General features: G+C 37.3%; 11 protein-coding genes across 15 annotated transcripts; 5 read left to right on the top strand and 6 right to left on the bottom strand.

Moving 5' to 3' along the window:
* Positions 1–2,353: 2,353 nt before the first annotated feature.
* On the bottom strand, positions 2,354–3,396 carry LOC124629110 (olfactory receptor 11H6-like). The gene has a single exon (XM_047161542.2). It carries the CDS (start codon positions 3,394–3,396, stop codon positions 2,452–2,454), a length of 945 nt encoding a protein of 314 aa, XP_047017498.2. The 3' UTR covers positions 2,354–2,451.
* A 4,560-nt stretch (positions 3,397–7,956) lies between these two features.
* LOC108278061 (olfactory receptor 11H6-like) lies at positions 7,957–8,901 on the bottom strand. The gene has a single exon (XM_017491202.3). It carries the CDS (start codon positions 8,899–8,901, stop codon positions 7,957–7,959), a length of 945 nt encoding a protein of 314 aa, XP_017346691.2.
* A 4,169-nt stretch (positions 8,902–13,070) lies between these two features.
* On the bottom strand, positions 13,071–14,425 carry LOC128635262 (olfactory receptor 11H6-like). Its single transcript, XM_053687213.1, has one exon. It carries the CDS (start codon positions 14,423–14,425, stop codon positions 13,481–13,483), a length of 945 nt encoding a protein of 314 aa, XP_053543188.1. The 3' UTR covers positions 13,071–13,480.
* A 6,965-nt stretch (positions 14,426–21,390) lies between these two features.
* Positions 21,391–22,329, bottom strand: LOC108277539 (olfactory receptor-like protein OLF3). Its single transcript, XM_017490363.3, has one exon. The coding sequence runs from the start codon at positions 22,327–22,329 to the stop codon at positions 21,391–21,393; it is 939 nt and encodes a 312-aa protein (XP_017345852.1).
* Positions 22,330–28,610: 6,281 nt separating this feature from the next.
* LOC108277645 (olfactory receptor 6N1-like) lies at positions 28,611–29,564 on the bottom strand. Its single transcript, XM_017490445.2, has one exon. The coding sequence runs from the start codon at positions 29,562–29,564 to the stop codon at positions 28,611–28,613; it is 954 nt and encodes a 317-aa protein (XP_017345934.1).
* A 4,729-nt stretch (positions 29,565–34,293) lies between these two features.
* On the bottom strand, positions 34,294–37,976 carry LOC128635270 (uncharacterized). Of its 5 annotated transcripts, none has more exons than XR_008398209.1 (3): positions 37,021–37,972; positions 36,748–36,844; positions 34,294–34,724 (listed from the first exon to the last, which is right to left on the bottom strand). XR_008398209.1 is itself a non-coding variant. In XM_053687290.1 (3 exons), exons 1-2 carry the CDS (start codon positions 37,663–37,665, stop codon positions 36,757–36,759), a joined length of 807 nt encoding a protein of 268 aa, XP_053543265.1. In that variant the 5' UTR covers positions 37,666–37,974; the 3' UTR covers positions 34,294–34,724; positions 36,748–36,756. The 5 variants fall into 5 exon arrangements, 3 of the variants coding, with proteins under 3 accessions (XP_053543265.1, XP_053543263.1, XP_053543264.1); XR_008398211.1 differs by having other exon boundaries at positions 34,294–34,660; positions 37,021–37,971; XM_053687290.1 differs by having other exon boundaries at positions 36,947–37,974.
* Positions 37,977–40,527: 2,551 nt separating this feature from the next.
* Positions 40,528–41,514, top strand: LOC100305031 (olfactory receptor 202). Its single transcript, NM_001200268.1, is given in 1 exon segment — positions 40,528–41,514. A coding segment is annotated over 1 exon segment (987 nt).
* A 1,299-nt stretch (positions 41,515–42,813) lies between these two features.
* On the top strand, positions 42,814–50,344 carry LOC108277455 (olfactory receptor 2AT4-like). The gene is made up of 2 exons (XM_047161496.2): positions 42,814–43,036; positions 47,695–50,344. The coding sequence occupies exon 2, from the start codon at positions 49,403–49,405 to the stop codon at positions 50,342–50,344; it is 942 nt and encodes a 313-aa protein (XP_047017452.1). The 5' UTR covers positions 42,814–43,036; positions 47,695–49,402.
* A 5,308-nt stretch (positions 50,345–55,652) lies between these two features.
* On the top strand, positions 55,653–56,603 carry LOC128635261 (olfactory receptor 2AT4-like). The gene has a single exon (XM_053687212.1). It carries the CDS (start codon positions 55,653–55,655, stop codon positions 56,601–56,603), a length of 951 nt encoding a protein of 316 aa, XP_053543187.1.
* A 3,224-nt stretch (positions 56,604–59,827) lies between these two features.
* Positions 59,828–60,814, top strand: LOC128635260 (olfactory receptor 2AT4-like). Its single transcript, XM_053687211.1, has one exon. It carries the CDS (start codon positions 59,828–59,830, stop codon positions 60,812–60,814), a length of 987 nt encoding a protein of 328 aa, XP_053543186.1.
* A 6,709-nt stretch (positions 60,815–67,523) lies between these two features.
* Positions 67,524–68,917, top strand: LOC128635271 (olfactory receptor 2AT4-like). The gene is made up of 2 exons (XM_053687291.1): positions 67,524–68,527; positions 68,903–68,917. The coding sequence occupies exons 1-2, from the start codon at positions 67,625–67,627 to the stop codon at positions 68,915–68,917; spliced, it is 918 nt and encodes a 305-aa protein (XP_053543266.1). The 5' UTR covers positions 67,524–67,624.
* Positions 68,918–71,802: the final 2,885 nt, after the last annotated feature.

Genomic DNA, 71,802 nt, shown 5'->3' with positions numbered 1-71,802 from the left:
TCCTGGGTCCCCCCTCCTTGCAGCACCGCCCTGTTCACCATGCCCCAGTTCAGGAAGACAGCGGCCCACACGCACCAGATCAAAACCTCTGCACCTCCACGCTTTCACCTGAATTTTAATAAAACCACCCACCTCTTTGCACCATCTCTGCCTCCAAGTGTCTGTGTTCTGCCTGTCTCAGCCCTGAGTGCCACAGGTTCGCTTTGTCTACTTTTAGGACTTGAGTGTGAAAATTTGATGTTTTAGGTCATATTTATGCAGATGTATAGAAAATCTTAAAGGGTTCACAAACTTTCAAGCACCACTGTAATTGTCTGTACACTTCTGAAATAGAATGTGTATTTGTTTGATAAACACAGCCAGTGTACTTGCAGAACTTTTCACTACACGCAAACTAATTGCTTTATAGTAAATGCTAAGCTTCCTACAAATATTAACAGATATGATCAGTGTTAAAATATTCTGATAAACCATACAGTACTTCAAAATTAAATCAGTCATTCATGAAGATTACTGAAGACTGACATCAGTTGTTCAAAATACTACATGGACACACTCCTTTTTTACATTGTATATGTTTTGTAGGCCTATGTGCCTTTACTCACTCTTTATGTAAATGTTAAAAGAAGTTAAAACAGCATATTTATCCCCACATTAGTCTTTGGTTGGTCCAACTTTATAGACAATTCTCAAGATTTTGTTTCTGATCTCTTTGGTTCTGAACACGAAGTTACTGTTTCAGGTGTTCCAAGTATGTTACGTTATCTGCCTTTTATTTAAAGTATACATACGATCTATCCATGTCCATTAACTTTTAAGCAGATTAATGAAGAATTTAAACTGCCCAGTAGAGATTTTTGTAAGTTTATTCAGTTGCATGACTTATTGGAGTCTCAAATGAGAGTAGGTAAAATGTACTTTGTTCATACTGAAGAAGAAAAGAAGTTTTTCTCCTCAGGTGGTACTAAGAGGAGGATATCTTAAATTTAAACTATGCGGTCAAATGTTACAGTAGTTTATCAATGTTTGACTCTCTAATGGAGATATGGGAAAGGAAATTTGGCATCCTTTTAATGATAAGCGGAATGATAAACGTTTTTCTGAAGGGTACTTAAATTTTGGCTCATGAACAAAAATTTTAAATTCATCCACAGGACTTATTTTACACCAGTACGTCTCCACAGAATTTTCCCCAACACCACCAATTATGTTTTAAGTCTAAAGCAGCCACTGGTACAGTTTTACATTTTGGTATTGTGAAAAGATTAAGACCTACATGAAAGACATTCACAAAATTATAGAAAAGATTATTGGAAAGACTGTTACAATGTCTCAGACTGTATATCTCTTGAATTGTACTTTTTTTTTTTTTAATCTTGATGGTGCTGAGCTTGTACTGAACCTTTGTAGGTGTCTGGGTAAAAAAAAAAAAAAAAAAAAAAAAAAGGTATACTTTTGTTGTGGTCAACTTCACAGATACCATCTGTCAAATTGTGGATGAGACAGGCTGCTACTTTTTTGCCATTAGAAAAACCTACCTATTATCTTCATCACAGATCTGACATTTTTTGGCACACTTGGTCTTTTCTCTGGGACTTTCTTAATGAAGAAAAATGAATGCTTTATTCCATGTATTACTATGCCTTGATGTATTATTATTATTATTATTATTATTATTATTATTATTATTATTATTATTATTATTATTATTAACTTTTTTCTTTAGGGATAAATTCACACACTTAAAATCTGTATCCTTTGTTTATATATTTCTGTAAAGCTGCTTTGAGACAATATCCATTGTTAACAGTGCTATACAAATAAAATGTAATTGAAAATTGAATTAAATTTCTCTGATATGCCCTGTTCCTACGTAGATTGTGTGTATAGAGTCTAAGCTAGTGAATGTTGTACATGCTGTACTTAATACTTGACATTGCAGAGTAGGATATTTTCAGATTTTAATTTCAGATTTATTTTATTTTTTCATTTTCCTGAATGCAATGTCACTGTCAAATTGATTGCAGGCTGCATTTACTTTCCTTACATACTCATCTGCCCGTAGAAAATTAATCTGCAGCTTGAATATATGAGTTAAGTGTCTATACAGTTCTGAGGTAGAAAATGTGTTTATTTGTTTGAGAAACACATCCAGTATGCTTGCACTATACACAAATTAATCATTCTTTTGCATTACATGCTTAGCTTCATATAAATATTAACAGATATGAGCAGAATTAAAATCTGTTCTAAATCTAATCTAAATTCTGATAAACCATAATTCCAAGTTAAATAGGTCATTTATGAAGATTACTGACTGACATCAGTTCAGAATACTACACAGACACACACTCCTGCTTTTACACTGTATATGCTTTGTGGGTCTATGAGCCTTTACTCACTCTTTATGTAAGTGTTAAAAAAAGTAAAAACAGCATATTTTCCCCCACATTATTCTTTGGTTGGTCCAACTTTAGACACAATTCTCAAGATTTTGTCTCTGATCTCTTTGGTTCTAAAAGAATATATGAAAGGATTTACTAAGGATGGACCAAGAATGGTGCCAATTCTGAGCCCATGTCGCTCCTCTATTGTGAGAACTATACCTGTTCTAGTTAAAATGGTTATAATAAAAGTAGGGCCATAATAGCACACTACAACTATCAAATGACTAAAGCATGTGTTAAACACTTTTTTCTTGCTACCTTTTGAGGTCATTTTGACAACAACAATAACTATCATTATGTAAGACCCACAGATGAAACTGAATGTCCCAAACAGCAGAAAAAAAGTTAAAATTGCCATCAAATCAAAATATGGGTTAGGATCTACACAAGTGGCTCTGACAACAGATCCATAGTCACAAAACAAGAATTTAAGTGTTGTGAAACAAAATGGTAGAGAAATAACAGTTCCAGGCAGGACAGCTACTATAGCAGTACCTAGAATCCACAAGAAAGAAGTGAGAATAACAGAACGAACATTTGTCAGAATTGAAGGGTAGCGCAGAGGCTTGATTATGGCAAGTAATCGGTCAAAAGCCATGACAGAAATAGTAAACACCTCCATCACAAAGCCTAAACCAAACACAAACATCTGAATAATGCATGGTACATAAGATATAGTTTTAAAGCCAACTAAAAGGTTCCCTATCATAGTTGGACATGAACATGTACAATAGAGCATGTCTACTATTGCTAAATTGCAAATGAAGAGATACATTGGCTGGTGTAGATGTTTATCCATAACAATAAAGCATATGTTTGCCAGGTTCCCAAGCATTACAAGAATGTATACAGTAAGTATGACAATTCCAAGAATTACTGGTTTTTCAAAATTATCAAATCCTGTGATAACAAATTCGTTGATTGTTTTTCTGGAAACATTTTGAGCCATGTTTAATTTTAAGATATTTAAAATGTTATCTTCAATAAGGAATTAACAATCTGTTGTCCAGCAGTCTTTCAAGTTGTTATTTAAAGTGCCTCTGTTATTCCAAAATTCATTAAAGTGACACTATAATAGTACTTAAAGTGAGACTGGAACTGTACTTCCAGTCCTCCAGTACTGTAGAGTTCTGCTACTGTAATGCTGTATAAGGCATCCAGTCCACTTCTTCTGCCAAAAGGGTAAGATGTGGTCTGGGGAAAAGTTTCCTGGTTTTTATATAATTCTGTATGCTTGAGCTCATTGGTCTCACCAAATACATGATGCCCCTTCAGAACTATTCCCAATGCACTACACTTTAGGAGAGGTAAAAACATTGACCTGACCACGTGATTGCAGTCAAAAGGCAGTAGACTAGGTTTGTAGCAGTTTTGGAGAGCATGTGTGCATAATTTCGGTGTTACTTGGATAGGTTGTCCAATTTGAAATACATAATTCACATGGGTATTATTCAGTTTGTGTACAGTAAAATCTAATCACAAAATGAGTGAATGCAAATTCCACAGACAGCTTCCCTATTTCTTAGTTTCATTTTTGGTGTATCTGTGTGTAGCCAGTCCCTCCTGCCTAGCCCGGCTACACTGCATTGTGTTCTGGTGCACAATAGACAATGGACATCGGCGTATCTTGGTGAACTCAGGTTTATTCGTGCCGCAGACAAGCTCAATGTCTATTTAGAGTTCAAAGAGAGCAAAACGTCGTCATACAGGATTTATCTTCACAACTCAACGACGACTGACGAGAAACCGGGAATGACGCGATATGTCTGCTACCAATCAGCAAAGAGCACTATAACACAAATGAAGTACTCCCAATACCAAGAACAGCAAACTATTAAATAACCGTGAAGGATTTTGGCAAAATTAATACATTTTTCAGCGCAGCACATGCCATAGAAAAAAAAAAGAAAAAAAAATTACAAATAAAAAAAAAATAATTTTATTTCCTACTTTTCTTAAATCTGTTCCATGTGCACTCAAACTTATCTGGTAGGAGTGCATTTAAATTTGTGCATAATGTAACAACCTGAAAAATGCTTGATTTGCAGTTAAGCAATCAAAACCAATAGCATAAATAAACAAACATGAGCAAATATGAGGTAAAAGAAATAGAACAATAAAAATAATGTATCTAATAATGTTGATAATTATAAACCTTATCAAATCGGCCTTGGGTACCAAGACCACTGGGTTGCTCCAGTCATTGTGGAACTCGTTGATTACACCCATGTCAAGCCAGAGCCTTGAGTTCATTTCAAACCACATTTTTTTCATGTTCAGGGAGCTTAGACTTCCTCTGGTTCCAGCTCCTCCCTCTTGGGAACCACCATCTCCAGAACCACAGGAACCACCTCTCCATGGTTTCAGGAGATTGAGGTGGTATATTTATACTTGCACCTGAACTAAATTCTCTTGTGATAATTGACCCAAAAAGGACATTTCAAGAAAGGCAAAAAAAGCCTTGTTTCTGGGAAAGGAGTCTTATTTTTTGTGTAAAAGAAAAATAATATAGTCAAGCATGTTTGACATTAGAAAAGTAAAGTAATCGCATATTAAGATAATATATCAAGCTTTGTCTTAAGATCTTCCAGCTAATATTGAGCTAGATTTAACTGGTAAAAGGTACAACAATGGTTTGCATAATATCCCAGCAGCCCCTTATTTTAAGATTACTACCACTTGAACAACTTACATTTTTCAATGAAGCAGGTGTCATGGTTATGTTAAAATATACACTGAACTACATTACCCATCAGCCCCAATACACATGTCCCACTGATCACTCACACCTGTGGTACCTTTAATAAGCACCCCTAAATACAGAGTTACTCATAATTATTGTTATCCCATTGATTGTAAATACTGGCAGAAACACACGGCTGGCAGTGGATGATTGGAGCAGCAGTAAATGGAAGCAGCAGACACAGCATGGTGAGTTCTCACTTCAGAAACACAGTTTGTGACATGTCGCTACCTCTCACCATTTACAGACGCAGACGATGCCGAGAGCCAAGAAGAAACTGCCAGACTGTGCTACGCTTCTTGCTGACACCCACAGCCTCGGCCAAGCCTCCTGGGTCCCCCCTCCTTGCAGCACCGCCCTGTTCACCATGCCCCAGTTCGGGAAGACAGCGGCCCACATGCACCAGCTCAAAACCTCTGCACCTCCACACTTTCACCTGAATTTTAATAAAACCACCCACCTCTTTGCACCATCTCTGCCTCCTGAGTGTCTGTGTTCTGCCTGTCTCAGCCCTGAGTGCCACAGGTACTCTCTGTCTACTTTTAGGACTTGTGTGAAAATCTGATGTTTTAGGTCATATTTATGCAGATATATATAAAATCTTAAAGGGTTCACAAACTTTCAAGCACCACTGTAATTGTCTGTACTGTTCTGAAATAGAATGTGTTTATTTGTTTGATAAACACAGCCAGTGTACTTGCAGAACTTTTCACTACACACAAACGAATTGCTTTATAGTAAATGCTAAGCTTCCTACAAATATTAACAGATATGATCAGTGTTAAAATATTCTGATAAACCATACAGTACTTCCAAATTAAATCAGTCATTCATGAAGATTACTGAAGACTGACATCAGTTGTTCAAAATACTACATGGACACACTCCTTTTTTACATTGTATATGTTTTGTAGGCCTATGTGCCTTTACTCACTCTTTATGTAAATGTTAAAAGAAGTTAAAACAGCATATTTATCCCCACATTATTCTTTGGTTGGTCCAACTTTATAGACAATTTTGTTTCTGATCTCTTTGGCTCTGAACACGAAGTTACTGTTTCAGGTGTTCCAAGTATGTTATGTTATCTGCCTTTTATTTATAGTATACATACGATCTATCCATGTCCATTAACTTTTAAGCAGATTAATGAAGAATTTAAACTGCCCAGTAGAGATTTTTGTAAGTTTATTCAGTTGCATGACTTATTGGAGTCTCAAATGAGAGTAGGTAAAATGTACTTTGTTCATATTGAAGAAGAAAAGAAGTTTTTCTCCTCAGGTGGTACTAAGAGGAGGATATCTTAAATTTAAACTATGCAGTCAAATGTTATAGCAGTTCATCAATGTTTGACTCTCTAATGGAGATATGGGAAAAGCACACTTGGTGTCCTTTTAATGATAAGCAGAATAATAAACGTTTTTCCTGAAAGGTACTTAAATTTTGGCTCATGAACAAAAAATTTTAATTCATCCATAGGACTTATTTTACACCAGTACGTCTCCACAGAATTTTCCCCAACACCACCAATTATGTTTTAAGTCTAAAGCAGCCACTGGTACAGTTTTACATTTTGGTATTGCAAAAAGATTAAGACCTACATGAAAGACATTCACAAAATTATAGAAAAGATTATTGGAAAGACTTTTACCATGTCTCCGACTGTCTATCTCTTGAATTGTACTGTTGTAAATCTTGATGGTGCTGAGCTTGTACTGAACCTTTGTACGTGTCTGGGTAAAAAAAAAAAAAAAAAAGGTATACTGTTGTTGTGGTCAACTTCACAGATACCATCTGTCAAATTGTGGATGAGACAGGCTGCTACTTTTTTGCCATTAGAAAAACCTACCTATTATCTTCATCACAGATCTGACATTTTTTGGCACACTTGGTCTTTTCTCTGGGACTTTCTTAATGAAGAAAAATGAATGTTTTATTCCATGTATTACTATGCCTTGATGTATCTAAAGTATTATTATTATTATTATTATTATTATTATTATTATTATTATTATTATTATTATTAACTTTTTTCTTTAGGGATAAATTCACACACTTAAAATCTGTATCCTTTGTTTATATATTTCTGTAAAGCTGCTTTGAGACAATATCCATTGTTAACAGTGCTATACAAATAAAATGTAATTGAAAATTGAACTGAATTTCTCTGATATGCCCTGTTCCTACCTAGATTGTGTGTATAGAGTCTAAGCTAGTGAATGTTGTACATGCTGTACTTAATACTTGACATTGCAGAGTAGGATATTTTCAGATTTTAATTTTCAGATTTATTTTATTTCATTTTCATTTTCCTAAATGCAAGGTCACTGTCAAATTGATTGCAGGCTGCATTTACTTTCCTTACATACTCATCTGCCCGTAGAAAATTAATCTGCAGCTTGAATATATGAGTTAAGTGTCTATACAGTTCTGAGGTAGAAAATGTGTTTATTTGTTTGAGAAACACATCCAGTATGCTTGCACTATACACAAATTAATCATTCTTTTGCATTACATGCTTAGCTTCATATAAATATTAACAGATATGAGCAGAATTAAAATCTGTTCTAAATCTAATCTAAATTCTGATAAACCATAATTCCAAGTTAAATAGGTCATTCATGAAGATTACTGACTGACATCAGTTCAGAATACTACACAGACACACACTCCTGCTTTTACACTGTATATGCTTTGTGGGCCTATGAGCCTTTACTCACTCTTTATGTAAGTGTTAAAAAAAGTAAAAACAGCATATTTTCCCCCACATTATTCTTTGGTTGGTCCAACTTTAGACACAATTCTCAAGATTTTGTCTCTGATCGCTTTGGTTCTAAAAGAATATATGAAAGGATTTACTAAGGATGGACCTAGAATGGTGCCAATTCTGAGCCCATGTCGCTCCTCTATTGTGAGAACTATACCTGCTCTAGTTAAAACGTTTAGAATAAAAGCAGGGCCATAATAGCACACTACAACTATCAATTGACTAAAGCACGTGTTAAACACTTTTTTCTTGCTACCTTTTGAGGTCATTTTGACAACAACAATAACTATCATTATGTAAGACCCACAGATGAAACTGAATGTCCCAAACAGCAGAAAAAAAGTTAAAATTGCCATCAAATCAAAATATGGGTTAGGATCTACACAAGTGGCTCTGACAACAGATCCATAGTCACAAAACAAGAATTTAAGTGTTGTGAAACAAAATGGTAGAGAAATAACAGTTCCAGGCAGGACAGCTACTATAGCAGTACCTAGAATCCACAAGAAAGAAGTGAGAATAACAGAACGAACATTTGTCAGAATTGAAGGGTAGCGCAGTGGCTTGATTATGGCAAGTAATCGGTCAAAAGCCATGACAGAAATAGTAAACACCTCCATCACAAAGCCTAAACCAAACACAAACATCTGAATAATGCATGGTACATAAGATATAGTTTTAAAGCCAACTAAAAGGTTCCCTATCATAGTTGGACATGAACATGTACAATAGAGCATGTCTACTATTGCTAAATTGCAAATGAAGAGATACATTGGCTGGTGTAGATGTTTATCCATAACAATAAAGCATATGTTTGCCAGGTTCCCAAGCATTACAAGAATGTATACAGTAAGTATGACAATTCCAAGAATTACTGGTTTTTCAAAATTATCAAATCCTGTGATAACAAATTCGTTGATTGTTTTTCTGGAAACATTTTGAGCCATGTTTAATTTTAAGATATTTAAAATGTTATCTTCAATAAGGAATTAACAATCTGTTGTCCAGCAGTCTTTCAAGTTGTTATTTAAAGTGCCTCTGTTATTCCAAAATTCATTAAAGTGACACTATAATAGTACTTAAAGTGAGACTGGAACTGTACTTCCAGTCCTCCAGTACTGTAGAGTTCTGCTACTGTAATGCTGTATAAGGCATCCAGTCCACTTCTTCTGCCAAAAGGGTAAGATGTGGTCTGGGGAAAAGTTTCCTGGTTTTTATATAATTCTGTATGCTTGAGCTCATTGGTCTCACCAAATACATGATGCCCCTTCAGAACTATTCCCAATGCACTACACTTTAGGAGAGGTAAAAACATTGACCTGACCACGTGATTGCAGTCAAAAGGCAGTAGACTAGGTTTGTAGCAGTTTTGGAGAGCATGTGTGCATAATTTCGGTGTTACTTGGATAGGTTGTCCAATTTGAAATACATAATTCACATGGGTATTATTCAGTTTGTGTACAGTAAAATCTAATCACAAAATGAGTGAATGCAAATTCCACAGACAGCTTCCCTATTTCTTAGTTTCATTTTTGGTGTATCTGTGTGTAGCCAGTCCCTCCTGCCTAGCCCGGCTACACTGCATTGTGTTCTGGTGCACAATAGACAATGGACATCGGCGTATCTTGGTGAACTCAGGTTTATTCGTGCCGCAGACAAGCTCAATGTCTATTTAGAGTTCAAAGAGAGCAAAACGTCGTCATACAGGATTTATCTTCACAACTCAACGACGACTGATGAGAAACCGGGAATGACGCGATATGTCTGCTACCAATCAGCAAAGAGCACTATAACACAAATGAAGTACTCCCAATACCAAGAACAGCAAACTATTAAATAACCGTGAAGGATTTTGGCAAAATTAATACATTTTTCAGCGCAGCACATGCCATAGAAAAAAAAAAGAAAAAAAAATTACAAATAAAAAAAAAATAATTTTATTTCCTATTTTTCTTAAATCTGTTACATGTGCACTCAAACTTATCTGGTAGGAGTGCATTTAAATTTGTGCATAATGTAACAACCTGAAAAATGCTTGATTTGCAGTTAAGCAATCAAAATCAATAGCATAAATAAACAAACAAACAAACAAACAAACATGAGCAAATATGAGGTAAAAGAAATAGAACAATAAAAACAATGTATCTAATAATGTTGATAATTATAAACCTCATAAAATCGGCCTTGGGTACCATGACCACTGGGTTGCTCCAGTCATTGTGGAACTCGTTGATTACACCCATGTCAAGCCAGAGCCTTGAGTTCATTTCAAACCACATTTTTTTCATGTTCAGGGAGCTTAGACTTCCTCTGGTTCCAGCTCCTCCCTCTTGGGAACCACCATCTCCAGAACCACAGGAACCACCTCTCCATGGTATCAGGAGATTGAGGTGGTATATTTATACCTGCACCTGAACCAAATTCTCTTGTGATAATTGACCCAAAAAGGACATTTCAAGAAAGGCAAAAAAAGCCTTGTTTCTGGGAAAGGAGTCTTATTTTTTGTGTAAAAGAAAAATAATATAGTCAAGCATGTTTGACATTAGAAAAGTAAAGTAATCGCATATTAAGATAATATATCAAGCTTTGTCTTAAGATCTTCCAGCTATTATTGAGCTAGATTTAACTGGTAAAAGGTACAACAATGGTTTGCATAATATCCCAGCAGCCCCTTATTTTAAGATTACTACCACTTGAACAACTTACATTTTTCAATGAAGCAGGTGTCATGGTTATGTTAAAATATACACTGAACTACATTACACATCAGCCCCAATACACATGTCCCACTGATCACTCACACCTGTGGTACCTTTAATAAGCACCCCTAAATACAGAGTTACTCATAATTATTGTTATCCCATTGATTGTAAATACTGGCAGAAACACACGGCTGGCAGTGGATGATTGGAGCAGCAATAAATGGAAGCAGCAGACACAGCATGGTGAGTTCTCACTTCAGAAACACAGTTTGGGACATGTCGCTACCTCTCGCCATTTACAGACGCAGACAATGCCGAGAGCCAAGAAGAAACTCCCAGACTGTGCTACGCTTCTTGCTGACACCCACAGCCTCGGCCAAGCCTCCTGGGTCCCCCCTCCTTGCAGCACTGCCCTGTTCACCATGCCCCAGTTCAGGAAGACAGCGGCCCACATGCACCAGCTCAAAACCTCTGCACCTCCACGCTTTCACCTGAATTTTAATAAAACCACCCACCTCTTTGCACCATCTCTGCCTCCTGAGTGTCTGTGTTCTGCCTGTCTCAGCCCTGAGTGCCACAGGTACTCTTTGTCTACTTTTAGGACTTGTGTGAAAATCTGATGTTTTAGGTCATATTTATGCAGATATATATAAAATCTTAAAGGGTTCACAAACTTTCAAGCACCACTGTAATTGTCTGTACAGTTCTGAAATAGAATGTGTTTATTTGTTTGATAAACACAGCCAGTGTACTTGCAGAACTTTTCACTACACACAAACTAATTGCTTTATAGTAAATGCTAAGCTTCCTACAAATATTAACAGATATGATCAGTGTTAAAATATTCTGATAAACCATACAGTACTTCCAAATTAAATCAGTCATTCATGAAGATTACTGAAGACTGACATCAGTTGTTCAAAATACTACATGGACACACTCCTTTTTTACATTGTATATGTTTTGTAGGCCTATGTGCCTTTACTCACTCTTTATGTAAATGTTAAAAGAAGTTAAAACAGCATATTTATCCCCACATTATTCTTTGGTTGGTCCAACTTTATAGACAATTTTGTTTCTGATCTCTTTGGCTCTGAACACGAAGTTACTGTTTCAGGTGTTCCAAGTATGTTATGTTATCTGCCTTTTATTTATAGTATACATACGATCTATCCATGTCCATTAACTTTTAAGCAGATTAATGAAGAATTTAAACTGCCCAGTAGAGATTTTTGTAAGTTTATTCAGTTGCATGATTTATTGGAGTCTCAAATGAGAGTAGGTAAAATGTACTTTGTTCATATTGAAGAAGAAAAGAAGTTTTTCTCCTCAGGTGGTACTAAGAGGAGGATATCTTAAATTTAAACTATGCAGTCAAATGTTATAGCAGTTCATCAATGTTTGACTCTCTAATGGAGATATGGGAAAAGCACACTTGGTGTCCTTTTAATGATAAGCAGAATAATAAACGTTTTTCCTGAAAGGTACTTAAATTTTGGCTCATGAACAAAAAATTTTAATTCATCCATAGGACTTATTTTACACCAGTACGTCTCCACAGAATTTTCCCCAACACCACCAATTATGTTTTAAGTCTAAAGCAGCCACTGGTACAGTTTTACATTTTGGTATTGCAAAAAGATTAAGACCTACATGAAAGACATTCACAAAATTATAGAAAAGATTATTGGAAAGACTTTTACCATGTCTCCGACTGTCTATCTCTTGAATTGTACTGTTGTAAATCTTGATGGTGCTGAGCTTGTACTGAACCTTTGTACGTGTCTGCGTAAAAAAAAAAAAAAAAAAGGTATACTGTTGTTGTGGTCAACTTCACAGATACCATCTGTCAAATTGTGGATGAGACACGCTGCTACTTTTTTGCCATTAGAAAAACCTACCTATTATCTTCATCACAGATCTGACATTTTTTGGCACACTTGGTCTTTTCTCTGGGACTTTCTTAATGAAGAAAAATGAATGTTTTATTCCATGTATTACTATGCCTTGATGTATCTAAAGTATTATTATTATTATTATTATTATTATTATTATTATTATTATTATTATTATTATTATTAACTTTTTTCTTTAGGGATAAATTCACACACTTAAAATCTGTATCCTTTGTTTATATATTTCTGTAAAGCTGCTTTGAGACAATATCCATTGTTAACAGTGCTATACAAATAAAATGTAATTGAAAATTGAACTGAATTTCTCTGATATGCCCTGTTCCTACCTAGATTGTGTGTATAGAGTCTAAGCTAGTGAATGTTGTACATGCTGTACTTAATACTTGACATTGCAGAGTAGGATATTTTCAGATTTTAATTTTCAGATTTATTTAATTTCATTTTCATTTTCCTAAATGCAAGGTCACTGTCAAATTGATTGCAGGCTGCATTTACTTTCCTTACATACTCATCTGCCCGTAGAAAATTAATCTGCAGCTTGAATATATGAGTTAAGTGTCTATACAGTTCTGAGGTAGAAAATGTGTTTATTTGTTTGAGAAACACATCCAGTATGCTTGCACTATACACAAATTAATCATTCTTTTGCATTACATGCTTAGCTTCATATAAATATTAACAGATATGAGCAGAATTAAAATCTGTTCTAAATCTAATCTAAATTCTGATAAACCATAATTCCAAGTTAAATAGGTCATTCATGAAGATTACTGACTGACATCAGTTCAGAATACTACACAGACACACACTCCTGCTTTTACACTGTATATGCTTTGTGGGTCTATGAGCCTTTACTCACTCTTTATGTAAGTGTTAAAAAAAGTAAAAACAGCATATTTTCCCCCACATTATTCTTTGGTTGGTCCAACTTTAGACACAATTCTCAAGATTTTGTCTCTGATCTCTTTGGTTCTAAAAGAATATATGAAAGGATTTACTAAGGATGGACCAAGAATGGTGCCAATTCTGAGCCCATGTCGCTCCTCTATTGTGAGAACTATACCTGCTCTAGTTAAAATGGTTATAATAAAAGTAGGGCCATAATAGCACACTACAACTATCAAATGACTAAAGCATGTGTTAAACACTTTTTTCTTGCTACCTTTTGAGGTCATTTTGACAACAACAATAACTATCATTATGTAAGACCCACAGATGAAACTGAATGTCCCAAACAGCAGAAAAAAAGTTAAAATTGCCATCAAATCAAAATATGGGTTAGGATCTACACAAGTGGCTCTGACAACAGATCCATAGTCACAAAACAAGAATTTAAGTGTTGTGAAACAAAATGGTAGAGAAATAACAGTTCCAGGCAGGACAGCTACTATAGCAGTACCTAGAATCCACAAGAAAGAAGTGAGAATAACAGAACGAACATTTGTCAGAATTGAAGGGTAGCGCAGTGGCTTGATTATGGCAAGTAATCGGTCAAAAGCCATGACAGAAATAGTAAACACCTCCATCACAAAGCCTAAACCAAACACAAACATCTGAATAATGCATGGTACATAAGATATAGTTTTAAAGCCAACTAAAAGGTTCCCTATCATAGTTGGACATGAACATGTACAATAGAGCATGTCTACTATTGCTAAATTGCAAATGAAGAGATACATTGGCTGGTGTAGATGTTTATCCATAACAATAAAGCATATGTTTGCCAGGTTCCCAAGCATTACAAGAATGTATACAGTAAGTATGACAATTCCAAGAATTACTGGTTTTTCAAAATTATCAAATCCTGTGATAACAAATTCGTTGATTGTTTTTCTGGAAACATTTTGAGCCATGTTTAATTTTAAGATATTTAAAATGTTATCTTCAATAAGGAATTAACAATCTGTTGTCCAGCAGTCTTTCAAGTTGTTATTTAAAGTGCCTCTGTTATTCCAAAATTCATTAAAGTGACACTATAATAGTACTTAAAGTGAGACTGGAACTGTACTTCCAGTCCTCCAGTACTGTAGAGTTCTGCTACTGTAATGCTGTATAAGGCATCCAGTCCACTTCTTCTGCCAAAAGGGTAAGATGTGGTCTGGGGAAAAGTTTCCTGGTTTTTATATAATTCTGTATGCTTGAGCTCATTGGTCTCGCCAAATACATGATGCCCCTTCAGAACTATTCCCAATGCACTACACTTTAGGAGAGGTAAAAACATTGACCTGACCACGTGATTGCAGTCAGAAGGCAGTAGACTAGGTTTGTAGCAGTTTTGGAGAGCATGTGTGCATAATTTCGGTGTTACTTGGATAGGTTGTCCAATTTGAAATACATAATTCACATGGGTATTATTCAGTTTGTGTACAGTAAAATCTAATCAAAAAATGAGTGAATGCAAATTCCACAGACAGTTTCCTTATTTCTTAGTTTCATTTTTGGTGTATCTGTGCAATCAAACTTATCTGGTAGGAGTGCATTTAAATTTGTGCATAATGTAACAAAGTGAAATGCTTGATTTGCAGTTAAGCAATACCAAAAGCAAAACCAATAGCATAAATAAACAAATGTGAGCAAATATGAAGTAAAGAAATATAACAATAAAAATCTAATAATGTTGATAATTATAAACCTCATAATATTGGCCTTGGGCACCAAGACCACCAGGTTGCTGCAGTGATTGTGGAACTCATAGATTACACCCATGTCAAGCAGACCCTTGAGTCCATCTCAAACCACATTTTTTTTTCATGTTCAAGGAGCTTAAACTTACCTCTAGTTCCAGCTCCTCCCTCTCAAGGACCACCATTGCCAGAGCCACAGAAGCCAGCTCTCCATGGTTTCAGGAGAGTGAGGTGGTATATTTACGCCTGCACCTAAAGCAAAATTCTCCTGTGACAATTCCCCCAACATGGCAAAAAAGACATTTCATGAAAGGGGAAAAAGCCTTGTTTCTGGAAATTAGTTATTTTTTTGTGTGTAAAAAATAATAATAATGTCAAACATGTTTTACACTAGAAAAGTAAAGTAATCTCATTAATATATATATATATATATATATATACACACACATACATACATACATACATACATACATACACACACACACACATATATATATACATATACATACATACATATATACATACATACATACATACACACACATATACATATATATACATATATATATATATATATGTCTATCTTTGTCTTATTAAGATCTTCCAGCTAATATTGAGCTAGATGTAACCAGTAACAAGCTACAACAACGGTTTGCATAATATCCCAGCAGAGGAACAAGATTTTTTTTTTCTCCTTATTTTAAGATTAATACCACTTGCACAACTTACATTTTTCAATGAAGCAGGTGTCATGGTTATGCTGAAATCCACACTGAACTCATTACCCATCAGCCCCAACACATCACATGAACATGACCATGTCACATGTCCCACTGATCATTCACACCTGTGGTACCCTTAATAATTACCCCTATATACAGCTGTAGTTCTCTTTTTTACATTTAGTTGTGTTTAACATAACACTATGGGAGCGCCTCTCGCGCGTGACCGGCATCTGAAGCTTGTGTAAAAATCATGTCTTACATAGGCCTGCCATGATCAGGTGACGTGGCAATTAAGCGCGTCGCGTGATATAAATATGGCACCTGTGAACCGCGCAATCAGCCTTATTATCTTCAGCGAAAGATTGCGTGGCGGTTGTTTGTGTAAAGAAACGAAAGACATTTAATTTACGCTCTATCTTTTCTCAAAATCTCTGGACTGTTCTATCCCTTTAAAAAAAAAAAAAAAAAAAAAAGGAATGAGTGAGAGAGAAAAATATGAGTGAGAGAATTCAGGAAGTGTGTTACGGCTTGCTCCCGTTCCATCACGGGGAGTAGTGCACACTTTCTGGGTGAAATGTCTAGGGGTTTTGGCATGCGATGGCAGCCCTGGCTGCGCATGGTAATGCCTACAGATCGTGTTCTTCTCGGAAGCTGAAGCGAGTTGGCTTTCAGAGCCTCGCGGATCTGGGCCGACCGCTGCCGAGGCAGCTAGCCGTCTCAGGTTCAGGGGATCTCTTATGGATCCGGAAGAGGAGTCGGAGACAAGCGCTGCTCTATCTCTTGCTCTGTCTTCCGGGTTCGGCTCTCCGCTGGATTTTGGAGCTCGCACCGCAACTCCTCCTTCCGCTATGGAAAGCCAAAAGGGGAAAAAAAGAGAGAGGAAACACACACAATAATAATAATAATAATTCCTCTCTGACTCCAAGGAGCTAGAAGGATGTGCTAACAACTGTGAGCAGCAAATAAAGAGCTGCTTGAAGTGATTACTAAGGCTGGATGAGCCTTTTTTCCCCAGTGAAAATAAACCCCTCACGCTGCAGAAACTCCCCTTTCTTCCAGAAGTGCATGACAAAATATCAGGCTGTTGGAGGAAAACCATGCATAAGCCATATTTATAACCCCATGATGTTGGATTATTCGGCCATTGTGGGGAATGAATGCCATGGCTATATAGCTATACTTAAGGTGGATTAGACGCTTGCGAGCTACCTCTCTCCATCGATGGCAGGTAATTAGGGGGGCCGGCTTTGCCATCCAAGCCTCCATGTAAGGCCACCGTGGCATTGGTGGGCAAGGCCTATGCAGTAGTAGTCTTGCTTGTGGGTCACTGCACACAATGATAATGTTGCAGGCCTACAGCCAGTTCCTTCCCTGTTGTGTTGAGCCCGGGCCAGCACTACTGCGAAGGAGACACAGAAGGGGAGTATGGCAGCCCGCCAACCCCCGCAGACAGCCAGGGGATCAGGTGGACATGAGGTTGTTAGGGCAGTTAGCCCCCAGTGCTACTGTAGGGCCTCCCCTAGCCAAGGCTGTCCCAAGTTTTCAGTGTTCTCTGGTCAGCGAGCTGTCATAGGGCAACGAAAATATGATGCTTTCCCTCCAGTAGAATGTGGAATAGTTAACGTCACTAAAAGACCGTCTGGCAGCGTGGAAACTACTGCCAAATGTGTCTCCATGGGTTCTGTCTACAGTAGAAAAGGGTACCAGGTCCAGTTTAGAACTCGACCCACCTGGCTCAGAGGTTTGCTCAGCACAGTTGTCGGCACAGACCAGAGCCTGAAGTTTCCACAGATTCAGTTTGAGGACTGGTTTGTGATGATAGATCTAAATGGTGCATATTTCCACATAGAAATATCACTAGCTTTATCACCTCGCACCTTCACAAAGTGCATGGGTGTCATTCTGGCTCCATTGTGACTCCAGGGCATCTGTGTACTAAACTACCTGGACTACTGGTTAATTCTAGCACGATCCAGGGAACTGGGGGTTCAACATCGAGATGTTGTTCTCGCCCACATGAAGAGCTTGCGGCTTAGGTTGAACCTCAGAAAACTATGCTTTCTCCAGTGCAATGGACAACTTTTCTAGGGGTTATAAGGATTCTACTACGATGAGGGCATTTCTATCCCCAACACGTGTAGGGTCAATCCTATCAACACTGAGCAAAATAAAGCTGGATCTTGCAAGACTTTTGGAGCTTATAGGCCTATGGCACAGGACACCATTCAGTGGTGGCTAAGAAGATGGTGGTTTCATCCAAGGACGAACCCTCTGAGAATAATCAGTGTCACACGGCGATGCCTACGTGCTCTGAGAATTTGAGTGTGCCCGGTTTCTAGCCTTGGGTCACACTCTAGGGGTGTGTAGTAGCACCTTATTGGCCAGCTCGAATATGGTTCTCAGAGATAATATCCCTGCTAGATGGCACTCATTCGGAGATTCACATCCGCAGGGATCCACTGTAGACCCAGTGAAGACCCAGGCTACAGTCCTGGAGTTCTTACAAGAACGTTTCTTAGTGGGGTGGGCTCCTTCTACAATCAGGGTTTACATGGCTGCCATTTTGGCCAGCCCCGCCCCTGTTGATGGAGCCTCTGTGGGGCAACATCCTCTAACTTCAAGGTTTATGCATGGTGTCAGGTGGCTGAGGCCCATTTGCAGGCCGCGCATACCTTCCTGGGACCTTTCTGTGGTCCTGGAAGGTCTGTCAGGGGCCCCATTTGTGCCCTTAGACTCAGCCTCTGAGAAGCATCTGACTCTAAAGGTAGCTCTTCTGCTGGCCCTGACATCTCTCAAGCGAGTAGGAGATCTACAAGCTCTCTCAGTTGCCCCCTTCCTGCCTTGACTTTACCCCTGGATGAGCCAAGGCCTTCCTGTATCCTATGGCGGATTATATTCCTAAAGTGCCTACATCAGCTGCCCACCCTGTGGTGTTGCAGGCTTTCTGCCCTCCTCCATTCTCCACACCGAAACAATAGAGAATGCACCTGCTGTGTCCAGTAAGGGCTCTTTGTACTTAGGTCCACCGCTCCGGCCAGTGGCGTAAGTCGGAGCAGCTGCTGGTCTGCTTTGGCAGCGACAGTAGAGTTGATGCTGTGTCAAAGCAGCACATCTCTAATTGGATAGTGGAAGCAATCTCTATCGCTTATGAGGCGCGCGGTCTCGCTACACCTCTGGGCATAAGGGCACATTCCACTAGGGCAGTCACCTCCACGAAGGCTTTGTCCAAAGGTGTATCCTTACAGGATGTGTGTGCTGCTGCAGGGTGGTCTATGCCACAGACATTCATTTGTTATTACAGCCTGGATATTCATTGCACCCTGGGCTTGAGTGTCTTACAGTGACCCTCGGGCTTGGGTCTTTTTGAACAGGCCGTTCCCTCGGTATGACGGAGTGGGTATTCTCGTTCCCAGAAGTGTTCTTTTGGGATTGTTTGGTAAATGTAGTTCATGACAATATTTCGGTTAAATACCACTTCTGGATGTATGTTTTCTTGTGTTATGACAAAGAAATATCATATTGAGAAACCATATTGATATGTCGTGTGTAATGTCCGTGGTATAATGTGATGCCAATGTGGTGCAAGGTTATTTTTTAATTTATTTTATTTTCCTTTGGTAGTTCGTGATGCTATAGCCTACATTTCACTTTAAATTACTTTCTGAATCTTATGTTATTTGTCATTTTCTGTGGTTTTAAAATGTTGGGAGTTTAATCTCCTGTGCATTGAAGGTATTATGTGGTGCAGGAGCTCATTATTTTGTGTGTTATTTCATTATTGTTATGGGCAATATGAAGAATGTATTTATTTATTTTTTTCATTATTAACATATATTGTTTAAATAAAATTAGTCCCACTGCTATATTGTCAGATGTAACTAGTAGAAATGGTTTGGTCTTGCATAGTTTAATTTGTGATTACCACATCTGGTGATAATATACCCTGTCCGGTGCAACATATTTGAAATGATGGTATAAATTGCACATAGGTTTGTTAAATTTAAAAAAAGAGCGAACTGAGGGAGAAAGTAAGGGTTTTATTATCAGTTCTGAAAATTTTTGTTCCAGATGTGAATGCAGTTTTTGCCAACTAAATTTGCAGCACTATAGTCAAATAACTTTTCGAATCAATTGCTGAATAAATTAAAATAAAAGAACCCTTTAAATGTGTTCCTGGTGGTAAATCTAATCACGGTTACATATTTATTATGCTGTTTGTAGAAATTGTGTCTTATTGTAAGGTTGTTTTTTTTGTTTGTTTGTTTCTTTTGTTTTGTTTAGCTAATTATTAATCTTAAATTAAGGGACCAAAATACTCATTTTAAGTAAGGCTATCTTAAATAACTGAGTTCCCATTGCTTGTAATAACCACAACTTGCTTAAATTTTGGCATTTCTATCTAGTTTTAATGCCAATTACAGTCTTTTGATGATTTGATTTTTTTGTGTGTGTGTGTGCCAGTTGTAAGAATTCTAGCCAAGCAAAATAGGCTTGCCCCATTGGCAGATTTCTTTACTTGATACAAGACAATTTGATTATATAGATCCGAGCACTCCATTAGGTTCATAACTGGGCCCCAACAATAGTGGCAGCAAGCGGACCACCCATTGTGAGTCAACTGCATTTTGGATAACTGAAAATAAAGCTTTTTTGGTGCAGAAATTTTACAAACCAGTTTTCACTGTTTTTGTCTGAACAGAGCAAACACATATTTTTGAAGACACTGATGTCACAGCATGAACGTATGCATACCCATTGTGGATTTGCATGTGTAATGAATGTGCTAGGATGCAGTTTATCATAGCTACTGACCAGGTTGTTACTTGGTTTTGTTACTGGTCAGTTACTTCTTATTTGTTAAAGTGTTTGTAATTTATTTTCTCTTTGTTTTTTTTATTACTATTGTGGAGGAACCAGAATATGTGCTGTCCCTTTGCTGAATCCACAGCTCCAGCACTCCAAACTGCACTACAAATAGAAATGTTGGATATGATTCAAGTGTAAACTTAAGTCCACACATATGGATCCTTGTGTTTGTCTCTTTTATTTGTATTTATTTATTTTTGTTGAACATTTGGCCCACCCTGACCCTGATGAAGAAATTACTGAAGATGAATGAAAGAATGAGTTTTTGGCAATGTTGCTGTTTTTCTGCATTTGACATAAAAGTTCCTGAGTCTAGTCACTTTATTTGCATGTACACCAATGTACCATGAAAGTCTGACTTGCATATTGTTTCCACAATCCAAGAAAAAAGAAGAAAACTGATCAATATACTTTCAATTTGCTTTATCTTTCCTTGTTGTATATGGAGTTATAAACAGACCTTAAGCAATACCTTTTTGAGCATGTACCATATAGAGAATACAGAAATTTCCCCCTCCACATTCTCTTGGTCAGTGTAAGGTGCTGCTAAGCTAATAAGAGGTGATCTTACAGACATACACAAAAAAAAGTCCCACATTTTTTTTATTCAGTTGGTTCTTTGGACACAATTCTTAATATTTTATTTCTAATCTCTTTAGTTCTAAAACAATATATAAAGGGATTTACTAAAGAAGGACCTAGAATTGTCCCAATTCTCAGACCATTTCGTTCTTCAAGTGATAAGGATACCCCAACCCTGGTCAGGACTGCTAGAATGAATACAGGTCCATAATAGCAGATTATCACTAATAAATGACTTAAACAAGTTTGAAACACTTTTTTCCTGCTTCCTTTTGAGGTCATTTTGACAACAACAATAACTATCTTAAGATAAGTTAAACAAACGAAACCGAATGTTCCAAACAACAGGAAAAAGGTGAAACTTGACATCAAATCAAAATATGGGTTTGGATCTACACATGTGGCTCTGATAACAGCTGCATAATCACAAAAAACATACTTTATAATTGGGGAGCATAATGGTAAAGGAACTGCAGTACCAGGCACAATTGTTATTGCAGCAGATCCCAGAATCCACAGCAAGAAAGTGAGAATAACACAACGTACGTTTGTGAGAATTGAATGGTAGCGCAGTGGCTTGATTATGGCAATTAGTCGGTCAAAAGCCATGACAGAAATAGTAAACACCTCCATCACAAATCCTAAACCAAAACTATACATCTGAAAGATGCATGGTACATAAGATATGTTTTTAAAGCCAACTATAAGGATGCTTATCATAGTTGGACATGCACATGTGCAGTAAAGCATATCTACAATTGCCAAATTGCAGATGAAGACATACATTGGCTGGTGTAGACGTTTATCAATGACAATAAAGCATATGTTTGCCAAGTTAGCAAGCATTACAAGAATGTATACAGTAAGTATGACAATACCAACCACCACTGGCTTTTCTAAAGTGTCAAATCCTGTAAAAACAAATTCATTGATGTATTTTCTGGAAACATTTTGAACCATGACCTACTGCGCTCTTTAATAGTGAACACAATACACAAGCTACTTTTAATATAGAAATATTTAACAAGAGTCCACAATTGTTTTCACTGCTTCAAGTCCTTCAAAGTATGAGTGTTAAGCAGTTCCTCAGAGTCCAAAGAAATAGAAACAGGCAAAAGAGCACAGTACCCATCAATCCAAAACAGACTGTCTAATGCTCTTTATATAATTCAGTTGGAATCACCTGATTGGTTTATCAGATATGTTTCTTTTTCCAACACTATAGGTAGGTCTAAAATTAGTCACCCAGTTTCCTCCAGGGTCAATTTAGCTATAATACATCATAATAATAATTAGTCATAAACCAGAGTCATAATTCCAGCCAGGGAATTGTGTGTGTGTGTGTGTGTGTGTGTGTGTGTGTGTGTGTGTGTGTGTGTGTGTGTGTGTGTGTGTGTGTGTGTGTTTATGTTGTAAAATTTGTGGATATATGCAAGGATATTAAATAATAAAAACAAAAATGTCTGAATACGTATTCCCCCACACTGCATCTAGTTGACAGATTAATATACAGCACATGCTCATAAGTATCCAGACACCAGCCTGTCTAGTGTTTTGTTTTGCACTTGCATCTGTCTCCAACCCCATTACATGACATCTAGATTACACAACTTTATTAACAAGTTTGTAATGTTACAAATACATTATTTAAATACTCAGCAGTTATTTCATTATAATATAAATGATAAAATGAAAAGTCACACTTCCAAAATAAAAAATGTAACCATCAATGTGTCTGGTGTAAACGTGCCTGCTCGTCTCTTACAGCAGTGACACAGTGGCTCTTTAGTGAGATTTCCTGGTTTGAGTACTAGGAAAAACAGTACACTCGTTGGGCTAATTATCAGGAATCCCAGATAGCTAGCTGACTACTGCTAGCAAGCAACTGCTTTGCAAGTAAAAAGTAAAAACTTTCAATATGTTAAATATAGAGGAAAAAATATTTATTTAATGTTGATTTTTATTATTTTTTTTTTTTTCAAATAGCTTAGTGGTAGAGGTGGACTTAGTTAAAATACACTAATACACTGATGCAGAATGTAACATGCAGAGCATTCCAGTGAAGGTTTGATGTGTTTCTATGCAATGTATGTTCATGAAAGGACGTTGGTATTCAACTTATAGAAGATGCTGCAAATGAGTTGCACGTGAATGTTTGTGAGACTGGGTTGTATATAATACATATCTCATAGAAACTCAGAACATTAATATTAGAGAGAAATTAAATGGAGTCTCTTGAGTTCAAGATTTTATGATTAAAACATCAAGGATGCCATGGCAACACCTCAGTAAAATTCTGACCTTCATATCTAGCGTTAACTAGCTAGTTCCTTGATGTAGAATTTAGGCAAGCTACAAAACTAATGATTTGTTAACATGTTATGTTAACATGCTCTGGTTGAGACAGTGAGCTATGAATGTTTGCTCAACACTGAGCGAGAAATACAAACAGTTCATTTTGGAGGGTCACATCAGCAAGGAACACTTCACACTGTAGTACTGTAGCAGACCTGGTTTTTGTTTTAATGCCTGAGCTCACACTGAAGCTGTACTAGGTATAATAACAACAGCATTTCTCCATAATCAAACACCTTAGTACCTACAGATGGCCCAACACACTCAATACAAAAAAGGCAACTTCTACCATCTATCCCAGGGGTCAGGAACCTATGGCCTTCAGTGATTGCCTATGGCGCAACGACAGGAAAAATAGGAATCATGAAAGCTAGTGTGTCAATTCAATTAAAACTATAAAACATATGTCAAAATATTACATAATTTATAATCGATGCCTGTTTGCCATGTATACACCAAGCTGTTGCACAACAAGCTCAAATTTTACTGGACAATGTGGAGCAGAGTGGTAATTTCCCAGTCTAATTTATAAATCGTTAGAAAACTACATAGCCAGTCTGTTTACTTTTTTTTTTTTTTTTTTTTTTTTTTTTAGCAAAAGTGACATGGCTAAAAGAAAGAAAAAATACGAGTATTGTTCTTTCCAGTCTGAACGGACAGAGAAATTTGCATATTTGGAAGTCGCATTGATGGTAAGTAGGGTTCACTTTACTCTTACTTATGTACTGAATCTTGTATTCAGTACAAGAAATGTAAACGAATAAATGTATTGATTTACCATTTGATGGAACTATGATAATTGGTTAAATAACATCCAATTGCCACTTACAGGCCTGTTACGTGAAGTGCAGGCTGTTGGGTCAAGAACAGACAAATTACCAAATGGCCTTTATTACATTACCATTTTTTTTATAATTATGCAATAATAGTACAGATCTACATTTTTTTTCTCTAGCTCTTTAAACTAAAATCATAACTTTTTTTAAATTTTATGGCTCTGCCAGCTGAAAAGGTTCCCGACCTCTGATCTATTCATATACATATCTATACAAGAAAGCTGGCAGTTCAGCTGGAACTTGAGGCTAGTTTTGGTAGGGGGTCATTGATACAATGATTGAAGAGATCACTCCGGAGTAGCTATACCTGATGTAAATATTTTAAAGCTGTCATGTAATGGAGTTCAGAATGGATGCAAATGCAGATAAGAGTTTTATTAAAGAGAGGCAGACAAAGAAATCCAAATCGTGAATCAAAAGCGTGGTCCAAAAACAGGCAAAAGGTCAGGCAATCAGCAAATGGACATAAACAAGGCAAGGCAAAACGAGAAACTAGAAGCGAGATCAAAAACCATGAAACGGAAGCCGATGAAAAATGGCTTGGCACGGTGAATACACTCAATACTTCGCAAAGACTAGTGTTCAAACAGTCTCTTATATGTGGTCTGATTGTGTGAGATTAGATGCAGGTGTGTGATTAGGATGAGATTTCTGGGAGGATGTGATTAGTGAGAGTTCTGGGAATTCCGGTCCACACAGCAAAATCACCAGTGTTGATTTAACACCTACAGTTTTGAATTTACACCCTACAGTGTTTATATGAGTCCATTGGACACATATAAACACTCTGTGTTAATTCAACACTAGGGATTTTACTGTGCATGGTGGCCATGTTTGTAGGTCGCAGTGCAGGATGGGAAATGTAGTCACTGGTTTACTGTGATATGACAGAACCCACCCAAACAGCAAAATAAACTCCCTCCCCGGCGGTCCTTGCCATCTGGGCAAAATGTCTTCACAGCCCCTCAGGTTCCAATGCAGGCATTGTTCAACAAGTAGTAGGTTCCTCGAGGAGCAGACATGTGGCTGGGGCTGGTTCACTGGGGTCATTAGGCAAGCTTTCGACAGGTGCTTGATTTGGTGGGCCTTCTCGTCGGCCTTTCTTGAGTGTGGAGCAATGTCCTCAGTGGAGCAGGAAGGCAGAGTGATGTCCATAGAGAAGCCTGGGTTACTTCTGAGGCAGAGTAGGGAAGCAAGACGGAGCTCTTGGCTGCAACAGGAGTCAGAGAAACTGCCTCAGCTAAACAAGGAGGTTGAATGACGTCCTCAGCTATATATGGATGCTGAGCGGAGTCCTCAGTCCCACAGAGAGGCTGAGCGTCATTCTCCATCTACTCTGCAGGCTGAACTTGGTTGTCCGTATCTGCGACCTGGGACAGGAACGTGGCATGGGAGGCCAACTCGTCGACCTGGGACAGGAACGTGGCATGGGAGGTCGTCTCATCGACTAGGGACAGGAATGTGGCGTGTGAGGTCGCCTCGTCGACCTGGGACAGGAACGTGGCTTGGGAGGCCACTTCGTCGACCTGGGACAGGAACATGGCTTAGGAGGCCACCTCTTTGACCTCGGACAGGAACTTGGCTTGGGAGGCCGCCTCTCCGACCTCAGACAGGAACTTGACTTAATGCTGAAGCTCTGGACACATGATTTGCCATTGTAAGAATGATCAGATGTCCTTCCTGTCTCCACGCAGCAGTAGTCTTAGGCGTCTTATTGTACATTATGGATATTGCAATTTATTGCTCTGGCCACATCTGCAGTACTCAAGCCTCCCTGCAGCAGGCCTATGGCATGTTCATGCAGGTGAGCAGGAACCCTAGGCATCTTTCTTCTGGTGTTTTCAGAGTCAGTTGAAAGGTCTCTTTAGTGTCTTAAGTTATTGTAACTGTGACCTTTTTTTTTTTTTTCCAGTATCTCATTTCCATGAGCTGTAACCATCAAGATTAAAACAAAAAAAGTCTTGAAATATTTCACTTTATGTATAATGAATCTAGAATACATGAAAGTTCCACATTTTGAGTTAAATTACGGAAAACAAATGAACATTTCCAAGATATAAAAATGTTTTGAGAGGCACCTGTATATGGCATTGAATATTTCAATATTGACATCATTAAAATAAACTGTATTTGCTTTTTTGCTGTTTGAGTCTTTGATGAATTTGAAATATTTGGATAATGATTTTTAGTATAAATCCAATTTCAGGAATCTCTGACACCGTATAGTAAATATAATGCATATGAATATATGAAGTACATATGAACAATTTTAATATGCAGTATGTTGCTACAACTGCTTGTAGGCCTGCTTGTGACCTTTGTATTAAAGTAAATTAAATTAAATCTGGGTAAAAAGCTGTTGAAGAGCAAAAATTAAAGTACTGATATTTATTTTTTACACCTGCTGTGGTTGTGGCTCAGGTAGTAGAGCTGGTTGTGTACAAATAGCAGAGATTGCTGTTCAATCCCTGACCCACGTGACTCCACATGCCGAAGTGGCCCTAGGCTTAACAACATTAAAATATAACAGAACATTCAGTACAGATATCTGTGCAACCACATAAACATGTATTACATGCTAGCTGACTTTTGGTCCCTGTTTACATTCCTAAATTTAGTTTATCTTAATAATGACAGTAATATTTAATGCTATCTGAAGTTATGTATTGGTAAACACTATATTATCTTTCTGCTATGCTGAAGGCTTTATAATATGCCAGAAGATTTATATATTATAAAACCAGTGAGTGCAGTAGACCTGTAATTTAACTGTTGTGTATATTTACATCAGTGTCTTGGTTAGCACGTTCGCCTCACACCTCCAGGGTTGGGGGTTCGACTCCCACCGTGACCCTCTGTGTGCGGAGTTTGCATGTTCTCCCCGTGCTGTGGGGGTTTCCTCCGGGTACTCCGGTTTCCTCCCCCAGTCCAAACACATGCATGGTAGGCTGATTGGCATGTCCAAAGTGTCCGTATTGTATGAATGGGTGTGTGAGTGTGTATGTGATTGTGCCCTGTGATGGACTGGCACCCTGTCCAGGGTGTACCCCGCCTTGTGCCCCATGCTCCTTGGGATAGGCTCCAGGTTTCCCCGTGACCCTGAAGGAAGGATAAGCGGTATAGAAGATGGATGGTATATTTGCATAATGTTTATATTGTATTGCTCTCATAGAGCTAACGTGGCGCAACTATAGCTGAAAGCTACTTTCTCATACAGCCCATGATATCCATGCTTCAAGCCTGTGCTTTCTGTCAGTGTTTCAAATAGGATGTGATGATGTGGTTAAATATTTTTTGACCAAAATTACATATAGAGCCTTAAAGTACTGAGGTAATGTGTTGTTGCATCCCCATCAAGTTTACGAATACTAATGAATCAGAAAATCTTATTTAAATTGAAAAATAACAATATTTGCACTTTTGTACTAATTTTTCAATTGGATCAGACATCTGAAAAAATCTTGGATAAACGTATGCAGAACAATCATTGTGTTAAGCCACTATTTTCTGTTTGACCATAAAATAATAAAAAATAATTTGGCCTGGCATCTTTTAAATGTAGTGTCAGAACATTTTGTCCCAATTCAGTTTTGTACAGCAACTTTAAAGTCATTCTCAGCAAGACTTCAAAAACAGCGTTAAATAACCCACTGAATAATGTCTTCCAAAAGCTGAAATTCAGTTTACATAGTTGTTTTTATTTGTTCATTAAAAACAAAAAATCTACCACCATCCATTAAAGAGACATTTTCTTGTTGTCCTTGTTAGGCTTTGTTTCACAATGGTTGTTTATTTGTAACTTGAACACAAATAAGAACTCAATAAAGGAACATTTAGTAGGCCCGTTTGGTTTAAACAATAAAAACAAATGTACAAAAAGGAAATTTGGAGCTCCAATAACAATAAATGTTGTAAATACATTTTTTTTTTTTAATTTCAATGTGAATGGTCACAAAATTTCATAGAATGATTCAAACTGACTTGTAGCTTAGAAATTAATTAGTGTCAACTATAACATCAAAGTAAAAGGTATTACATGTGTGTCTAAACTCACTGCTTTCTTTTTACAACTGGTTGAACTTTTGAAAATATTTTGAATAATTTATTTCTGATTTCCTTGGTTCTAAAGCAGTATACAAAAGGATTAACTAAAGATGGGCCAATGATTGACCCCACCATCAAGCCATTTCGTTCCTCCAGTGTTAAAACTACACCAATTCTGATAAGGATTCGTGTGAAAGTGGGTACATAGAAACAAAATATGACTATAATATGACTTAAGCAAGTATGTATGGCTTTTTTCTTGTCAGAGTTTGAGGTCATTCTTGAAACAACAATAACAATCTTTACATAAGATAAGCAGATGAAACTAAATGTTCCAAAAATCATACAAGTTGTTAAAATAAATGCATCATTAAAATATTTCTCTGGTTCTGCACAAGTTACCCTTGTAACAGATACATAGTCACAAAACATGTACTTTACAGTCGAGTAACAAACTGGTAGAGGTGCAATAGAAGCAGGTAGCATGGATAAAACAGAAGCTACCACCAACCAGAGTGAAATAATGATTAAAACACATCGGAAATTTGTCATAAGGGAATTGTACTGCAACGGTCTGTTTATAGCAACAAAACGATCAAATGCCATGACAGCAATAGCAAACATCTCCAATGATGAACTATAATGGAAGGCAAACATCTGAACCATACATGGCTTGTAGGATATAGTTTTATAGCCAACAAGAAGAATACTTATCATAGTTGGACATGAACTTGTACAGTAGACCATGTCTACAATTGCTAAGTGGCAGATAAAAATGTACATTGGCTGGTGCAGGTGTTTATCCATGATGACAAAGCCTATGTTTGTAGTGTTAGCAATCATAGTAAGTATGTACAATATCAGCATGACCACACCAACAGTCAGTGGTCTTTCTACATTGTCAAATCCAGCAAAAACAAATTCAGTAATCCCGTTCTTAGAATCATTTTTAACAGACATGTTGACTTAAACTCACAATCAGTTTAATCAGACAGTCAAAAATGACATTAATTGTGATTGCTCCTCAATAATCTAAAATCCTCAAAAGCCAATGCAACACAATAATATAAATGAGAAAGAGTTATCCAATCATCTGCATAGCCTTTGTGATTCTCAAAGCATGACTGTATAATAGGTTGTTCGTGTTTGGATTGAAGCACTAATATTTGTCTTTATGGTATATTAAATGTAAGAACTTATCTGTAAAAAGGATGTGCCTTTATATGCATCACTAAGTATGAATGATAAAGCTCATTGGCTAATCCAATGTGCAACTATACAGTATTTCCCACCCCTCTTTAAAGGAATGATTAATGCCGAATTCATATTTAATTAAAATGCAGAATGCAGTATACAGAATTTTTTTTGTAAATGTTTTAATGAACAATTCTTCCTCTATTTATTTATTTATTTATTTATTTATTTATTTATTCTATTAAGCCATTTATTTGATTACTAAGACTGAGTTGTAAAAAGGATTGGCCTTTATTTATAGCACTAAATGAATGTGAATAAGCTCCCAGACCTAGCAGATATATAATACTATTCCCCTCCCATTTTTTGCTGGAGAATATACCATACAGGAGCACTATGTGTGCCGATCATGTCAAGGTCCATAGGCCAAGTTTCAACTGGGATCAAATAACAAATTTAAGAAGTGATAGATATAATTTGATACTTTTAATTTTATGTAGAAGCATGTCTGTTATAAGGGTTTTAGGAGAATTGTAGCTTGAAAAATAAATAGCCCATTAATTATTTAAAATATTATTTCTTTCAGATCATTCATCATAATCAGAAAAAACTTTCTTGACAAAGTGAAATTTGACTTACAATGAATTTAACAATGTCCATTAACACTGACTACGTTTACATGGACAGCAGTAATCTAATTATTGACCTCATTCTGAATAAGACAATATTGTGATTAAGGTGTTTACATGAGTTACTTTTAGAATATTCCTTTCATGTTCCCTTTTTACATGTTATAGAAAATAGATTGATTAATGGCACACGTCATTATGTCACCGCGCCACGCCGTTCGACGTTCCCTCCAGAATTTCATGTATCGACGTACAGTTCGTCTTCGTTATGGTACCGTATACAGTTTCAGGTGTTTCATTTCTAATTTTATAAAAGTTTCAAGTGCAGTTTATTACGTCCAGATAGACGACTGCTTGAAGCCATCAGCTGTGTCCCAAACCGCGTACTTACCTTCTATATAGTAGCTAAAATGTGTATTTTGTCTACTATATAGCAGGTAAGTACGTCAATTTGGACGCAACCGTGCTCTCTTGTTTTTCGTCAAACGCTTAACCACTGCAGTGTGTGTTCATGTCCTGTCGCAAAATGTGGTGAAAACTCTCACCCTACATTAATAGTGTGATTAAGGAATACTCCACATGTCTTAATTCAATTTGTGTTTACTTCTAGTATGACTTTAGCCAGATTAAGGTCATCAATAATTGCTGTTTACATGGTAGTTTCTTATTCAGAGTATTGTCTTAAGCGGGTTAATATTATTGTTGTCCATGTAAATGTATTGACTGACTACATTGAAAACGAAACAGTAAATTGAACATCAGTAGTAAATTAAATAAGTACAATGAAACAAAGGTAAAGATGAATACCTTAACATAATGCATTTACTTTTATTCATTTATTCAGATCATATTTTGAACAGTTTTTTGACCTGTCTCCCTGCCTTTAATCTCAAGAGTTTTGAACTCGCCACAGATACAGGAAACATTTAGAACATGCTAAACCCTGTTTTACATGTTTCCTCCCCTGACATAATTCACTTAGTTATTCTTAGAAATTCACCCACAACATCCCCAATATTTGCGTTTTTTTTTTTATTATTATTATTTATCCCATTGCCCTTTTTGACCTTAGTAAATCAGAGACTGTGTGTTTGTGTTTGTCCAGTCTGTTTCTGAATAGTGTAACAGCTTAAAGAAAGAAACTATAATTAACAGTTTTTATTTTTATTGTTTGGTATCTGCTTTAGAATGAAGTGGCTGGAATGAAGCGGGTGAGCAAGGTGTGACAGGGACAGTGTCTGGGATAGTCTGGCACGCTGTCTTTTTGGGTTTCTAGCATAAACATCAGTGTCGATGGGCAGGTGACAGTCAATTATTTCTTCTGCAGATCAAATGATACAGTTGTCCGGTTTCCTTTGCCTCTCACATAAAACAAAACAGGAGTTTTGGGGTTTATTTATGTAGTAGAGCTTCCTGAAAGCCTATATAGACCAAATAAATTGATCCATGCAAAAGGAGCAGTGCTTCTCCACCTGTGGTTTATTTAAAAGTGAATAGAGCTGAGCTGAAGAAACTTAAATTATAACTAAATAACCCTTCCATTCAAAATACAGGCATGGGAAAACAAAGGTCCACCCTCTATCAATTCAGTGTTTTTATTTATCAGCCTAACCAACAATTGTGTGGTCTTCATCAACTTCTAAGGACAAAGAAATAACATCCGATGGCAAAACAAACAAACAAACAAACAAACAAACAGATTTCAATATATAGTTATTTTTCCCCCCAAAATTAAACCAACATGTGGAAACCAGTTGGGAAACAATAAGTACACACTTCCTATTTCCACAATCTTCAAGAGAGTAATTAGTAGCCAGGTGTTACTGATGAAATGCACAAGATTAGTTAATCATTAAGAAGTGTGACTACCTCTATATATGCAGATCTTATGACAGTTTGCTGTTCTGGAGCACCCAGGTGTGTGTCTACATCATGCCAAGAAGAAATGACATTAGCCATGACCACAGAGAAGTAATTGTTGCTGCTCAATAATCTGGGAATGGTTATATCCAAACAACTTGAAATTCACCATTGTATAGTGAGAAGGATTGTTTACAAATAGAGAGCCTTCAAGACAGTTGCAATTATTCCCAGGAGAAGGCATCCCAGAAAATTCAATACAAGGTCAGACCATTTAATGCTCAGAGATAAAAAGAAAAACCCAAGAGCTACACCATATGACATGCAGGCCTCTGTAAGCACGTTATATGTTTATGTATATGACAGTGCAATTAAAAAAAGACTGAACAAAAATGGCTTTCATGGAAGGGTGGCTAGGAAAAAGCTCATTTTCTCCAGACAGTATATGGCAGCGCAACTTAGTTTTTCAAAATTTCATCTGTAACATGATCAGTCACATGATTGCAACATGATCACTTTCCCATGGAGCTGCTGCACTGTCATAGCCATACTGTATAACAATGCACATTGGTGAAGAAAGATGTTCTGGCTTTCCATTTAAGAAGAAGCTAAAACTTGGGAAATATTTGCATTTCAGAAACTTCAGGGTATATTGGGAAAATTGTTGAGAAAATTGTGAAAAACATCTACTTCTGGAGTGTGCCTCTTCCACAGCCTGCATTAGTAGTAGTAGAAGTAGTAGTCCGAGTACTGAAACTATATAAAACATCAATCATATCATTTTATAACATATATAAGTTAATGCCAGTCAATTTAAAGCCATTTAGACCCAGTGTAGTGTTTGTCTGTTCCCTTTCAGGTTGTCAGAAACAAAAATAATGAGGGGTGTGTGTGTGTGTGTGTGTGTTTGTAGCTCTATTATGATTTCACCTAACAGAAAGCTGTAGCACTGTGTACTGGTCCTCTCAAGGGCATTGAGTTATAATGACTGGTAAACATGTAGCTAATGAAGACTACAGGGAAAGGGACTAATTAGTAAACTCTTTCTGTTTGTGTTCTGGTGTGTCTATATTGGTATATTTTCAAATGAAATCCCCTGTTTCACATCAGCTGGAAGTATGTGATCATAAAGCAAGTTTCTAAAGGGATTGTGTCCCAAGGTGTCAAGTTTAAAAATTCAGACTAAAATCTTTTCCCTTTCAAATAATAGTGCTGATTTTATTATTATTATTATTATTGTTGTTGTTGATATTATTATTATTATTATTATTATTATTAAATAATAATAATAATAATAATAATAATATATCCACCAGGGTGGAGGGTCAGATGGAGAGACGGATATACTTTATTGTAACTACAAATGATTCATTGACGGAATTACCTGTAACATCAGGCTTAATGTTTGGTCTTGTACTTTTACACTGGAATAAGAATGTTGCACCAACTACAGTTCTTTTTTCAGACCCCGTAGCAAGTGTCTCATACTATTTATAAATAAAGAAACCCACATTGTTAATTCAGAGCATGGGGAATACATTTAATTTAATTTGAATATTAGCAGATTTATCCTATAGGGAATAATAAGAGAAATGACTCAAAATCCCAACAGCCACTCTAGTGCAGGAGACTGGGAATTTGTCAATTTTGAGGCCTATTTACATGATTACATGTACTGATTACATGTGAGATTTTATGAAACAAGCACAAAGCAATTTAAGGGCCACACATGCAGTATAAAGATAAATTAAATAGTGATTTAATGGGAAAAGCCAATTTAGTCTTTTTGTCTACATAATTTCAGTTGTTATTAATTCATCAGACAATAAATAAACCTGAATTCGTAAGTAGGATTAACCTATTGCCAAATACTTTATGACTGTCAAGATTTTATGATTGTCAAACATTGGCTCATTTCAGGGCATGTGAACATGCATAAAATTGTTAGTAAAGATGATTATTTTTTTCCACTCAAATCATGCTCATTTTGATGTTTCAATCATATCTAGATTCAATTCAATTCAATTTTATTTGTATAGCGCTTTTTACAATAGACATTGTCTCAAAGCAGCTTTACAGAAATATCAACACGGTATACAGATATTAAAGGTGCGAATTTATCCCAACTGAGCAAGCCACTGAGTGGCGACGGTGGCAAGGAAAAACTCCCTAAGATGTTTTAAGAGGAAGAAACCTTGAGAGGAACCCGACTCAGAAGGGAACCCATCCTCATCTGGGTAACAACAGATATTGTGAAAGAGTTCATTATGGATTTATATGAAGTCTGTATGGCGTTAAGAGCAGCCGTAGTCCCAGCAGTCTGGAATTAAAGAAGATTTGAGCTCCATCCAGAGGCAGAAAGGATCAGGATCTCTAGTATCCATAAATTCGTGTGGGGCTCGGCGAAAGGAGAGAGGGAGAAAAAAGATAATCATGACTGCGAAGTAGTAGAACAGAATCTAGTCAGGGTAGGCTTGAGTAAACAAATATGTTTTAAGCTTAGACGTAAACACTAAGACTGTGTCTGAGTCCCGAACACTAATAGGAAGACTGTTCCATAACTGTGGGGCTCTATAAGAGAAAGCTCTTCCCCCTGCTGTAGCCTTCACTATTCGAGGTACCGTCAGATAGCCTGCATCTTTTGATCTAAGTAGGCGTGGCGGATCATATAAAACCAAAAGGTCGCTTAGATATTGTGGCGCGAGACCATTTAGTGCTTTATAGGTTAATAAAAGTATTTTATAATTAATGCGAGATTTTACTGGGAGCCAATGCAGTATTGATAATATCGGTGTGATATGGTTGTATCTTCTAGTTCTAGTTAGGACTCTAGCAGCTGCATTCTGGACTAATTGGAGCTTATTTATATTCCTACTGGAACATCCAGACAGTATGGCATTACAGTAATCTAATCTAGAGGTGACGAATGCATGAACTAGTATTTCCGCATCATGTAGTGACAATATGTTTCTTATTTTAGAAATATTTCTGAGATGAAAGAAGGCTATCCTAGTAATATTATCTACATGAGCATCAAATGATAGGCTGGAGTCAATAATCACTCCAAGGTCTTTAACACATGATGAAATAGAAAGACCATCCAAAGTAACCATGTGATCAGAAAGAATATTTCTACCTACACGTGGGCCTAATAAAAGTATTTCTGTTTTATCAGAATTAAGTAGAAGGAAATTAATTAACATCCAATGTCTAATGTCCTTTACACAATCCTCAACTTTACTAAGCTTCTGTCTGTCCTCTGGCTTCGCTGAAACATACAACTGTGTATCATCAGCATAACAGTGGAAGCTAATTCCATGTTTACGAATAATTTGACCTAGGGGTAGCATATATAAAGTAAAGAGCAGTGGGCCTAAAACAGAACCCTGTGGAACTCCAAAAGTAAGCTCAGTACGCATGGAGAATTCACTATTTACATCTACGAACTGATAACGATCGGTCAGATAAGACCTGAGCCAGGAGAGGACTGTTCCCTTAATACCAACAACATTTTCTAATCTATCAAGTAGAATAGTGTGATCTATAGTATCAAAAGCTGCACTTAGGTCGAGTAACACAAGCAGCGAGACACAACCCTGATCGTAAGTCAGTAGGAGGTCATTTACTACTTTAACTAACGCTGTCTATGTGCTATGATGAGGTCTAAATCCTGACTGATACATTTCATGAATGTTATTCCTATCTAAGTACGAGCATAACTGCTTTGCTACAACCTTTTCTAAAATCTTAGAGATGAAGGGGAGGTTTGATATTGGTCTATAGTTGGACAATTGAGACGGGTCAAGATCAGGATTTTTAATCAAGGGTTTAATAACTGCTTATTTAAGTGATTTAGGTACATAGCCAGTGCTTAGGGAAGAACTGATTATATTTAGAAGTGGTTCAATTACTCCTGGACCAATCTGTTTAAACAAACATGTAGGTACGGGATCTAGTATGCAAGTTGATGAATTGGCTGAAGAGATTAATGTAGCTAGTTCGGTCTCTCTAAGCGGAGCAAAACACTCTAAACATTGATCTGATATTGCTACATTGTCATGTAATGGGTTTGTTACAGTACTGTCCAGTTTTAATTTAATGGCCTGTATTTCACGTCTAATATTTTCAACCTTATCATTGAAAAATTTCATGAAAATTTCATCTGTTAAACACATTAAATTACATTCCTGATCAGTAATGATGTCGTTAACAATAAGAGCCTTAGACGCAAGAGATCTAATGTTTAATAGTCCTAGCCTCAGATCAAAAGTGCTGGCTGTGCATTCAATATGATTTAATTTTATGTTAATTAGGTTACGAAGATAGACTTTCCGAGATTTTCTATATATTTGTATAGCTCGGGGAACAGACACAGTCTCTATAGTATGTATTACCTTTGCCGGATTTTTAGCTGAACATTGATTATACTGAATGTTGTTATTATTGGAAGATGTACTTACGGTAGGCAGTCACTTGGAGTGTAGCGCCTTGGAATTGTTGTCTGAAAGCAGTTCCGCTCCAAGGCTGCTGGGGTGCAGGCGATCAGGACGAAACAACCTAGGACGCTCCCAGAACAGAGTCCAGTCATTGACAAACACCAGATTCTGCTCATTACACCAAGAGACTAACCAATCATTTAATGCTAGCAGTCTACTGAACTTTTCTGCTCCACGTCTGTATGTGGGAAGAGGTCCAGAGACGATGATCTTCGCGGTGGGTGATCTGCCTCGTACCGTCTTGATCAGGCTGGAGAAGTCCCTCTTCAGAACCTCCGTCTGCCGCAGCCTGGTGTCGTTCGTCCCCACGTGCAGCACAACCGCTCCAATGCGCTCGTCCTTCTTCAGGATCCCGGATACCTGCGCAGCGACATCAAGGACACAAGCACCAGAAAAACAGTGTGTGCGCACCTTACCTTTAGATGAGGCTACACGGACGTTCCGCACAATGGAGTCCCCGACGATCACAGCGTTGGGTCTGGTCTGGTGGAGAGGGGCGAAGCGGTTCCTGGTTGGAATCTCGAACACCGGAGGTGGAGAGGGTCCAGCCCGCGCCTTTCGCCGCTGGTTCACCCAAGGCCCGAGGTGTGTTGGCGCCGGCGTGACGGAGACCACGGCTGGGAAAGTCCTAGGTGCACGGTCCCTGCACAGAGAAACACACGGCGTAGAGGGGCTGGGAGTGGAAATACCACGCTGTGTGCTTACCTTGGATATGTGGGCAGAGGCACAAGATGTTTCCAGCGCAATTTGTCGCTCCAGCAGCTGGGCCTGCTTGTCGAGTAGGCCGCGGATCTGCTTCTCCACATCGTCCAGTTCCAGCCACACCATGTGAAGCTCAAGCGAGTCCTCATCTGCACTCAAAACCGGAGAGACAGCAGACATATTTGTTTTTTTTTAAACAGAACAGCGGTAAGTGAGAAATGTGAAACGTAAACAAGGCTAGCGGTAGGTGATGCTAGCGGGCTACGGGCTACAAGCTAGTCGCGGATGTTTTGTAAAAAAACAAAATACAGATAAAATTTGCGACAGCGCAACGTTACGATTGTTTTATCTAAAGTGGTGTCAGTTATATTTGTATAACGTAAGGTAAATAATTTTAAAGTATAGAGATTAGAAGAAATTAATGTAATAGCGTTAGCTCGAAGGATGCTGCTTCCTCAGTGACACTTCAGGTTGCCAGATACTCAAGGTTGCCACACTTCAATCACACTTTCCTTCAAACATCATTGAGATTGAGATCAAACATCATTGTTTGCACACAAATTTGCATCGGTTCTACACAACTTTGATGAATAAGGTCCACTGTCATTAAAGAAGCATGGTATATGAGCCAAATACAGACCCCTCTGAAACAATTGGAACAGCAAGGCCAATTCATTTGTTTGTGCTATACAGTAAAGACATTTGGGTTTGAGATCAAAAGATGGATATGGGATGAAGTTTTAGGATTTCAGCTGTTATTTCTTGGTCTTTACATCTAGATGTCTTAAACAACATAAAACCATAAAACATAGAACCTTTTTTATCAGGCCATCCAATTTTTAGGCAAACAAATGTATTGGAAGAAATAATTCTTGAAGTAAATTCAAGTAAATAACAATTTATATTTGGTTGCATATCCCTTGCTTGCAATAACTACACTAGCTTGTGACTCACTGACATCAACAAATTGTTGGTTTCTTCATTTGTGATGCATTTCCAGGCTTTTACCACAACCTCTTTCAGTTGTTTTTCAGGGGATTTCTCCCTTCAGTCTCCGCGTCAGGATTTAAAATGCTTGCTCAATTAGGTTAAGGTCTGGTGATTGACTTGGCCAGTCTAAAACCTTCCACTTTTTCCCCTGCTAAAGTCCTTTGTTGAAATGGAAGCATGTTTTGGATCATTGTCTTGCTGCATGATAAAGTTCCTCGCAATTAATTTTATGCATTTCTCTGTAAATTGGTAAACAAAATGTACCTGTAAATTTCTTAATTCATTCTGCTGCTACCATCATGAGTTACATTATCGATAAAGATTAGTGAGCCCAATCCGTGACATTACCTCCATCGTGTTTCACAGATGATGTTTTTTATGTTTTGGATCATGAGCAGATCCTTTTTTTTCTCTACACTTTGGCCTTTCCAGCACTTTGGTAGAGGTTAATCTTGGTTCCAGAACTTTTGTGGCTCATCTTAGTATTTCTTTTTGAATTCTAATCTGGCTTTCTGATTCTTACTGCTGAGTGGTTTGCATCTTGTAGTATGGCCTCTATATTTTTTCACTCAAAGTCTTCTTCGCATGTCGTATTGTGACAACGTCACAGCTGCCCTGTGGAGGTGGTTGGTGATGTCACTGACTGTTGTTTGGGGGGTTTTCTTCACAAATCTCACACTGTTTATGTCATCAGGATGAAGGATAACACATGGTTCCTGCAAAACACTTGAATCCAGCAAATTGCATCTTTTCAAACTGTTACTATTGCTGCAGCACAGAGCAGCATAACACTCTCAGAAGTAAATGTTATCTGACATTGTCCTGAAACAATTGAACCGTGGAACAATAAAACAAAAACTGTATAAACTGAACGTTTTTCTCAACTGAAAAAAAAAAAAGTTTTTATATGTTGTAACTTTTTTTTCAGTTGCACAAAACTCAAGAAGGAAAAAAGTTTTTTTGTAAAAATTAAATAATAATAATAAAACAATAATACCTTTTTTTTGTTTATAAAACTTTTTGTAAGTTTTTTGTTTGTTTGTTTGTTTGTTTTTCTGTGTACTTGAGTTCACAGATGCCCAGGATTGGTTAAAGTCAATGTACAAAAGTAGAAATCTACATTGAGATGCATGAGTCATAAGTGTGGTTGAGAATTAGATTGTAGTTTACTGTAGTTTATACACTGGGTTTCATGAAAAGTCATACATAAATGTGCCTTCATAACAATTATTGACACCATGAGGTATCTCATCACACTGAGCCATTCCAGTACAGACTCCTCAAAACCAGCCATTTTTTTTTCTAATAATAATAATAATAACAACAATAATAATAATACATCATTTGAACATAAATATTACACTACATCTCACTGAGATTCTCAATGTGTTGACACCACTCATACTAAAAGTATGTGAAGTAGGCCATTGAAGCTCAAGAAAATAAGTGAGGAAAGTCGATGATAAACAAGTCAGACTCAGAGAATCTGAGTTTTTATTACTACTATGACACTGTATCGCATGATAACGTCAGCAGGGATCCTGGATATAAAATGATGTTATTACATGGGCTGATGACAACATCTCTCAACCTGAAGGAGGTAACTCCAGGTCAGTATAGTCAGTATGAAGAGAGGAAAGTACTCACTACTCACTAAATGAAAGAAATCTTTTACTGATTGAATGTCTTCAGCTGCAAAATGTACACTAAAATTGTGAACTAGATTGGAGAGGTAAAATTTATTGTGATTTGTTTTATTATCAAAGATTATTTTTTAGTGCTATGCATTTTGATAACACCACTGAAATGTTTATTTTGATATAGTCAATTTTCATTTAACGTAAAATTATACAAATCATTTGGTAATTATTTTCTATTTGAAGAACTACTTTACTTTATGAATTGACCAAAGCTGAATATGTTGTTGATAAAATGCCTATGATGCATTTTATGCATAAGCTCTATCCAAATTTGAGTTTAGTTAAAAATGTTTCTGTGCACTAGGTTACATCAACCCTGTCTTTCCATCTGACATCTGAACATCAAAGCATCATGCCGGAAGGAAACATTACCAATGTTAAGAATTTTGTCATTCTAGGTTTTCCTGGACTTCCCCCTAATTACTATGGTCTTGTCTCAGTGGTTATGTTTTTTGTTTATGTATGCACCTTAATAGGAAATTGTACTTTTTTTACATTATTTCTAAGAGAAAAAAGTCTTCAAAAACCTATGTATTATATCATGTTAAATCTTGCTGCATCAGATGTGCTGTTTAGCACCACAACTTTACCCAAGATTATTGCAAGATATTGGTTTGGTGATGGCTCCATCTCTTTTGTGGGCTGCTTTATTCAGATGCAATTTGTGCATTATTTTGCTACAGTTAATGCATTGGTGCTAGCAGTCATGGCCTTTGATAGATATGTGGCAGTCTGTAATCCACTCAGATATGTTAATATTGTCAAAGAATCCACTATCTTGGGTTTATGCGTTGCATCCTGGCTGTTAGCTGAGCCTACTGTCTTGACTACGGTAATCAGGGCAACCTCTCTTCCTTATTGTGCTTCCAACACAGTCATCCAATGCTACTGTGACCATGTGTCTGTCACGAAGCTTGCATGCATTGACAGAACACCCTATGCATTTCCAGCTCTAGTTTCAGCTCTGGTTATGCTGCTCACACCACTAGCATTTATTCTGTTCTCTTATGGTTCTATTATTGTGACGGTGTTTCGAACTTCATCCACACGTGGACGGCTAAAAACTCTCTCCACATGCAGTTCTCAGCTTATAATTATCACCCTCTTTTTTTTACCACGGTGTTTAAATTATTTATCCTCCAGTTTAGGTATACACATCAACGCTGATATACAAATACTTGTTATTATGTTGTACAGCCTGCTTCCCCCTATGATCAATCCAGTCATCTACTGTTTGAGGACAAAAGAAGCTAAAGAATGCTTAAAGAGGAGCTTAAACAGGTCATCGTTTGTTCAGTTTTTGAAGATAAATGTCCAGGTTTCTACTCTATCTAATTGATTTATTAAACACATGTATAATGCTAAAATATTTACTATTATTATTATTATTATTATTATTATTACAGTTTAGGTAAGGGTTAGGGTTACATTAACATGTTCTTTAAAGACTATCTTTGAAGATAAATGTCCAGGTTTCTACTCTATCTAATTGATTTTATTAAACACATGTATAGGGCGCACTTATAATTAAGTGATACACTTGCTTTTTCAGAGCCATCATGCATTATACACCAATTTATAAGTATAAATTAGTCAGTCTGAAGGTTCCATTAATGTATTCATAAAAATGCAGCCTGCACATTATAATTATAATGACTTATTGGTAAAGCAGATTTATATCCATGTCCAATTATTTAATTTTGTTGTTGATAGTTGTGTTGTGCTGCCTTATAAATACTTATTGTGAGTGATAATGCAATTACTATCCTTTATAAATGCATAATTGCTGGCTTAATGCCATAATGCAAATGTTAAGAAATCGAAAAGATGTGCATATTATGCATTATAAATGCTTTTAAAATTGTTTATTTGTAAATGTAACTACTGAACAATAGTTTTTAAAAAAAATAAATTAATGAAAAAACAGAAGTCATATGAATGCAAACAGTTTAAAGGTGTTTTTTTTTAAAATGTTACATATCATCAAAACGTTGTAACATTAATTTTTGAAGTATAATGTCAAATCAGAATATGCATTTCCATGTCAAATTTTCTAGTCAAACAAATACTTGACATACAAATTCCTGACATCAAGAAATGCCTGAGATGAACAAGTGCATTAAGAACAAGTGGCTGACACACTGTGTCTCAGGTGCTGCTACTGGCAAAAGTTCTCCGTCAGTTTTCATCTGGGAGATTGTGTCTTTGATGGCACTGCTGATTGCAGCAGGACATCTATCAGTAAATGAGGAGAGCTTCTCCACACACTCACTCCATGGTGTCAAAGACCTCAAGAGCAGCTCATTTCAGTTCATTAGTATGATTTGTTGGATTAATATGTTTTTTTCATTATCTTATTAAAACCATTTTCAATCAGTACAGCGAATGAATTATTTTTCAGATAAGCATGCGTATTACTGTCAGCCGCCACTGTGAATATGGGCGGGAACAGGATATGACATCATCCGTCAAAACTGGGCAGACTTTCTTTTTAAGTTGTTTTTATAATCTTTCAAAGCTGTGTTGTAAAGTATAGCGCCATATCGCTAAAATTAGCGGTTACATTTTTTTCTTATCTATCTATTTATTTATTTATTTGTTTATTTATTTATTACTAGAGGTAACGCAGTGACGTTGCGATCATCTATTGGCCACACGTCTTCACGTGATCCGATTACGCAGGTCAGAGTGCACCAAATTTCATCACGTAGCTTGCTTGTGTTTCCGGTCTGCCGTTTTCGGATGCGTTTGCGCGCTAAATCCAAGTGTGACCACCCCCATGACTGGCGAGGAATTGGAGGTTTCTTTTGGAGGAAGACAGTGTGGATTGAGCCGAGGAGCATTTCAGCATGGAGTGAAGAGTACGTAAATTATTTTTCTGAATTTTTCTGCATGTAGCTTGGCACTGCATACTTTATAATAATAAACAACAGCAAATGTACCAGCATGGGTTCTTTGATAGCTAAATAGAAATATAGAATTATTAGTGTTATTATATAAATATAAAAGTCAGTTTACTACGGGTGATTTTGGGTACTTATTGTACTTTGTATTCATGATTATTTATTGTTACAGAGAAGAAGGAAAATGCTCCTAATCCTTCTCACACTTCATCTGAGGCCTTCTCCCCCACCACCCACAGGGAGGTTTCCACTGTAAAACTGACAGCTCCATCTACCCCCCTTGTATAATCACATGATTATACAGATTGGCATGCCCTCTCTTTTAATCTCCAAATGGGATATAATCTTCCAGACCATTTTAGGGAAGTTTCCATCAGTAGGCATGTTATGTACTCATGCCATGTTCAAGGTGAAGTTGCAACTTGTATTACCCTCCCACAACAGGTAAAAACACTGAAAATGCTCCCCTCAACTTACAATTTCAACTTTGGGGAGAATTCTCAACTACGAGTTCCTTTCCTGTTTGTGGAGTGACATCAAATAAACATGGCCGCGCACACTATGAACAATGTAAAGTCCACCTTCTATATTTATATTACTTACTTTATAACAGTATCAGCTTTAGCTCGGTTAATATACAGACACAGTCCTTGGTTAAATCTTTAACATTAAACATACTAATCGCTAGTGCTGCACAATTAATCCAATATCGATCTTTACGATTTTGGCTGCCCACGATCACATAAATATTATCGACTGCGATATTGATGTTTAAAGTTCGTCCTCCGCTCATAGAAAACTCTGCTGCATATCTAGTCAAGCACTTCCTAAATTTACAGCCAGTCACCATTGAGTGGCGCAGGGATGATGTCATTTTATACACCAAACCCAGAAACGAGTTAGCATTTTAGCACTCCATTGCGTGCTTCAGTGCTTGCGTGAAGAAAAATCATGACACCAACATGTTGCTAAATGGGACTACTGACGTTGTTGGGGACATTAAACGTCATCATGCTGAACAGGAACATTTTTTTGCAGATAAACTGGTTCAGGTATGCTGTGCACAATTCCCCCAAATAACGTGGATGAAGATTCATCCACAGAGTAAATCCGTATTATGGAAAATGTTTTTAAATCAAGTTTGGAAAAGTTGTTGGAAGCTTGGTGACGGTGATGTTGAAGTAGAACGACTGTGGTGTAGTTCGTTTATAGCATACGGTTAGCTGTTTATTTTTGGCCATTGTATTTAGGCTTCAAACTTCATTAAAGGTGTGTTCATTTGTGAAAATTATGTTGACGGACAAAATGTGTTTAGTATTGTAAACTTATGTTGATCACATAGCTTATTTTTTGCAATAATCCAAAGGCCTATGTGAAAATCCTATTGGGTTTTTGTCAAGGAAACAGTGTGATAACTTCCGAGTTTTGGTACAAAATGATCCCTGCACCACTCTATTGGGTGATTAGGCTGCGTCTCTCCTCCTGTAAACACTGTTGTGGCCTTTTCTGCATGGACCTGAATTTTCTTCATTTGGTTGCATATTGTTATATTTGATGCATATTTTCATGTGGTCTATGGCATTTTTATTTTTACTTAGCCTATATTTTGAGTACAAGTGTATTTATATTTTGCTTCTACAAGATGATGCACATTAAGGACCAGTCTAATTTGATGCAAAGATTTGTAGTCTATAATGGTGACAAGATATTAAACCTTTTTCCAGATGACAGGAGGGTGAAGAGTTTGTTTGAGGGGTGTGTGGGGTCATCTGCAATGCTGGTGGCTTTGCAAATACAGCGTGTAGTGTAAATGTCTATGGTGGAGGGAAGACAGACCCCAATGATGTCCTCAGCTGCAGAGTCTTGTGATCCAATACAGTGCAATTTCTGAACCAGGCAGTGAGGTAGCTGCTCAGGATGCTCTCAATGGTTCCTCTGTAGAAAGTGGAGAGGATGAGGGTTGGGGAAATTTTTATTTATTTATTTATTTATTTTTTTTAAGCCTTCCCAGAAAGTAGAGCCGCTGCTGGGCTTTCTTAGTTATGGAGCTGGTGTTGAGGGACCAGGTGAGGCTCTTCACCAGGTGAACACCAAGGAATTGGGTGCTCTTGATGATCTCCACAGAGGAGCAGTCAAGGTTCAGCGTAGAGTGGATGCTCCGTGCTCTCCTGAAGTCAAAAACCATCTCTTTTGTTTTGTCCGCAATCAGAGACATGTCGTTGGCTCTGTACCAGTTTGTTAGCCACTGCCCCTCCTCTCTGTATGCTAGCTTGTTGTTCTTGCTGATGACGCCCACCACGTTCGTGTCATCGGTGAACTTGATGATGTGATTGGAGCTGTATGTTACTGGACCGTCTTGACTCAGCAGAGTGAACAGCATGGACTGAGCACACAGCCCTGGGGGGCCCCCCCTAGTGCTCAGTGTGGTGGTGCTGGAGATGCTGACAAGACTGACTGACAAGTCTCCCAGTCAGGAAGTCCAGGATCCAGTTACAGAGGGAAGTGCTCAAGTCAAGTAGGTTCAGCTTTCCAATCAGGTGCTGAGGAATGAATGTGTTAAATGCTGAGCTGAAGTCTGTGAACAGCATTCCTATGTAGATGTCCTTTTTGTCCAGGTGGGTGAGGGCCAGATTTAGGGTGTTGGCAATGCCGATCATCTGTTGAGCGGTTTTGACGAAATGCAAATTGAAGGGGGTCCCATGAGTGGGGCAGTAGGGTCTTGATGTGCCTCATAATGAGCCTCTTGCAGCACTTCATGATGATGGGTGTGCGTGCAATGGAACTGTAGTCGTTGAGGCAGGCCACTGAAGACTTCTTCAGCACAGGGACAATGGTGGTGTCCTTAAGCCTGTTGGATCGATGGCACTGCTCAGGGAGATGTTGAAGATTTCAGTCAGAACATCCACCAGGTAGTCTGCACATCCTCTTAGCACTCTACAAGGAATGTTGTCTAGTCCATCAGCTTTCTGTGGGTTGACTGCGTACAGCTTTCTTCTGCCGTGGTCAGATACAGCACCTGGTCGTTGGGAGGAGGGGTGGTCTTCCTTGCCTTCACATTATTTTGCGTCTCAAATGAAGTTTAGAAGTTGTTCAGCACATCTGGAAGGGAGGTATGACTGTCACAGGTGATTGATATCTTGTAGTTGCTGAGGCCTGAATGCCCTGCCACATGCAATGTGTGTCGCCGCTATCTGTGAAGTGATTCTGGATTTTCTGGGCGTGTGTACGCTTTACGTCTCTGATGGCCCGGGACAGTTTGGCTCTCTCTGGTCACCTGCCCTGAAGGTGGAGTCTCGGGTCCTCACCAGTGCACGCTCTTCCACAGTCATCCACGGCTTCTGGTTGGAGCATGTGGCGATGGTCTTGGAGACAGTGATGTCATCAATGCACTTGCTGATGTAACTGGTCACTAATGCCATGTATTCCTTCAAGTTTATGGAGTCTCTGAAGAGCAGAGATGGCTCCTGCTGGCCAGATTTTCATCTGCTTCAAAACTGGTTTGGAGTGTCTGACGAGTGGTCTGTATGCTGGGATTCATATAACAGAGATGTGATCTGATTAGCCAAGGTGGGGGTGGGGCTCTGCCCAGTATGCACCTGGGATGTTTGCATGAACAATCCAGCATGTTCACCCCTCTCAAGTTTAAATGTTGATGAAATTTAGGGAGCACTGATTTGAGATTCAAATGGCTGAAATCTCCAGTCATGTGTGTTTTGCAGTTCACTAATAGCCCCATACAGACATTGGAGAGCAGGATGGATGGGAGAGCTGGCTGGCTAGGGTTTGTTTTTAGCCTAGCATGGACCGATGACCTTTTGCTGCACCTCCGCTTATTTTCACACCAACTGCGACCTTCTCTCCCCCAGTCACCAGCATCAGGCGACGCCCTGGACTGGAAGCCTGCTCCCCACAATCTACTGAGATCATGTAGCTTCTCCAGCAAGTCATCATGCATCTTGACTTCTGTATTTTAGCAGCCATGAACACCGATGTCCATGTGCTGTAAAGAATTAAGCTAAGAAACAAAAATAACACCGTTTTGGATCTGGAGAGACCGCTGCATGCTATGGCTACCTTCGATTTTATCCAAACATCTAGGACAATCTTTTGGCTATGGCAAATGTGGTTAATCTTGTTTTTTTCTGTGGTCTGGTGAAACCCAGGTGGCGTTATATATTCCTTTGCGTGGAAACACACTCCCTCAAATAACAAGGCTGTTGAGGGCAGAGAAAATGACATGGTGTTACATACTTCTGTTGGTTACTGTGTTATCTCAGCCAATCTGTTACTGGAATCATGTTCATCTTTCATTGCTTGTATACTGCTTACTGTAGGCTTTCATAAACCATTGTTTAATATTTCTGAGATGGCCCTGTTGGTTGGTGCATAGCACTGGATGGATAAACCATGCAGGATCCATTATGACAAACTAAGACCTAGCAGAGTAAGTTTGTTATCCGAGCAGCTTCCATGCATTATTCTAATGTTCCAAACTCCTATGTTAGTGAGGTGCTTGGGTGTAAAAAGGGCAATCAGCTATACAACTTCTCCTAGGCTTTCATTTACAGTGTCATTGAGTCATTATGTGTTGATGTTTTTTTTTTTTTTTCTATCAGTAGATTAAATTACAAATGTAGAGAGCCTATTTTCCTGTGGAACGCTACCCCACATGCTCACCTGCTGTGGATAGCTGGTTCCAGCAGACTGAGCAGATGTGTGACCAGGCCCGCCAACATCTAGAGCATGCAGCCCAAACAAGCAAGAAATTTGCGGATAACGTGGAGAGACAACCAGCTACAAACCAAGTATGGCTTTCTACCAGAGACCTACGGGTCACAGAGGGAAGCCGAAAATTGTCACACAAATTCACCGGCCTATTCAAAGACCTCCATAGAATAAACCACATCACCTACAAGCTGTAATTACCATGACAAGTTGCTTAGCCCTATGGTTCCATGTTTCCCATCTCAAACTAGTCACTTCAGGTCCCCTCACAGAGGGCAGTCTCCCCTCCACCCCCCCAGAACCCCTGGACATTAAAGGCCATATAAGAGATACAGGATTCACAATGTCGAGATGGTAAACTGCACTACCCCCTACTGGGTTGGGACTTTCATGCATGCCACCCCAATCGTCTAGGTCCATGTGCTAAGACACTTCGCAAATACTCGTATCAAAGTATATGCTCTGCATCATTGCCAGTCAATACCAAGCCTTGATTTACTGTTTGCTTAAGTGGAATGATCTAGTTTGTGTTATTCATGTTTTCTCTCTTGCTTGCCCTTGTTTGTTGTTTGCTCATTGCCTGTTTTTTGACCATGCTTCTGGATTACATCTTTGTCTTGTTTGCCTCTATTAATAAAACCACTGAGTATCTGCACATGCATCCTTAACTGTTTCCTGACAAGTACAAGTTACAGAAAAGGACAGATGATGGAATCATAAATTTTGTATGAAATTCTAACATTTCTGTTTACCATGTTTGGTATTCAGAGGAAACACAGTATGGACCCAGTAGCGCATTACAGACTTGAAACTCTAAAGAAATATATCAGAAATGCAGCTGCCTAGTGGCCTTCAAGTATGTGTACTGTGTAAATATTTGCCCCACATAATTAGTGTTATGCATTATTATCAATGAGATCACGATTTAATTAACACTCAACCCTAATAGTTTAATTGTGTTTAAAATATTTTATAGGAGCAGATGATTTTTGGTTTGAGAGGTTTACAATTTAGCTTTACAATTTAGTACAATTTCTGTTAATCAGTAAAGTGGTTTTCTACTATGTTTTCATAATGCTCCAATTTACATGTCAGTCTTTTGTCTCTCTTTTTTTTTTTTCTTTTTTTTTTCTCTAGTGAAAAAAATCCAACAAATAAAATCACTCAGAGGTATGTTGTAAAAACGTGGTGCGGTTATTCACAATGGAATTTTAGACATTAAAATGTAGCTTCTTGCATAAATCTCAGGAGCTGTTGTGCAGACTTGCGTTTCTTGCTAGTCATGTGACATGTACACTGACTGTTAAATAAATAAATTGCCCTGGAGTAAAGACACATTTCCTGATGCTATGACTGTTACCAACACATTGAAAAGGTATGTAGGGTATGCATAATGTCTAGATATCTTTTGGTAACTTATATAATTGGCGTTTGTTTTGAAATCTATACTTAATATCACAATCTATCTAAAATCAAGATAAACGTAATGTAACAATAATTAAATAATTTTTACTCATTTTGTATTGTGTAACCATTTTAATTTGTATATACTCTGTATTTGCATTAAATCTGAAATTTTCTCTTTAAGGACATCAAATCATGTCAGGAGGAAACATGACATTTGTGAAGGACTTTTTTATAGTTGGTTTTCCTGGACTTCGTCCAAATTACTATGCCCTTGTATCTGCAGTTATGTTCTTAGTTTATGTGTGCATTGTGATAGGGAATGGAATTTTTCTTCTGTTGTTTGCAACAAACAAAAGTCTCCATAAACCCATGTATTACATTTACGTAAGTCTTGTGTTGTCTGATGTATTGTTCAGTACATGCACCTTACCAAAGATCATCGCTCGATATTGGTTCGACGATGGGACCATTTCTTTTGCAGCTTGTTTTTTTCAGATGTACTTAGTGCATTATTTTGGTGTGGTCAATTCATACACACTAGCTGTAATGGCCATAGATCGATATATAGCAGTATGCTTCCCATTTCATTACCACAGTCTTATGTCAAACAGGAATATAGTAATTCTGAGCCTAGCAGTTTGGGTTTTTTCTCATCCTTGCAGTATAATGATGGTTGTTCGGGCTTCTCCCCTACCTTACTGTGGAGCCAACACCATTTTACACTGCTATTGTGATCACATATCTATTACCCGACTTGCATGCACTGACAGGAATCCATATAGTTTACCAGCTTTTGTTTATGCCATGGTAGTATTGCTGGGATCTCTTGCCATTATTGTGGTCTCATATTCTTTCATTATTCTAGCTGTCCTACAAATATCAAGTATACAGGGTCGGCTAAAGACTTTTTCCACATGTAGCTCTCAACTCATTATAATTGCACTCTTCTTCTTACCAAGGTGTTTTAATTACTTGGCCGCCAATGTAGGGATCACATTTAATGCTGATTTGCAAATAGCCATCATTATGCTGTATAGCTTGCTACCTCCAATGATAAATCCTTTACTGTATAGTCTAAAAACAGAAGAAGTTAAGAAGATTATTATAAGAACATTTAGAAAAAGGCCAAGTTAGCTTGACCTAATTTGTCATATCTTGAAATATATTCTGATACATGTGGATTGTGTTATTGTATGTGTGTTGTACTGTAATCGGATCTACACAACATCAAATAGTAATCAAACAGTTGAATGATTTGATCACTGAGGAGTAAGCCCCAAATCTATAAAACATGCAGTATATATTGATGGCTACTTTGTAATGGGCAGGTAAAGAGAAACACTACCTTGATAGGATCGTACAACAAAGGACCTAATCTCAAAGGTTGAATTTAGTTTGCACAGACTGGGCAAAGCCTGGTATTTTCCAAGCTTTAACATTCCTAATTCAATTTATTCAAAGCATGTATATAAACTGTTGTTTAAAGTGAACTGTACATAAATCCAGGTCTCATTTGGGTGTATTTTATTCTAAAATAAATTAGATGATATACTTCAATACATTTTCAAATATTGATTCTGTTTAAAATGAAAGGATGCATGTTGAGACCACATGGGATACAAGCAATAAAAAGTTTGTACAAAGTGTATTTTTATGTTGTATTTAATATTTTCAGTTCTTCAAATGTTTAATCCTTTAACTTTTAAAAGAACATAAGTTATATCTTTCCATAAGAGTATTTTGACATTTTTCTGAATTCATATTCTTGCATTGTTTTAGCTTTCCTGTGAATTTAACACTTATGAACAGAGAGGTTCCTCCACTCATAATAATTTCCCTCTTCTTCTAGCTCTATTTGCAAATTATCACTATTCCTGCTCTTGCTCATGACCAATCCCATAAGAACAGAAAATATAATGATTTTTTAAATTAGATAAATGAATAAAACAGACAAGTTAGCTGTAGTATACTCTGGGTTTTTGTGTAGCATGTACATCTGAAGTATTTAAACAATTATATAGCATAATGGATCGCTCTGAATGTACATACTTTGAAATGGAATTTATGCATTATTCTCACATCATTATACAGGAGTCCTTGCTCCAGCCTGAACACTCAGCTGAACTCTGCTTTCTATTTGCCTAAATTATGTTGTCTACTCAAATAGCATTTATATTCTTTGCTAGTGTTTGCTGTCTGAGCAGTATTTCCCCAATGTGACTAAGGTTTAGATCTGCTTTCTGTGTTTTTTTTAACCCATTTTTCCCATGTTTGCCTGATTGTTGCTTGGTTTTTACCACAATTCTGCCAGTTAATAACATTAGGCTCATGTTTACAACCAACTGCTTCTGATCTGTGGCTGCAGGTTGTGTTCCTTTTATCCATCATGCCACAATACAAGCAGTAAACTCCAGTGTTTACCTTCCTCAAAGTTAGGGGACCAAATGCTGTTCCACATTGCTCCGGCTCACTTACCCTTACAGGTGCATCTCAAAAAATTAGAATGTCATAGAAAGTTCATTTTTTTCTGTAATTTAATTCAAAAAGTGGAACTTTCATATATTCTAGATTTATTATACAGAAAGTTAAATATTTCAAGCTTTTTGTTGTTGAAATATTTTGTTGTACTATTATTGGCATTGTGCCTATTTATAGGCCTGCCATGATCAGGTGACTGGGGGAAATTAAGCGCATTGTGTGATATATATGGCACCTGTGAACCATACCGTCAGCCTCCATTATCTGAAGCGAAGACACAATTCACAGGCCTACCCCAGTATGACAAATCTACACAACGTCTCATTCTATTCTCAGGGATGAGGGTCACACGCGTAACTCAGACGTTCCCTTTCAAAGGGAACTCCATGTTGCGTTTAGCATAACACTACATTTACATTTACATTTACATTTATTACCTTAGCAGACGATTTTATCCAAAGCGACTAACAAATGAGAAAAGTACAATACAAAAAGTACACTATGGGAATGAGAATACCCACTCTGTCATACCGAGGGTACGGCCTGTTCAAAAAGACCCAAGCCTGAGGATCACTGCAAGACACTCGTGCCTGGGGTGGAATGAATATCCAGGCTGTAAAATCAAATGAATGTGTGTGGCATAGACCACCCTGCAGCAGCACACACATCCTGTAAGGATACCCCATTGGACAAAGCCTTCGAGAAGGCAACCACCCTAGTGGAATGAGCCCTTATGCCCAGAGGCGTAGCGAGACCGCACGCCTCATAAGCGATAGAGATGTGCTGCTTTGACACAGCATCACCTCTACTGTCGCCACCAAGCAGACCAGCAGCTACTCCAACTTGTGCCACTGGCTGAAGTGGTGGATGTAAGTACAGAGAGCCCTTACTGGACACAGCAGGTGCATTTTCTCTTCTTCCAGTGTGAGGAACAGAGCAGGGCAGAAAACCTGCAACACCACAGGCGTGGCTGGCCGTAATGGCGGCACATAAACCCTGAATGTAGAAAGAGCCCCCACCAATGAGAAATGTTCTTGTAAGAACTCCAGGACTGTAGCCATTGTGCAGTTCACTGGGTCTACAGTGGATCCCTGCGGATGGGAATTGAGGAAGAAAGATTCCTCTCAATTGAGGAAGAAAGAATTTCAGTGCTAGAAATATGGTCCACATTTCTAGGCAATTTACATGCCGCTCCAGATAAGGGCCTTTCCAGAGACTGTAAGCTGGACTGCTGTCCAAGACCACGCTCCAACCTGTGAGGGAGGTGTCTGTCATTACCGCCTTAGACTAAGGAGACACCCCTAGAGTGTGATCCAGGGCTAGAAAGGGGGACATTCAAATTCTCAGGGCATGTAGGCATCGCCACGTGACACTGATTACTCTGAGGTTTCATCCTTGGACGAAACCCCCACTTCTCAGCCACCACTGAAACGGTGTCCTGTGCAATAGGCCCAATGGTATGACGTTGGCTGCCCTTAATCTCCAATAGTCTCCCATAGAGACTGGAGGGGATGCCAAGATCCAGCTTTATCTTGCTCAATGTTGATAGGATTGACCCTACGCATGTTGGGGACAGAAATGCCCTCATCATAGTAGAATCCTTATAAGCCCCTAGAAAAGTTGTCTACTGCACTGGAGAAAGCATAATTTTCTGAGGTTGAACCTGAGCCCCAAGCTCTTCATGTGGGCGAGAACGACATTTCGATGTTGAACTGCCAGTTCCCTGGATCGTGCTAGAATTAACCAGTCGTCCATGTAGTTTAGTACACAGATGCCCTGGAGTAACAATGGAGTCAGAGTGACATCCATGCACTTTGTGAAGGTGCGAGGGGATAAAGCTAGCGAAATTTCTATGTGGAAATATGTACCTTTTTAGCTCTATCGTCACAAACCAGTCCTCAAACTGAATCTTTGTGTAGCGAGGTGGAAAATATTGACATTATTTAAATTGATTCATAGAATAATTCATAGAATAAGTTCTTAAATAGTTCTTAAATAGTTTGGAAAAAATTACAGTCATAAGGAGTTTAATGCTGTAATAATATTGTGAGTTGTGTACAGAAAAAGGGATGTAAAGATGTAAGTTTGTTTGTGTTAATGGACCAATCAGGAGAGAGTTACAGGTCATCGGAAGGTCGAGGGGGGGGACGGTGAGAGAATAATGTTCTGAATAATCTGAGTAATTGAATAATGTTCAGTCCCTGAACAAAGGCGGGGGGCAATATTAAAACTAACAGCCAGTATCTTGTGTTCCACCAGCTGCTTTAAATACTACAGTGCATCTCATCCTCATGGACTGCAGCAGATTTGTCAGTTCTTGCTGTGAGATGTTACCCTACTCTTCCACCAAGGCATTTGCAAGTTCTTGATCACGTCTGGGGGGACACATGGTTACACATAGTTTGCCACTGAAAGGACAGTCAGCTGTCCTTCCTGTCTCCCTGTAGCACTGTCTTAGGCGTCTTGCAGTTTATTGCTCTGTCCACATCTGCAGTCCTCATGCCTCCCTACAGCAGGCCTATGGGATGTTCATGCAGATGAGCAGGCACCCTAAGTAGCTTTCTCCTGGTGTTTTTCAGAGTCAGTAGAAAGGTCTCTTTAGTGTCCTCTGTTTGTGTGTTAAGGGCTGTTCCACAGGTGCATGTGTAATAATTGTTTATGGTTCAATGAGCAAGAATGAATAAAATTGTTTAAACCCTTTTCAATAATGATCTGTAAAGCTTATTTGGATTTTACAAAATTATCTTTAAAATACAGTATCCTGAAAAGGGACATTAAAATTTTTTTTTTTTTTGCTGAGTATATAACCCAAAGATAGAAAGGTGTGGTTTCACAGGGTGTCTGGTTCAACAGTTGAGTAAAGTGCAAGTAGCAGCCTGTTGGATGGGTCAGTATCAAAAAGTCCATAGCCACAATATGAAGGGGAGCACAATGTAATATATGAGACTAACGGTGCTTTGCAATCAGACATCATTTTGCAATGTGCCAGCCTCTTTATGGCAAGCCTCAAAAAGAGGCTTTATCTGATTTGATAGATGGTCTCATGGGTCAAGGGATTTTTTTTTATGGTAAGGCAAATAACCCCGCCTCTTAGGCATAGTCTATTCCAGACGTCTTTCTTAATTCCTGTTTAGGCATTTCCTTCTATTCTTGTGCTACAGGTATCTCCTTCCTTTCCAAGTAGGGCTGGAGTGTTCTGAGATCCACATCTGCTCCCCGATGTCACCCTGCGTTCCAACCCCCATTGACTGATGTTGCATCAGTCACTGTTCCCAGGGCCTCAATTACACCCACCATTAGCCCCTTATTCTTCAGGGCTGGTATTTCACCAGCAGGGGTATTGTCAGCTGCAATAGAGGGCCTATTGAATGATATTAGACGTTAGCCCACTCATCAAATATTACCACCAGCCATCTGTGTTTAACCTGACCAGTAATTTTATGTTATGCTTCATTAATGCTCTAATTTACATGAAAAAAGGACTAGTTATCATTTTTATTATTTGGCAACAGTCCCAACAAAATTGTCAGTAAGGATGTCTCATAACATGGCTTATTTACACTATTTTTAGAGATTAAAAGGTAGCTTCTTACACATGTCTCAGGAGATTTACTGTACATGTGACATGTACACTATGTGTTAAGATAAATAAATTGCCCTGGAGCACGGACACATTTCCTGATGTGCTATGAATCTGTAAAGGTATGGAGAGAATCCATAATGTGTTAATGTCTTTTGATAATTAATTATTTCATTGTCATTTAATTTGAAATCTAGTGTAATATCAAAATTTATCTAAAATAAAGAGAAATGTAATATAACAAAAATGTAAGCTTTTTTTTATGTTCTAACCATTTTAATTTATAAGTAAATTGTATTAATTTACACAGTGTACACCCATGCTGTAAGATGCTGGAATATATCTGCAGTAAATCTGAAATTTTCTCTTTAAGGACGTCCGATAATGTCAGGAGGAAACATGACCTTTGTGAAGGACTTTTTCATTGTTGGTTTTCCTGGACTTCATCCTAACTACTATGCCCTTGTATCTGCATTTATGTTCTTAATTTATATGTGCATCTTGATAGGGAATGGAATTTTTCTTCTGTTGTTTGCAACAAACAGAAGTCTTCATAAACCAATGTATTTTATTTATATAAGCCTCGTGTTGTCTGATGTATTGTTCAGTACATGCACCTTACCAAAGATCATTGCTCGATATTGGTTCGACGATGGGACCATTTCTTTTGCAGCTTGTTTTTTTCAGATGTACTTAGTGCATTATTTTGGTGTGGTCAATTCATACACACTAGCTGTAATGGCCATAGATCGATATATAGCAGTCTGCTACCCATTTCGTTACCATTCCATTATGTCAAATAGAAATATATTAATTATGTCCATTGTAGTCTGGATTTTTGCTCATTCTAGCATTATAATGATGGTTGTTCGGGCTTCCCCCCTCCCTTACTGTGGAGCCAACACCATTGTTCAATGCTATTGTGATCATGTATCTGTTACCCGACTTGCATGCACTGACAGGACTCCATATAGTTTTCCTGCTTTTGTTTATGCCATGGTAGTACTGTTGGGATCTCTTGCCATTATTGTTTTCTCCTACTCCTGTATTATTTTAGCTGTCCTACAAATATCAAGTGCACATGGGAGGCTAAAGGTTTTTTCCACATGTAGTTCTCAACTTATTATAATTGCACTCTTCTTCTTACCCAGGTGTTTTAATTACTTGGCTGCGAATATAGGTATAACCTTTAATGCTGATTTGCAAATAGCCATCATTATGCTGTATAGCCTGTTACCGCCAATGATCAACCCTTTACTCTACAGTTTAAAAACAGAAGAAGTTAAGAAAATCTTTATAAGAAAAGTAAAAAAAGGCCAAGTTAGCTTGACCTAATATGAAAGATCTTGAAATATATTATGGTACATGTGGACTGGGTTTTTGTACTGGTTTGTACTGTAATTGGATTCACACATCATGCCTGAGTTCAGCTGATAATAATCTTAATTCTTTGGAAAAATTCTAAATATGTATTTTGAAATGGGCAGGTAAAGAAACACACAGTACTTAAATCACAAATGTTCAATTTATTTTTCACAATTGGGCAAGGCCAAGTATATTCCATGCTTTAACATGCTTAATTCAATATCACTCAAAGCTTGAAAATATGATGCACTTTTATTAAAAGTGAGAATTAAAAAAAAACAGTCCATGGTCAAACAGGCAAACAGGATAAAAAACAGAGAGAAGCAACGTGTTGAAACCAGAGATACAATAAGGTATTAATGCTCAGAATTCATTTAAAACAATTAGCCATAATTTTCTGCCAATATTCCAATATTTTAAAGCAAATTTAGATGACGCTTTTTAGTGTAATATATCTTTATTAAATTTGATTTTAGTATGTGTCCACCATACAAAATAGAATTTATGGATGATTATCATATACAGACCCACTACCCATTCAGCAGCAACTTCGAATCCAGCCGACATTACAATGCTCACATGCACCTGAATTCTAACCCACCTGTTTCCTGTTTTTCTTCAACCACTCTGTGTACTTACACAACTTTTTCATGTATCTCCTTTGCAAGGTTTGTGATTTTTTTGCGCAATTATAGTACATTTTAATGTAATACATTATGAATAAAGTGCAGTGTAATACTTAAAGTACTGAATAGTCATTGTAAGACCTGCTATTAGAGAGAAGGTTGAGACTCCAGGTGCAGAATGCTTATTACAAAACAAAGCCCACAAAATAAATAAAGTTTCATCACAGGATCTGCTAGTAATTGAAATGTTGTAACAGGCAGTACATGCAAGAAAGCCCTCAGACATCATGTGAAAAAATAAGTACAGAAAATACAGAAGTACAGAAATAACTTTGTGTAGGCATTTTGCATAATTGTCCACCAGGCTTGCTGGAATTTTTGACCACTCATCAAGGCAATATTCTTTCAATTACATTTACATTTATTTATTTTGCAGATGCTTTTTTCCAAAGCGACTTACAAATGAGGAAATACAAGTGAAGCGATATGGAGAACAATACAAGTAGTGCTATCATACAAGATTTTTTAATTTAGTTCTAGAAAAGCAGAGTGAGTAGAGTAGAGGTATAAAAGCCAGTGTAAGGTTTTTATTTATTTATTTAGTTAGTTAGTTTTTTAAGATAATGTGGGGTTTGCGTTTTAGGGTTTAGTTATGTGCTCATGGAAGAGGTGGATCTTTAGCTGTTTTTTGACAGATTCTGCTGTCTGGATTGAGGTTGGAAGCTCATTCCACCAGTAAAGGACAGTCAGTGTGAAGGTTGTGGAAAGGGATCTTGAGCCACGCTGAGTAGGCACTAATAAGCGTTGGTTGCTAATCGATTGCAGATTGCGTTGGGGAATGTAAGCCTTTAGTTGCATGATCTTTGAGGGTTTTCCTGCATGTACTGCTTATTTCAAATCCCTCACACCATTTCAATGGGATTCAAATCCAGGCTTTGACTAGGTCATTCCATAACCCTCCATTACTTCTTTTTTGAGCCATTCCTTGGTGGATTTGCTAGTGTGCTAAGGATCATTATCCTGTTGAAAGGTCCACTTCCAGTTCAACTTTTGAACAGATGACCTTAAATTATCTTCAAGCACTCCTTGATATGATGCAGAATTCATAATTGAATCAATGAATGCAATCTGTCCACTTCCTGAGGCAGTGAAACAACCCCAAACCATTTTTGCCACCATGCTTCACAGTTGGTATGAGGTACTTCTCATGAAAAGCTGTCTTTGGTCTGCACCAAACATGTCTGCTGTTACTGTGGCCAAACAACTCTATCTTTGATTTGTCTGTCCAGAGAACAGTATTCCAAAAGGTTTGGTCTTTGCTTATATCCTCATTGGCAAACTGTAGTTTTGCAAAGGTTTTTTCCTGGGACACCTCCAATGCAGGACAAATTTGTGCGATCTCTTTCTGATTGTAGACGCATGCACTTTGACACCAACAATTGCAAGACTTATTGGCAGATCCTGTGATGAACTTGTGGGCTTCTTGGAGACTTCTTTTGTATATATTTAGGTTAAGGTAAATAACATTACATTGCAATATATATATAGTTACTTTTACATCATAACATCATGTGTAAATATTTTGTAACAGGAATCTATTGACTAGCGTTTAAAACATGTATTTGTATGAGTAATTCCATTATGTTATGCATTAAAAGGCGTATGGCAAGTGATGTATGGAATTACACAATCGAGTCATGGTGCAGTAAGAATTAATTTACTTGACAGCAAATATGCGAGGATGAACCCTGCCCCCAAATGAGCCCAAAATCCATCCAGAGAGCGCAGTCGAGTATTCAGACCAAGTGTAAAAATGTCCTCAGATTCAAGCTGTGTTTAGAAACATGCTGAATAGGTGAGCCTGATGATTTATATTTTCAGACATGTTCCGAAGTAACAGCACTTCAACCTCATGGTTAAATTAGTTCTGTGGGCCTAACTTGAGGGAAATGCAAAATGCTGCTCATTAGAAAGAAAAAAACGCTTGGAATATATTAGAAAACATATCTGCTAAAACATCCTGAAAGAATAGCTTGAATATGTCAAGCTGTCAAAAAGCTACAGTAAAGGAGGATATGTTGATAAATGTGCATTTTAAAGCAAAGTTAGCTGTACCCTACTGTGACAGATATTTAATCAAAATAGTTGTTCTTTGTTAATAAGAATGCTGAATATTTTTGGAAAGGTAGTGGCTCGAAATCATAGTGCATACTGTATCTAGGAATCATGCGGTCTGAATATGTAAAGCAAGTGGGTTTACTTGCAAAAGGTATGGTCAGATACAAATAATTACGTCAAAAGTATGCGCAAAGCCTCAACAGTGAGGGATTAAAAGGCCCATCCCTCAGTCTGTGGGCAGCTTTGTAAGAGCCTGGATCAAAATTTAGGGAAGGTATGATTCAAGTGTTGTGGATACAGTATCTTTTATATATCTTTATTATATTTTGTATCTTCCACATATACATATATGATTTCACTAAATGAAAAATTCATTTTAAACCAAGAAAGATTTTTTAACTGTAGTCTTGTGTAAAATATATGGTAAACAATTATGCTCTTTTTTGTCAGATGTCTATCTATACTGAAACACTGTACAAAAACAGCACGACCAATATTCCTGAATTTGTCCTTGAAGGATTCACAGGAATTCCTGCTAAGTATTATGGATTGGTAGGAACCTTTTTCTTCTTCATTTATCTGATGCTGGCATCTGGGAACGTTTTCATCCTTGTATTTGTGGCAAGTGAAAAAAGTCTTCAGAAGCCAACATATATCATCTTCTGTAATCTTGCAATATCAGATCTTGGATTTGGAACTACAACTCTGCCCAGAATCATTGCTAAGTACTGGATGTCAGAGATCATTTCATTCAATGGTTGTTTTACACAAATGTATTTTGTCCATTATTTTGGGACTTGCACCTCATTTCTTATGGCATTAATGGCCCTTGATAGATTTGTTGCCATATGTAACCCATTGAGATATCCAGTTCTGATTACACACACCACTATTGTGATTCTTTGTTCAGTGCTTTGGATAGGAAACCTCCTCATTCTTGGTGCAATTACTGCATATACCCTTAGTGTGCCTTACTGTGGCCCAAATATTATACGTCACTGCTACTGTGACTATATTTCAATAAGTAATCTAGCATGTGCAGACATAACAGCCATAAAAGCCACTAGTTTTACCATAGCTATGACTGTACTGTGGGGTCCTTTATTTTATATCATATTTTCTTATGTGGCCATCATTATTTCAGTCATGAAAATCTCAAATAAAGATGGACGCTATAAAGCCTTTTTAACATGTACTCCACAACTATTTATCATCTGCCTGTACTATCTCCCCAGAAGTTTTGTGTATGTGACATTTTCTGTTGGATTACGTTTTGAAACAAACCTCTATACTGCAATGATAATGATGTACAGTCTTTTTCCTGCCCTCATTAATCCACTCATATACTGCTTTAGGACCAAAGAAATTAAGGACACATTAATGAAAAAATTAAAGCAAAGACAGGTGAGGGTAAATAGAAAAGGTATTTTAACCTAAAGAAAATTATCTTATCCAATTTGTTTTCAATTGTAATTACATTTAGTAACATCAGTAACATTTTAAAATGCAGGAAAACATGAATCTGTGCCTGCTATGTCTTATTAAATTTAGGTTTATCAACTACAATATGCAATGTAATTAGTTGAAAATGATTAATCAGACAGAAAAAAATGTTCAACCAAATAAAAACAAAGATTCTTTATTAAATGGAAATGCAGACTACTGTAATTTTGTGTAAGAAAGATAAAATTGCACAGCCAAATTATACAAAACACCAATGCTTGTACCTGTCTGGCTATTTCAGTTTATGCATGGGTCATGCATGAGTCATGTTAGAGCACTGCTGTCACTTTTTCAAGTAACGTTTTTTTCCAGGTTTGAAATGTTTTACATTTTTAATTAGCAAATATATATTGTTTTTATGGCCTAGAATACCACCATGTTCAACTGCAAGATGGTTGTTTCTTTAAGTATATACACTCTATTCTCTATTGCATTACTTTTTAGGGGGCTAAGCATGTTTTTCTTTCTCTACTGTAAACTTTAAATGTTAAAAAATAAAAATAAATAAATAATACACTTTGGTCAATAGGTAGTATCCCCTCCTGTTACTAAGGCTACAGATGAGTCTGATCATCCAGTGGAGCTGTAGCTAAATGTTTTACATCCTGGTTTATATCTTAGAATGTCCTACAATTAAGAATCTTTTTGCCACTTTTTCCTTGGTTTCTCCAAACAAAACGGAAAAACTACTTTTTTAGTAAATATGCAAAACCTGCTTTTGAGAACTTTGTTTCTCCAAACAAAACAAAACAAAACAAAACAAAAAACAAGAGCCATTTAGTTCTGCCTACTTTTTAAATTAATGTGCAAAATATGTCAAACCTGCTTTTGAGAACTTGTCCTAGGAATTTTTTTCCAATCTTTGCAAAATTGGTGTCAAACTACTCAGAAGTCTGAGCACTTCAATAATTATGAAAAACATGTTGATATTTTTTAAACAATATGGCCATCACTTGCCTATCAGTTCTAGCTTGGCGGAGCCCGATTTACTTAAACTTTACTCAATTTACTCAAGCAGCTGTAACTCATGTCTGGCTGTACTGATTCATACAAATCAACAAATCAGTACGATTCTGAGGTGGTATGCAAAGTTTAGGGAGTGGTCATACATAGGTGTAAATTTAATTTAAACATTTATAGTTAAATTTATTTTAAACAGTTATAACAAATTGCATTTTAGAAGGATTTTGAATTACACTAGTTGTGTTTAGGATTAAATGCTGAGGCTGTCTACTAATGTAGGGGTGTGGTTCTCCATAAGACCAGAGTTCAAATAGTTTTTCAAAAATATTTTCAGGCATTGTACGTCTGATTGATCTGGAATTTGGTGTAGTGCATCTTTGTACTAAACTGTTTGTGGTTTTCTACTGTTGACTGGGTTACGTCAAAGACATTGCCATCAGCCAATCAGCTTGCAGCAGACACTTCAGTGTTAGCAGTGAATTACCATCATCTATGGTTGCTTTAGTGTAATACGCAACTTGGCCAGAATTATCCACTAGGGGCACTATACTAGGGGGCTTGGCCCTTCACATAGCAGATCATATATTTCTGTGTAATTTTATGTTATTCTTTAAAAGGTTTCTGTGGAATAATTGTCATGTTAATGGATAAAACTAAATTTTTTGCAACATAAAATTCTTCACATGATCAAATTTTGACTTTTTTCCCCTATATATTGATCTGAAAAATAAAGATTTTACTGAACTGAAATATGTTTCCTCTTTTTTACACGTACCTCAACTACAAGTAAAGGTTTCATTCAACTTCCTACATCTACATTTTTCACAATGTACTTACTGTACAGAAAAACAACCATACTGCAAAATTGTAAACAATTATGAGTTTGAAATTGGAAATGAGTTCCCACCTTGATTATCAGCATCATCCACATCAATCTCTGACTCATCACCTGAGGTAAAAGTCACTCACTGCATTTAAAGATGAGATTTTTCATCACCTCATCACTTGATAAATCTCTGACCGAATCCTTAACTCATTAGGCTTACAGTGGCCTACACTAATATTGGCACCCTTGGTAAATATGAGCAAAAAAGGCTGTCTTTATTGTTTAATCTTTTGATCTTATGTTTAAAAACATCACAAAATACTCTGCTCTCATGGATATCAAACAATTGCAAATAACAGGTATATAAAATAGGTGTGCAACAATTATTGGCACCCTTTTGGTCAATACTTTGTGCTATCTCCCTTTGCCAAGATAACAGATCTGAGTCTTCACCTATAATGTCTGATGAGGTTGAAAAATACTTTCCATCCTGGTGGACTCTCCTCTTCAGTTCACCCCACAGGTTTTCTATGGGGTTCAGGTCAGGGGACTGGGATGGTCATGGCAGGACCTTGATTTTGTGGTCAGTAAACCATTTTTGTGTTGATTTTGATGTATGTTTTGTATCATTGTCCTGCTGGAAGATCCAACCACGGCCCATTTGAAGCTTTCTGGCAGAGGCAGTCAGGTTTCCATTTAATATCTGTTGATATTTGATAGAGACCATGATGCCATGTATCCTAACAAAATGTCCAGGTCCTCTGGCAGAAAAACAGCCCCAAAACATTAAAGATCCACCACCATATTTAACCGTCGGCATGAGGTACTTTTCCATATGGCTACCTATCTGTGTGCTCCAAAACCACCTCTGGTGTTTATTGCCAGAAAGCTCTATTTTAGTTTAGTGGCTCTTTAAAATCTGACCATAGAACCTGATCCCATTTGAAGTTCCAGTAGCTTTTTTCTCGAAACCCTTCCAAACAACTTGTGGTGATGTAGGTGAATTCGAATTGTAGTTTTGGAGGCTATCTGTTCCCAAGACACAACTATATTCCACAATTCTCCAGCTGTGATCCTTGGAGATTGTTGGGCCACTAGAACCATGCTCTTCACAGTGCGTTGAGACGATATAGACACACGGTCGATTCATAACATTTCCAACTGACTATCAATGCTTATGCGATTTCCTTATAGCCACTTCCCATTTTGAGAATATCAACAACCTTTTGCTGCACATCACATCTATATTCCTCGCTCTTACCCACTGTTATGAATGACTAAGGGAATTTGGCCTGTGTATTACCTCATATGTATACCCCTGTGAAACAGGAAGTCATAGTTGAACAATTTCCTGTTCCTAGTCACCCAGGCGTACTTAAAAAAAGTTTAAATATCAGTGTGAATAGATTTTTCTCATATGAATTAATAGGGGTGCCAATAATTTTTGCACACCTATATTTAACAAAGTGTTTTTTTATTAGCCTGTGATGTGTTTGCAGTTGTTTGATATCCATGAGAGCAGAGTATTTTGTGATTATTTTTTTTTAACAAAAGATCAAAAGGTTAAATATTAAAGACAATTTTTCACAGCCTTCTTTGTTCATATTTACCAACTGTGACAATATTAGTGGAGGGTGCTGTATGCCCATTTCACTAGACAAGTAACTACCCATTAAATTAATCAAAGCATCAAAGTTTTAGAATATATACCATGTATGTCAAGACTTTGATGGCTGGTGCATAGCATATAAATATAAAACAAATTTAAGCATTTTCGTTTGTTTGAGAATTTGACTACTTGGGTAATTCCTTGTACTTATGTCTAAAATTGTACTTAAGTAAAAATAGATAAAACTAACAGATAAACCCCACTGGACTATATTTATGGAGTGCCATTTTCAAATGCTGAATTGTTATAGAAACTGTGGAACCAGTGAATTTATGTCTGGGCAAAGAAAACACACTTTAAATCACTTTAACTTTAAGCTAACTGAATTTGTTCAGTTTCAGTAAATAAAAGTACATTCATATTATATGAGGCCTTCAACTTCCAAACAAAAGGAAAAGAGCACTTTGACCAAAGGAATATAGAGAGTGTTATATTGTCATTTATGAGCAACTGTATGTGTAAAAAATCTCAAAGTCTTATAGCTATAGTTAATACTGTTTTCAAATAATATGTTCTTCATCACTATGAACATCAGAATTATGTGTTTGCATGACAGGGAGGCTTGCTATGTCCTCAAAAACATCTGAATAGCTATTAAAGTGGACTCCTAAGTTGAGGAGGCTCTCAGAATGCTGGATGTTCCTAGACGCAGGTTTGTCTGAAGGAATCTGGACGTCTCTGAAGGGTGATGGAACAGCCAGTATGAGCTGTCCTCTTGACCAGTCTGTAACATAAAGGAAAAAGTGGGCTAACATTCCAGTGACTAAAAGAACAGAAAAAGTTGACTGTACACTTTCTAAATTGGTAGACACACCAGTGTTTGCCACCTTTTAGTGGAAAGTAGCTAATGCATGTGCAAAAAGTTGCTATAAGTTGTCTCAGGGAGTAATTGGTTGGTGGGAATATCTGCTTGTGTAAGCACAACTCATCCAGGCTTTACACACTGGTGCCTGCTCCCTAAACTTGTATAATCAGGAGCTGTGATGTGAGCTGGAGAGCCATATCATGTGCTGGACAGTCAGGAAAGTTTACTTTTTCATTTGCCTCTTTTTGAAATAAAGTTGCTAAAATGGTCTAAAAAGTCACCAAATCTTCTGGCAAGGTTGCTAAGCTGGCAACACTGGGCTTCACTAATGTTAATATGGAAAATCAAGCTGTCTAAAATAGTTCTATAATAGTTCTGTCAAATAATTGTAAACAATAATGAGATAAACATTTCCCTTTGAACCCATTCCTTACAAATAAAATCTGCTTTGGGGTACGTACCTTCACTCACGTGCTCATGGCACTTGTCCTGTGCACTGAAAAAGCGGAGTTCTGTCTTACAGTCATATTCTGAGCAAGTGAAGGAACTGTGGCTATCACTTTCTGATGAGCTCTCTCTCACTTTAGTTTGGCCAAGAGGAATGCTTAGTATTTTAACCTCATCTATCGAGAGGAAACTAGGGGGATCTGTTTGTTCAGGGGTAAGCTTAGAAAGGAGGTGGGCCTGATGGTTTTTGCACCCATCCTCCACTTTACCAAAAAATCTTGTAGTATACGGTATACCATGTCTAAGAGCTGAGGATTCAGGATAGGTGTGAGACATATTTGTTGTTTCTTCACAAATGGATGGAGAAACTTGAGAGTTTTGTGTTTGTGGAATACCATCTTTTCCCAAATGCTCAATCAGGCCTAACCTATCATAATTATCTGTCTTTATTTGCAAGGGCTTCATGTTAGAGCACCATGTTGTGTATGTACTGTCAATTTCATAGTACTCTAGCTCACTTCCCCCTAAACCTGTTAGGTGGCTATGGCTATGGGAAGCCGAAAATTGTCACACAAAGTCACCGGCCAATTCAAAGACCTCCATAGAATAAACAACATCACCCACAAGCTGTAATTACCATGACAAGTCATTTAGCCCTATGGTTCCATGTTTCCCACCTCAAACTAGTCACTTCAGGTCCCCTCCACCCCCCAGAACCCCTGGACATTGAAGGCCATATAAGAGATACAGGATTCACAATGTCAAGATGGTAAACTGCACTACCCCCTACTGTGTTGGGACGTTCATGCATGCCACCCCAATAGTCTAGGTCCATGTGCTAAGACACTTCGCAAACACTCATATCAAAGTATACGCTCTGCATCATTGCCAGTCAATACCAAGCCTTGATTTACTGTTTGCTTAAGTGGCCTGATCTAGTTTGTGTTATTCATGTCTTTGTTCTTGCTTGGCCTTATTTATGTTGTTTGCTCATTGCCTGTTTTTTGACCATGCTTCTGGATTACATCTTTTCTTGTTTGGCTCTATTAATAAAACCATTGAGTATCTGCACATGCATACTCAACTGTTTCCTGACAAGTACATGTTACAGAAAAGGACAGATGATGGAACCATAAATTTTGTATGAAATTGTTATAACATTTCTGTTTACAATGTTTGATATTCAGAGGAAACACAATATGGACCCAGTAGCGCATTACAGACTTGAAACTCTAAAGAAATATATCAGAAATGCAGCTGCCTAGTGGCCTTCAAGTATGTGTACTGTGTAATTATTTGCCCCACATCATTATTGTTATGCATTATTATCAATGAGATCACAATTTAATTAACACTCAACCCTAATAGTTTAATTGTCAAGCTGTTGATGTATGTTAGATGTTAGCCCACTCATCTAAGCCACCAGCCATCAACGTGTTTAAAATATTTCATAAGAGCAGATGATTTTTGGTTTGAGAGGTTTAAAATTTAGGTTTACAATTTAGGTTTACAATTTTATGTTTTCATAATGCTCCAATTTACATGTCAGTCTTTGTCTCTTTTCTTTTCTATAGTGAAAAAAAATCCAACAAATAATATCACTCATAGGTGTGTCGAAAAACGTGGTGCGGTTATTCACACTGTAATTTTAGACATTACAATGTAGCTTCTTACATAAATCTCAGGAGCTGTTGAGCAGACCTAAGTATCTTGCTAGTCATGTGACATGTACACTGACTGTTAAATAAATAAATTGCCCTGGAGTAGACACATTTCCTGATGCTATAACCGTTACCAACACATTGAAAAGGTATGGAGGGTATGCATAATGTCTAGATATCTTTTGGTAACTTATATAATTGGCGTTTGTTTTGAAATCTATACTTAATATCACAATCTATCTAAAATCAAGATAAACGTAATGTAACAATAATTAAATAATTTTTACTCATTTTGTATTGTGTAACCATTTTAATTTGTATATACTCTGTATTTGCATTAAATCTGAAATTTTCTCTTTAAGGACATCAAATCATGTCAGGAGGAAACATGACATTTGTGAAGGACTTTTTTATAGTTGGTTTTCCTGGACTTCGTCCAAATTACTATGCCCTTGTATCTGCAGTTATGTTCTTAGTTTATGTGTGCATTGTGATAGGGAATGGAATTTTTCTTCTGTTGTTTGCAACAAACAAAAGTCTCCATAAACCCATGTATTACATTTACGTAAGTCTTGTGTTGTCTGATGTATTGTTCAGTACATGCACCTTACCAAAGATCATTGCTCGATATTGGTTTGACGATGGGACCATTTCTTTTGCAGCTTGTTTTTTTCAGATGTACTTAGTGCATTATTTTGGTGTGGTCAGTTCATACACACTAGCTGTAATGGCCATAGATCGATATATAGCAGTGTGCTTCCCATTTCATTACCACAGTCTTATGTCAAACAGGAATATAGTAATTCTGAGCCTAGCAGTTTGGGTTTTTTCTCATCCTATCAGTATAATGATGGTTGTTCGGGCTTCTCCCCTACCTTACTGTGGAGCCAACACCATTTTACACTGCTATTGTGATCACATATCTATTACCCGACTTGCATGCACTGACAGGACTCCATATAGTTTACCAGCTTTTGCTTATGCCATGGTAATATTGCTGGGATCTCTTGCCATTATTGTGGTCTCATATTCTTTCATTATTCTAGCTGTCCTACAAATATCAAGTACACAGGGTCGGCTAAAGACTTTTTCCACATGTAGTTCTCAACTCATTATAATTGCACTCTTCTTCTTACCAAGGTGTTTTAATTACTTGGCCGCCAATGTAGGGATCACTTTTAATGCTGATTTGCAAATAGCCATCATTATGCTGTATAGCTTGCTACCTCCAATGATAAATCCTTTACTGTATAGTCTAAAAACAGAAGAAGTTAAGATGATTATTATAAGAACATTTAGAAAAAGGCCAAGTTAGCTTGACCTAATTTGTCATATCTTGAAATATATTCTGATACATGTGGATTGTGTTATTGTATGTGTGTTGTACTGTAATTGGATCTACACAACATCAAATAGTAATCAAACAGTTGAATGATTTGATCACTGAGGTGAAAGCCCCAAATCTATAAAACATACAGTATATATTGATGGCTACTTTGTAATAGGCAGGTAAAGAAACACACTACCTTGATATGATCATACAACAAAGGACCTAATCTTGTTGAATTTATTTTGCACAGGCTGGGTAAAGCCTGGTATTTTCCAAGCTTTAACATTCCTAATTCAATTTATTCAAAGCTTATATATAAACTGTTGTTTAAAGTGAACTGTTAATAAATCCAGGTCTCATTTGGGTGTATTTCATTCTAAAATAAATTAGAATAAATTAGATGATACACTTCAATACCTTTCAAATATTGATTCTGTTTAAAATGAAAGGATGCATGTTGAGACCACATGGGATACAAGCAATAAAAATTTTGTACAAAGTGTATTTTATGTTGTATTTAATATTTTCAGTTCTTCAAATGTTTAATCCTTTAACTTTTAAAAGAACATAAGTTATATCTTTCCATAAGAGTATTTTGACATTTTTCTGAATTCATATTCTTGCATTGTTTTAGCTTTCCTGTGAATTTAACACATATGAACAGAGAGGTTCCTCCACTCATAATAATTTCCCTCTTCTTCTAGCTCTATTTGCAAATTATCACTGTTCCTGCTCTTGCTCATGACCAATCCCATAAGAACAGAAAATATAATGATTTTTTAAATTAGATAAATGAATAAAACAGACTACAAGTTAGCTGTAGTATACTCTGGGTTTTTGTGTAGCATGTACATCTGAAGTATTTAAAAATTAATATCTATATAGTGTAATGGATCATTTTAAATGTATATACTATTATATAAGTATACATATAAGTATATATGTATATACTTTGAAATGGAATTTATGCATTATTCTCGCATCATTATACAGGAGTCCTTGCTTCAGCCTGAACACTCAGCTGAACTCTGCTTTCTATTTGCCTAAATTACTTTGTCTACCCAAATAGCATTTATATTCTTTGCTAGCATTTGCTGTCTGAGCAGTATTTCCCCAATGTGACTAAGGTTTAGATCTGCTTTCTGTGTTTTTTTTAACCCATTTTTCCCATGTTTGCCTGATTGTTGCTTGGTTTTTACCACAATTCTGCCAGTTAATAACATTAGGCTCATGTTTACAACCAACTGCTTCTGATCTGTGGCTGCAGGTTGTGTTCCTTTTATCCATCATGCCACAATACAAGCAGTAAACTCCAGTGTTTACCTTCCTCAAAGTTAGGGGACCAAATGCTGTTCCACATTGCTCCGGCTCACTTACCCTTACAGGTGCATCTCAAAAAATTAGAATGTCACAGAAAGTTCATTTTTTTCCTGTAATTTAATTCAAAAAGTGGAACTTTCATATATTCTAGATTTATTATACAGAAAGTTAAATATTTCAAGCTTTTTTTTGTTGTTGTTGTTTGAAATCTTCCTGATTATGGCTTACAGCTCATGAAAATCAAAGGTCCAGTATCTCAAAATATTTCAATTGATTTTTGATTTCCATGAGCTGTAAGTCATAATCATCAAATTTAACAAAAAAAATTGGCTTGAAATATTTTACTTTGTGTAATGAATCTAGAATATTCAAAAGTTCCACTTTTTGAATTAAATTATGGGAAAAAATTTACTTTTTCACGATATTCTAATTTTTTGTGATGCACCTGTACACTCACGGACTTGGACCAGCTCACTCACAGTTGCACTCACTGAATTCTGGTAAACAACCAGAAATGTCTGCCTATAACATATTTTGACAAGTCAACTAGAAGAAACCATCAGTATATTTAAACCAAATGACCTGACAATGTTTTTATTCGCTTTCAATCTCGCGCACTCTATCTTTCTGCAAAGATAATGTGAGAAGTCAAATACTCAAACAGCAAACATAGTAGTAAAAATAGTCTGTCTAAAGATAACTAAAGCACATGAGGAAATAGATTAATTCATCACAAAATTGCATTATGTGCTGTAGAAAAAATTACATAAGCCTAATTAATTCAGCTTGTAATAAGATACCAGCTGTCAAAATGTATTTGATTGTCCTGTATGTGACAAACATCAAAACACAGAGTCATGCTCACACACTCTGCACAGCCAAGAACAGACAAAGTTTTAAAATGTTTAAATGTCCTAAAGAGAATCGACTGGATGTGACTAAATTAATCAGCAATGTAAGATTTAACTGAACGGTCAAGTGATCAGTCGAGTCAAGTGTTGCCTCTAATAAAGTAAAAGGGTTACAGAGGAAGTAACACAGCTGGCCTTTTTGATGGGTTGATTTTAATCGAGTACTATTATTGGTGTCCTATAGTGTACATTGTCATGTACACTATGAAACATATATCTCAAGAAGGTTTGGATGAAATGCAGGGTTTGATAAAAGAACCAGGCCAGGCAAGCCAATAGGATAAAACTGATCAGAAACTCACGTCAGATAAAAGGTCTGGTGATTTACAGACTGGACTAGGCAATGGAAAACGTTTGGGTTATGCATGTAACCCTGTTCCCTGAGAAGGGAACGAGATGTTGCGTTTAGCATAACACTATGGGAGCGGCCCTCGCACGCGACCGGCATTGTGCCTATTTATAGGCCTGCCATGATCAGGTGACGGGGGAAATTAAGCGCATTGTGTGATATATATGGCACCTGTGAACCATACCGTCAGCCTCCATTATCTGAAGCGAAGACACAATTCACAGGCCTACCCCAGTATGACAAATCTACACAACGTCTCATTCTATTCTCAGGGATGAGGGTCACACGCGTAACTCAGACGTTCCCTTTCAAAGGGAACTCCATGTTGCGTTTAGCATAACACTACATTTACATTTACATTTACATTTATTACCTTAGCAGACGATTTTATCCAAAGCGACTAACAAATGAGAAAAGTACAATACAAAAAGTACACTATGGGAATGAGAATACCCACTCCGTCATACCGAGGGTACGGCCTGTTCAAAAAGACCCAAGCCTGAGGATCACTGCAAAACACTCGTGCCCGGGGTGGAATGAATATCCAGGCTGTAAAATCAAATGAATGTGTGTGGCATAGACCACCCTGCAGCAGCACACACATCCTGTAAGGATACCCCATTGGACAAAGCCTTCGAGAA

Source organism: Ictalurus punctatus, chromosome 17 (genome assembly GCF_001660625.3).
Source record: "Ictalurus punctatus breed USDA103 chromosome 17, Coco_2.0, whole genome shotgun sequence".
In the NCBI taxonomy this organism is placed as follows: Eukaryota; Metazoa; Chordata; class Actinopteri; order Siluriformes; family Ictaluridae; genus Ictalurus; species Ictalurus punctatus.
Note: the sequence above shows the minus strand (reverse complement) of the source record. Positions and strands in the feature narration are given on the sequence as shown.

What these genes read in the sequence shown, in the direction of transcription:
- LOC108277645 (XM_017490445.2), bottom strand. Translation starts at nt 29,564, where the DNA reads ATGTCTGTTAAAAATGATTCTAAGAACGGGATTACTGAATTTGTTTTT.
- LOC108277455 (XM_047161496.2), top strand. Translation starts at nt 49,403, where the DNA reads ATGTCAGGAGGAAACATGACATTTGTGAAGGACTTTTTTATAGTTGGT.
- LOC128635271 (XM_053687291.1), top strand. Translation starts at nt 67,625, where the DNA reads ATGTCAGGAGGAAACATGACATTTGTGAAGGACTTTTTTATAGTTGGT.
- LOC108278061 (XM_017491202.3), bottom strand. Translation starts at nt 8,901, where the DNA reads ATGGCTCAAAATGTTTCCAGAAAAACAATCAACGAATTTGTTATCACA.
- LOC108277539 (XM_017490363.3), bottom strand. Translation starts at nt 22,329, where the DNA reads ATGGTTCAAAATGTTTCCAGAAAATACATCAATGAATTTGTTTTTACA.
- LOC124629110 (XM_047161542.2), bottom strand. Translation starts at nt 3,396, where the DNA reads ATGGCTCAAAATGTTTCCAGAAAAACAATCAACGAATTTGTTATCACA.
- LOC128635262 (XM_053687213.1), bottom strand. Translation starts at nt 14,425, where the DNA reads ATGGCTCAAAATGTTTCCAGAAAAACAATCAACGAATTTGTTATCACA.
- LOC128635260 (XM_053687211.1), top strand. Translation starts at nt 59,828, where the DNA reads ATGTCTATCTATACTGAAACACTGTACAAAAACAGCACGACCAATATT.
- LOC128635270 (XM_053687288.1), bottom strand. Translation starts at nt 37,665, where the DNA reads ATGTCTGCTGTCTCTCCGGTTTTGAGTGCAGATGAGGACTCGCTTGAG.
- LOC128635261 (XM_053687212.1), top strand. Translation starts at nt 55,653, where the DNA reads ATGTCAGGAGGAAACATGACCTTTGTGAAGGACTTTTTCATTGTTGGT.